The sequence below is a fragment of the Pan paniscus genome, chromosome 17 (genome assembly GCF_029289425.2).
Source record: "Pan paniscus chromosome 17, NHGRI_mPanPan1-v2.0_pri, whole genome shotgun sequence".
Classification (NCBI taxonomy): Eukaryota; Metazoa; Chordata; class Mammalia; order Primates; family Hominidae; genus Pan; species Pan paniscus.
Window position 1 is genome coordinate 92,948,545 of NC_073266.2, and position 72,089 is coordinate 93,020,633.

Sequence of the window (72,089 nt, forward strand, 5' to 3'; positions counted from 1 at the left end):
ACATCCCCAAATCTGCAGAGCATTGAGCCCTTCTGCTCATTCGGCTGCTGGGAAGGCCAGCCTGAACCCTGCATGGTTGATTTTTTTTTTTTTTTTTGAACACTGGGCAACTGATTTATACTTTCACCCTTTGGCTGTTTCTGTGAAGGAGTTTTAAACATATCCCCAGAATGGCCTCGTGAGTACACCACGGTTTCCTCCAAGAACACTCAGAGGGGTAGGAAAGGCAGAGGTGGGAAACGTACGCAGGCCGTGAACAGAAAAGGCAGAATATTCATTCCCAAGTTCGGTCTAAAGCCCATGGTTGACAACTTTCAAGAGATCTCACACTGTATGTTGTGCTGTTTTTGAAATGGGACTGAGAAGACTGAAAAGCAATCCTACAAAATGTTACCCGTGTTTATCTCAAGGGTGGGATCATCAGGTAGTTTCAGTTTCGTTGTTCTTCTTAATTTCTTGCAAATACTCTATTTTCGTGTACTACTGTGGCAAATAGAAGATAAACAGCAAACGTGATCTTTTCCAAGTGGCGTCTGTTTGGGAGCAGACATACCCTGAGGAGATGTTTCCCTGCCGGTAGCTTCTTTGAGGCGAGTTACTGTGAATCTCAACCGCGAAGCCCAGCTCAGGGTGTGACGACAGCAGCCTCCCTCGGTGAGAGCAGCGGGCGGCAGGGATGGAGAAGGCGCCTGTGTCAAGAGATCCGAGGGGCTTCAGAGAACATTCGAGGGAGGAGGTAGTGAGGCTCAGCCCTGCACACTCTGAAGCCTCCACGTGTGTCAGGTGGGGGCGTGGGGTGGGGCAGGCCTTCCAAAATGACACTTTTGTTTTCAATTAAACATTATCTGCACTGTCCATGGGGCAGAGCTGTGATGTCCAGTGTGTGGATGGGGCTTGACTGTGAGGGCCTCAGACACCAAGCCCGCAGATTCCTGAAAAAGCTCCGGTTCAAAATTACCAAAGCCTTCCGGGTCAGTCTGTGGAAGTCAGTCAGGCTCCGGAAGTCAAGTTCCGGAAGTCAGTAAGGCCTCGGAAGTCAAGTCCTGGAAATTGGGCTTGCAATCATTAGGTGGAGATATTGTTTGTTCTGTGCTCGGGTTTGTCATCCTCCTTAAATTCAAAGGAGATAGAAGCTGCAAATACTTGTCAGAGTTTAGGTGTGATCGGAAAGGAATTTTAAGAAACGTTTATTATGTTTCAGACAGCAGCAGCCTCCCTCATGATGCGGGAAGGCAATGTGGGAGGGAAACCCTCTGGGGGCCTGATTCAGCTTGGCAAGTGTAAGAGAGCACCCGATGAACTTCTCGTAGGTATCCAGAAAAGAGCAGACCCAAATCCAGACAGAATCTTCTTTTCATGTTGGTGGATGGGGGTGGGGAGGAGTAGGCACATGCGTCCAGTCATAGGCATTCCAGAGATTAAAAATGCAGGAGCAGAGGAGGAAAATTGGAGAGAGTTTAAACATCAGGAAATGTCTGCATGGGCTATTATATAGTCTTTGGAGGAGGTGGAGAGAGTCCCCGCGCGACCCCTTCGCTGCTACAAGCCAGCCCCATCGTAAAGGGACTTGAGAGCAGCCAAGGGGAGGAGTATTTACAGGTCCCGCATTGGTCGAGAGGCGGAGGCGAGCAGGATGCGGCTTTCTTTCTGGGCTTTGCGTTTCACAGTGAGGATTTTAACACTAATCCTGGTAAAGCCTGCATATCAGCGGGGAGTCAGGGTAAAACAATCGAAAATGTGGCCCTTCCCATTGAATAACCTGTGACCTTACAGCAATTGAACTATTGGCTGCCATCACTGCAAGTTAATAACCTATTTTATAGAACGGAGCCTACAGACTCTGTTTTAAATGGCTGTTGTTTTTTTCTTTCTTTCTTTCTTTCTTTCTTTTTTTTTTTTTGAACAACATTCCTGCAGAATTCCCTGGAGTGAGACTCAGGACAATATTAAATCCAATGAATCACGCAGCTTTCAGGAGGGGAGGGCAGCACGCTGCAGAGCAGCACTGAATGATGGCTTGGCCTGGCGTCCCTGGTGGCAGCAGTGGCCGCACCAGGCACCGTGTTCTCATTCAACAAAGACTCAGGTTAGTGAGCGAGATGCCTGTACCAAATCTCCCTTCCCTCTTTTTCAAGTTTCTGGATGTTGTGTAATTCTTTTTTGCAGCATTCAGTTCTGCAAGGAGCCTAGTGAATGCTTCCATCAGTGGACTATGAAAGGCATCTGGACAAGCAGTTGCCTTATGGTCTGTACACAGTTCATTAATTTGAAAATTACTCCCGGTGACTGTACCTTGCTCTCAGGTCAGACTCAACTAACTCCAGGGAGTCTCATGGTTGGGGCAGGGTACACAGGCCTGGATGGGTTTACTTTGACTGTGCTGTGCTTGCCTGGGCCTGATCAACACCTACCCTCCAGCCCCTGGGGAATTCTGCTCTGCTCCTTACCACTTATTGGCTTGCTTGTGTGAGGGCCTTAAAGGCCATGCTTCCAAAAGTGGGCCTTGAAGACTGGGCTGGCCGAGGGGCCTGGTGCTCCAGAAACTTACCAGAGCACTCAGTTCCATCTACCTCCTTTGGAGTGGTAAGTTGCTCATAGGACTTATGATTGTGCTCATAGGATGTAGTTAGAATGTCTAGTATGTCTGCCCAACTGGATAAGGACCCTGGGGGAAGGAACAGAAGATTTGAGGCCTTGATGCTCCCAGGATAGTTCAAACACAGGCAAGGCCAGCGGCATTGTCGCGGATTTGTTAGAATTGCACAATCTCTGGCCTCACCCAGACCTATGAATCAGAATCTGCATTTAACTAGGTGATTTCTGAGAAGTGCTGCTTTTTAAAACTCATCTAAAGTTGGGCAGAGTTAAGCATCCCTGCCCCTGATTTGTAGTGTGTGGCTGCAGTGGGAGCATCCTTGCCTCGCCCTGGTTTGCCGACTTCCTATGGAGGAGATACGGCCTACACAGCCCATTTCTCAAATGCCCATTTCTCCAAACACTCTCCCAGCTGTGACTCATTTGTGTGTCAGGTCTTCGAGTGATGACTCAATACTGAGAAACCCCTTCATGAAGTGTGTCCTTGTGGTCTGATGATGCCACATGCAGTGCTGATGGGACTGATTCATCAGTGATGTGGGGAGATTAATCCCACTCAACCCTTTGTGGGAAGCACTCAGAGCTTTATGTTGACAGAGCTGAGTCTCTCCTCTCCAAATGCCTGTTGGGAAGTGCAGGTAGCGCAGATGCAGCCTGGGCGTGTCCTCTGAGTGGGACTAGATCCTTCATGGGAGGACTGAGGGATGTGAACCTGGGGCCTCGATTGTCATCGCCGTCACTGCTTCTGAGTGCTTCCATTTCAGTGTACCCAGGATTCATCTCCTAGTCTGGCAGTGAAGGAGCCTGCCATGTTTTGGTTTGATGCCTTGCCACCCCTGCATGTGTGAAGAGAAGAACACTATAGTGACAAATGAGATGAAAAATGGCTTCCAAGAACTTAATTCAAAGAATTGTAACAGGTCCCCTTCCATAAGCTGGTTTCTTTGTGAACACCATCCATTCATTGTTGACCTCACTGGGTTCACGTGTGATGCAGGGCAATGGGATCTGGACATGACTGTGGGAGATGAAACACAAAGACAGACTGTTCCATCGGTGACAAGAACTCTGTGTGTGTGTGTGTGTGTGTGTGTGTAAGAATAGTCTCCATTATAGTATTTTTCTCTGCGACACACAGATGGAGGCTGTAGTGTAAGAGTTACACCTCTGTCATTCCTCCACTTTGTTCCAGGGAGCCCAGCCATCTGCACTCAGGTCCTCAGGTGGATTTGCTCTTTGGTCGTCGGGCTGCACTGTGAGTTCTGAATCCCTGGCTCCCCAGCCGGACTCTTCAGTGCATAGCTGCCACAGGCAACCTGGACGAATCCAGCCAGGCGGATAGAGCAGGGCTCACCTCGTCAAGGACTTTGCAGCCGCCTTAACTTTGAGTCTCCTTGCTTCTGTCAGGAGGTGCCACAACCTTAGACGTAGCTCTTGTTGGTGTTAATTATTTCCTTTTCATTTCCAGCTGGCACAGAGCTTTAGCACCTTAAGTTGCTCAATTTGATCTCTGCACTCAGGAACAAGGTAATTAAGTCAGCCACAATATAAGAAAACTCATCTGCCTCGACTTGTTGCCCGTCTTCAGACAGTGCTCCATCCTAAATCATTTGATAATGTAAGAGGCTTGGTGCAGTTTTCTACTTGACTGAGGGTTAGTTCATTAGGTCACAATCAGTAATTGATTCTCAGTGTGTCTCTGCTGGTTTTATTACAGTAATGAGGACTGTCGTTTTTTTCATCTCCTCTAATATGTTACCCAAACCATCAGCTTCTCAGTTTGGTGTCAGGATGACTTTGACAGGTTGTTAGCAACTATATGATGTACAGAACATCACAGAAATATCTCAAACTGTGTTGCTGTATACCACACAGAGCCTTAGGTGGTCCCGAAATAAGCGAAAGCACTTGCAAGGAAAAAGTAACAGTAGCAATTGAAAATATGACTACAGGCTTGATGTCCTAATGAAGAAGTTCTTTGCACTGTTGGATCTGTTTCGACACGCAGGGCAGATTTCGCAGGGTTGGGTGGCATCTGCAGCTCTCCTCCGGAATATTCCTGAACAGAAAAAGGAAGAGTGCCCCTCAAGAGCAAAGCAGACATTATCATTGCAAAAAGTTACACGTTCTTCATTCTCTCTGTGGAGCTCCTTTTAAAAAGTGAGCAATAATCTGCTATCTCTAAGCAATCTGATTTCCTCTTAATTTCTTTTCATCTTGAGCAGGGGAAATCCATGGTATGAAGGCCATGAGAGAGAAACGTAGTGTCATTTATTCTGCTTCTGCTGTGTTCCTGGATGACTTCAAACGTAGAAAGCTGCAAGAGACAAAAGGGGGAAAAAGCATTTTATTTTTTTGATAGATATAATCAAAATATTACAATAAAATTGACCATTTGTTTTTATCTAATGAACACATTTTAAAATTTAATTTTTTCCCCCAAGATTTTGGAATGTTTTGAGGCTGAGGATTATACTCACCGGAGCAAGTACTGTTTGATGGTAACAGGAATTTTGAGTTCAGAATAGCTAGGAACCCTGGAATAATTCTCTGAGAATGAAACACCAAAGGCCACAAAGACAGTAATGTAGGATGCACTGGCTTCTCGAAGCCCTTACTAGCCTTGTATAAAGGATGATAGATAGAAGTTGAGTATATGTGAACGCTGAAATAAACTCTCTTTCTGAACCTTTTCAAAAAGAAGCAGCACCAAGATAGTAGACCAGTCATAATGTTCCCCTAAAAACCAGAAGCCATGAGACCATTGGGCAAAGAACAAAGAGCTCAGGGGTTTGGCCTGACGGCCTCAAGAATGTGTTTTGTTACATGGTGGACACGGCTAACCGTTTTGCTGTCTAACTCACGAATGATGATCCTTGGAAGATGAGACTGTGAGATGTGTCCAAAGTTAAATTCACATGCATTGAGAAAAACATTTCTCCTACCCTGAGATTGCAGAGGAGGGACAGAGGCCTGGAGACAGCTCAGGGGTGGCTTTGCCTCACTGACATTGTGGGTGACATCGTTAGCCAGCTCCAGCGTGCTGGCATGGCATCCAGAACTGCCACTTTAGCCCATGTTTGCAGCCTGATATTATGAAAATCTTTTATCAACACTAAAAATAATATTTAGCAAGCCCCATCGATCCTTCTTTAAATAAAGCACCTATTTTAGGTGAGGTTAGCAATTTTATTCATAGGATTAATTTCATCCTACAAACTGCTGTGCAATGTCTGACAAAAGATCTTTTTATAAATTCAATGTTGGAAAATAAGTCATAATCCCATCTGCTCCCTTCATTTCTCTCTGCTCTATAGAAGGCATGCAGCAATACAAGGTCTCCTGCAGGCTGAGACAGGTAGAACAGATATTAATAAATCACCAGCAAATATATAGATGAAGGTAACAGTGGCTATAAGAAATCAAATCATTACGCTTCTTCTGCTGCTACACACTGAGGGACTAGTTCTTGGCATAGAACATGGACCCCAGAATATCTAAACTTCCAAATGTCCCCCAAGACTTCCTGAGCTTCCAGGATCAACACTGTTCTGACCTCTGGCCTTCAACAGATGAAGCCCAAATTCTCCAAGAGAGGGCAAGTACATGTGAAAACAAACAAGGTTTAGATTCTCAATCTATGTATTCTGAGTTTTCACAATAGTTGAGTGTGGGCAACTTTGTTAAAAATAAAGAAAGAAGGAAAGAAAGGAATGAAGAAAATACTGGTGAATTTAAAGCAGACCCTTAAATAAAACAATCAATTGCTATATAAAACCTGAGTTGAGCAAGATTTCTATTTGCCAGTCCTTAATTAGGTTTTGAAAGAAAGGGAATCCCTCCACCAAGTACTAAGAATATTTTGCTGCCTGCTGCTTTTTCTGGCAGAATCTTCCTGGTTTGTGGAAAGAGTGCTATTCTGACATTGGATGCTGCTGAGAATCGGGCAACAGTCTTAGTGAGGTGACCATCATCTGAGGAGGTATGAGGTTTGGAAGCATCACGGGGCCCTGGACACATAGGCTCCCATGTTGCTCTGACATGAAACATTGACCAAATGTCTTGGCCTCCCTGTGCCTTGAGTCACAGTAAAGCTAGTCTCCTGACGATAGTGATGAGTATTGCATGTGGGTACCAGAGGCCAGGCTCTGAGTGCTGAGTCTCAGGAAGACTCCCTATAGGTTTACAGAACCCCCACTCCTAGTAAAATACTTGATCGAACACACTTCCTGGATTTCTGTGATCAGTATCTGTTTTTCTTTCTCCTTCCCCCTCCCTCAGTCTCATTGCTGTTCGTTGTACCTTGAATTTCCCCTTGCCTGTATTTTCATTCAAATCCGAACTCTTATTTGAATCCAATGCAGTCTCACATTTGGGTCTATATATAGCCTCTTGTCTGTGAACTTTTGGTACAAATGCATCGTCTCCTCTTCTTGGACTTCCTGTGTTCTGATTATGAGACACTCAAAAACATGCTGGCAGTTGCTGAGGTCCAGGCTCCAGGCCTCCACGCTGATGCTCCTGGGCCCCACTACCTGGGTGTTCCTTGGGCATCCTAAGGATGCTTCCTGAAGAAAGTCTAAGGTGGAATCCAACAGTCCCTCTCCCAGAGACGCTTTCTTTACTCCCCATTTGAGCCTCCAGAGCCCTAGCCCATGCCAGATGTTCAGCTGCCAACCTTTCTGTCTCCGCACTAAACCCAGTCCATCTCCAGGCTTTACTACTGTGAATTCTAAATGTCTTTGATTTTGTCTGCTTTTATTTTCTCCTGATCACCCCCTGTGAAATTCCCTACCTGAACTAGTGGTCTCTGGCTTGTATCTGGAGAAGACACGTAACTATCATCCTGCCTCTAATCTTGCCTCCTTCAGTAACCTCCCATTTTGCTGCTGAACTCTTCTTTCCAGAGCAGAGATCCAATGTCTGTACTTAAACCCTTTAATGATTCCCATTGCTCTTAGGATATTAGTATAAAACAGGACACATAAGGCCATTCGTGGTCTGGTATGATCTGCTTCCCTCCAAATCAATTTCTCAGCATCCCCTGCCTCTCTTCTCCACTTCCCTCACCTTGCAATTTTCATTCCAGCCAGACCGAACAGGTTCTATGTCCCAGTCTCTAGAATATGACTGGTCCCTCTTGTCTCAGAATCTCTGTATAAGGGCCATCCTTGCTTGACTTAGGATGTCTTCCTTCTTGTAAGTCTCATGAGTGCAAACACCCTGTCTACTTCAACACGTGATCTGCATTGCCTAGAACAGGGATGAATAAATTGTAGACACCTCAAATATGTTTAATAAATTAATCAAATAAATGACATATAGGCATTCAAATGAGTGCTGTGCCCTTCATAGTATTTATCTTAGAAAACAATATCAAAAACAAAAGAAACAAAGAACAACTATTTATTTTGCAAAGAAACAAACTCCTGATTTGTACTTGCTTAGGATGATGATGCCTAGGAGTCTCTCTCTCTCTGTCTCACACACACACACACACATACACACACACACACACAGAGTCATTATCTAGCGTGGCTATCCATGTTGTTTCCCAAGATGAGTTCCAAGTTACTATTGATTATAGACATAAAATTTATTATCAAAGGATAGAAATAAATTTTTTTTGTCCCCAAGGAAATGTAAAGAATGTGACTTGGTTGCAAAAAGTGTTTTCATGTAAATGCAAAGTTACTCCTCTATTTATTGTGCACTTACTACATGCCAAGTACTATGCTAGGGACCGGAATTGCACTAAAGAATAAAAAATAACTCCTGCTCCATTGACTGCTGAAAAGATGCCTCGACATGCCTGCCGGCTTCCTACTTAAGAGGAACCCACTCCACATATCAGAGGAGGAAGGAAGAGGGAGGAGCACTGGGGGAAGGGAAAGATGGGTCAAGGAGAAGAGAGCCCTGCATTACCTCTGGGGCCCAGGGGCTTTCTGGAGAACTACAGTGGCTAAGGAGAATGTATTCGGTTGCCTTCGCTGTGGTAGGAATGGAAAACCTCCTCCAGCTCATCCGCATCATCCAAACCCTCAGCTGTCACTAAGAATGGAGGATGTTTCTTACTGTTGTTTTGTATCTGTTTTTGAAGAGAGAATAAGAGGATCCGGGAGAGTGGGCATTTGGCAAACACAAACCTGGTGGTCTGATGCTTCACCCTGGGTGGTTTTGGACCCTTTGAACGTACCACATAATTGGCTTTGGTATTTTGCGTACCCCGCTCAGGGATGAGTGACACCAGCAAAAAAGAGGGGGAAAGTTCATCTTGGTTTTTGAATTCTGAGAGCATAGAATTCAGAGAACACAAAATATTCAGTTTATAAAATGTGTTTGTAAGAATGGCTGACAATTAACAGTCATGCACCCAATCCTGACAAGATCAAGATTCCCTGGGACTTTCAGATAGGGAAAGAGGAGTGCACAAATACTCCCTCTTCTGTTAGTGGGTCCCTAATGGAAGAGACACTGAGCTTTGTCATCCTTCTGCTGCACCATGAACACCTCATACAGAGCTAACAAAAACACCAGAAAGGATTGGGGAATCTGGGCATACTTTCCCAGGTAAGTCTCCATGGAAGCACCAAGCGCCCACAGTGACAGTGGATATAGGGATCTCAAGGCAGAGGTTCCCATAGCCCAGAGCTTCCCATAGCCAAGCGGTGATCAGCAGTGGCAGAACAATTCTCTGTGTTCTCTGTATGGAGATGGGTGAGAGCTTGCAGAGCAGGAGTGGGGCTGAAGGGTCCCTGATCCAGCGACTGGCTCCCCAGCCAGAGGGAGAGGTCTCTGCTGCTGGGAGTCTCTGCTGATGTCAGAATGGATGGCCCCGACGTGTGACAACATCTGCGGTCCTGGGGAAGATGAGCACCCCGACTTGCCTGGGAGTGTGCTCCCATCACCAGGCGGAACTAGCATGTGAGATGATAGTGAAGCTCTTAGCTGCACACAAAACAAACGTCCTTACTCAGAGATCACCGCCACTAACAACTCTGAGGGTCCTTTTCTTCCGTGGACACACACAGACTCAACTAAACTTATATAGGATGTATCTAATCATCCATCAATCATCTGCTTATTCATCTATAGTATCTATCATTTGTCTACAACTTTATTCACTTGAGGTAGCAAAGACATCTTTTCATCTATGTACAGCTCTGTCTCATTCACTTTAGTAGCTACATAATATTCAGCTTAATGGTGGCATTACAATTTATTTAACCATTCCCCTATTGACGGAAATTTGGTTGTTTACAGATTTTAATGAGAGGATGGCATTCCATTTTATGAACTTATCATAATTCATGAAAGCATCTCTTACTGGCAGATATTACGCTGCAGGCAATGTTTACTGTTACAGTACTCAGTCAAAATCCCTGTACATATACCTTTATAATGTTTTTATTTTATTTTTTGTTAGATCCGTAAAAGTGAAATGGCATGGCCAAAGGGTATGCAAATATATTTTATTAGATAATTCCAAATTGCCCCCAAAATGTTTGTAGCAGTTGGTTGTTCCTGCCAACAATTATGAAGCTGCCTAGTTTTTCACAGCCTCGACAGCAATCAATGTTAACAATATATGACATGTTGACAATCAGATTTGGCAAAAACTATTTTGTTGTTATTCACTTCCTTATTCCTTTAATCAATACCGTGGTTGAGCATCTTTTCACAGATTTATTTGCCGTGTGTACTTCTTTTTTGCCTATAAGTATTCTTTATCCCTTTAGGGTATTGTCTGTCATTTTCTTCCAATGAGTTGGATTTCTCTGAATATGGAATATTAATAGTCAGTTGTAAATGTTTTCCCTCCCTTGTTTGTCACTTACATTTTAATTTTGTTTAGTCTGGTTTTTATTGGGAAAAAGTTTATAAAATTTGGTAAGTCCCTTCTTTCCTTTTGTTTACTCTCACTGCAAGGCTACAGAAATGTTCCTCCATCTTTTCTTCCAGTATTCTTTGGATTTTATTTTTACATTTAGGTCTTTGATTCAACATACATGTATTTTTGTTGATAATATAAGGTAGGGATCTTCATCTTACTTTTTCCAAATGCATAGTCAGTTGTTCTCATTCAACATATTTTAAAAACCATACTTTTTGCTAATTTTAAATGCTGATTTTATCATAGATTAGAGACCCTTGTGTACTTAACTTGGTGTCTGTGCTGCTTTTTTTGTTCCATTGGTGGATTTGTCTGGTGCCGAACTCTTACTTATATTTTCATCATCCTTGCTGTAAGTTGGGAGGCTTTTCAACCCCTGGAGTTCCTGGGAGGTAGAAACGACATGTTGGTTCTTCTGTTCCACAGAGGACAGAGCACACTGCTGAACACAGAGCTTCCTTTAGGAGAAAATTTGGATTTTCACACATTCAGGAAGAAATTATTAAACTAAGTAGCTAAAACCCAAGGTAATAAAATCCCTGTTAATGGGCAGGAAGGCCTCCCCAGAACTTAAATTCTTCCTGGTGCTCCTCGTGTGCATTTGCATGCGGACAGCATCCTCCCCGGGCAGGAGAAGCACCTCTGGGAGAGCCTCAGTTTACCTTCCAGCTTCCAGGGTGCATGGCCTTTCCAGTTGCCATCTCAAGCAAGGGAGCACCTGCCTCAGGAAGGGCAGCTCCCGCTAAATCTTCAGATGTTAAACGGCAGTGGGAGACGTCACATTCTCCCAGCAAGAGAGTAGAGAGAACGGGTAGGTGTAAATCTCAGGCAGCTGACTGTTGGAATCCATAAGGCCTACCTTGTAAATAATTCACTTCAGTGCAGAAAATCTGCATATGAGCATGAAATGTCATTTATAACTCATGGGATATTGGCTTGGCTGGGAACAACTTTCCAGCCAACCCATTAAGTGCTGCTAAGGAAGAGAGAATATAGCTGATGTAGAATAAACTCCCTATAGTAAGCCTGTGACTGTACAGACTAGTTATCAGTATTCAAACTGAAAATAAAACTCAAGACTATGCCTGCGTAATCACTCAACCTTCCGTAAGCTCAACGGCTCTCCAGGGTTAGCTTGGCTCTACCTCATTTCCCAAGGTGCTTCCAGGCCTGCCCTTCACTGAAACCCAGAGCAGACCAGGAGAAATGTTGGCCGCAGTGCTTTCTCGTGAAGTGATGCATACTTACTGGCTGCAAAGAGAATATATAATGTTCCAATTAAGAACTTATCGCCCTGAAATTCTGGAATCTCACATAGATGACTTGTGGAGAAACAAGATGGTCTTTGTAATGAGCTCCTTTTCTCTCTTTATTAAATATTGATTGACTATGGAAGAAATTCAATTTCCAAATAGAGTTTAAGTCTTATTCCTAGGGTATTTGGTAGTAAGCTTTTTATTTTTTTGTTTGCTTGTTTCAGTTTTGATGTGAGGACTGTGAACATCTCCAGAACAGGAGACATTTGGAAGAGCTTGTGCCCACTGGTATCTGAAACTTGGCTGCTCATGTGAGTGGGTGCTTTATTTTTATTTTTATTTTTCCGAGTGAGGCTGGGTATGTTGAAAACACAAAAAGCCTACAGTGGGAGAAAGAAGGAGTTTTTTACCTGTTGAAGGAAAAATAAAATTAATATGCCTTCCAGTTTAAATATAAGCCTCTGAAAACGTTTCCAGCCAATTGTACACTTATCTGTTGGTACACAGAGACCTTAACTAAGCACAACCGGAATCACTCTAGAAATAAACTCAAAGAAGGGCTGAGATTTCTTGGCCTTCTTCCCAAGAGAGTTATTTACTAAAAGACCAGGAGGGATTCATTATGAAATGGTTTACCTATTAGAAGGTCCCATGTCACTGGCTCTCAGAGGCGATTAGAGATTTGCAGGCTCTCGCTGACGAAATGCTCATCCTGTCTCAAGGAGCGACCTCAGATGGAAGGAGGTCGCTGCAGTATACATGGCTCACTCTATCTATGTGGCCCCGTGCTCTATCACGGATGGATATTAATTTCATCTGGCCTAATTTCCTTTTTACAAAGTAATTTGATAGCTACCCAGCATGTGCACTCTCCTAGGTGGCTACAGATTGATTGCTTGATGAATGTTCTAGCTTTTTTTTTAACTGCTAAGGTTATCGTTTACTCACTTTCAAAATATGTAGTATTTTTTTTTAACTGCTAAGGTTATCGTTTACCTACTTTCGAAATATGCTGTTGGCCCTTTTCCAGTCTTCAGAAACCCCTTGTATCCTGCTATGATTCCTCAGCAACACCATCACATGGAAAAGAACCAACAATGTGAAGAAACGAATATGGTGTTCATTTTCAAACTGAAAAAGGAAATAATTACAGTTACTATTTACAGTGTCTGGCTTTTCAAGCTTCATGCTACAAGCAGCTAACTCTTTGTCAAACAATTAATTTTGTTTAAAATAAATAAGTTTATATATTTAAGGTCGTGTTTCAGAAGTAAAACCAGAACTATGGTTTTTATTGAGTTATAAAATTAGTTGGGGAAAAGGTAATGCATGTAAAACAACTCTTGAGATCTGCCGTGTAGAATTTTAAGTATCAGTGTAAATTAAAAGCAGATTCACAGAGAGTTCTATGAAACCGAGTTCCCTATTAAGTTGAGGGTGCCAGACTGGATCATTTCTCAGGTTTCTCACGGCTTTTAAATACAATAAGTAAAAGCCCAGTGAGTTATCAAAGAGATCTGTGACCAGTATGACTTTAGTGTTCCAGTGTGATTTGAGCATATACATCACTGACTGATTTTTTTTTAGTGGTCAAAAATACATTTGACAATGTGCCAACAAAATTTTTCTCAAATCATGCCATATATCATTGGTTTAGCAGAGGTTACAATTCATAGCAATAAGTTTTGTGCCTTTTATTCTGAATTTCACAGTCTTTTAAGAAAGCATCTTGACTGATAATTGGCTGAAAGACCATAAACAAAATCGATGAAAATTAACATCAATGAAAATATATCTAGTCAAGGTGGTGGCCATTGGAATAACAGGAGCCCTGAAGTTAAGTTTTACTTAGCATTCTTCTTCTTTCTCAGAAAGAAAAACAATAAACACATAGCAAATTAAATATGTGATCCCAAAACCAGCTATATCCAAAAATTCTTGGCTAAAAACTTGTAGATGTACTTTCAAGAAGTGGAAAAATGGAAGAAAATGATTTCCTTAAGCTAACAAATGAGAAAATTGTTAATATGGGGCCTTATCCTTTCTGTGGCTGGTGGCTCTCTCTGGTTGCAGATTGTGTGCACAGGGAAGGACAATGCCTCTTTCGTGTTATGAGGGGGCATGAGCCACCGTGGGAAGGAGAGAACTCAGTATTACCTGCTGTTAACTGGATGAAGCAAAAGTTGTTTTAATTAGGTTGGTTCTCCCAGCTCCCTTCCCCCAATCCCAGCATCCATCTACTGGTAAAATAGGGCTAGGCACCATTGAAGAATGTAGGATGCAGCTTCCCATAAGCTGAAAGTAGTCAAGCTTAGGGTCAGGGATTCACTGATGATGGGAGAAACTGGACTCACCTTGCTGCTGGAGTATTGCATTGAGAGAGAGCAGGTACTTAGCCACCCTTCTGTTTCAAAGCTGGAGTTACTTGGGTTGTATCATGTTTGCATTTTAATAGTTTACCAGCTAATAGGCCTCTAGCCTTGAAGAAGTCAAGAAGGAAAAGGAGAAAGGTGGGACTTCTTAATGCTGCTAAAGTCTCTATTCCAGTTATAAAGAGGTGGAATTGGTGGATTTAATTATTGTTGAAATATATGTCATTGCATCTTCACTACAAAATCAGAATCTCTGTCTCTCTTTTTTTAAATTTAAAGTGGTCTTCAACATGCGACAATCATTAGAGAGCTACTCTGTGCATCATTTGGAGACAGTAAGGATTTTTAAATAATTAGGTTTGAATAAAATATACTTAGATCTGTACTGCTTGATTAAATGATGTTTTAATGTTGCAAAAGGTCCATCAGGAGGCATTTGCTTGAGTGGAAACCTGGGCGCTTCCTCACTAGGCTGAGGAGTAAGTGATTAAAGAAAGTCACTGGAGCATTGGGTCTCAATTCTTTCTTTACTTCTATGCTTGTCCTACGTTTGAAGCCAAGGAGTTGCTTGGGGATGTTATCTGGGCATTAACACAATAAAACCAAGTTGGAGATGATGGAGCAGAAAGAAATATTGGGAGCTTTCCTGGGCCCTTTTCCCAGGATCCTCCAGTTTTAGGATCCTCTGGCCCTGTCTGGAGATCCACTGACCTGGGGATCCACAGGTATTTGTGATATTCCACAAATGCCACCACTGCTAGTAGTGAGAGAGTAGTACTTCCACAGGAAAACTAGAAGCCAGTGAGCCATTCTTAACGGGAATCCTAAGAGCATGAACAATATTCTTCTCCTAATTAGGATTTCATAACGTGTGAAGTGCATGGAGGCACCTGGACTTCTCTAGAGTCTGAATTTGGACATTATTTTGTTCTATTTGGGTTGATCGCGAAGCAGTTTTCCTGTAAATGTGACTAACTTAAGTAAAACAAATACAAAACAAAAACCAGCTTTAGGTCCCATGAGGAACTTCCGGAAATATCTAAAGTCTGTAGTCACTAAAGAACAAGTATAATTCCTAATGGCAATGCTTCCTACAGCATTCTGTGTAAACGTTGAACCCCAAGATATTAACACGTTATTTTTAAGAAAGGAGGTTTTATTAATTTGGGAAACACTTGATAAAACAAAGTGCACAGGGACAGTATTTTGGGGGCAGTGAAACAAAATCCATTCCCCTCTATGATTCTGAGCTGCAGGCTCTCCTATGGCTCCCACCATGAGATATGGGTCTGGCTGGCAGGACCTCAGCTGTGGCCACAAGTCAGGAGTGGAGGGAGCTGAGGAGGTGGCGTGTGCAAGGTCTCTGTGGTCAGGGAGGGTCAGAAAAAATGGAAGATCTCATCCTAGTGTTTCTCTCACGTGGAGCTCTGTGGGGTCAGGGTGGGGAACATGACAGGAATATCAAAATAGTGTAAGATACCCAAGAACTTTGGGACTAGATGCCCAACTTCCATGTGTAGGTTGGGGAAGGCTGCAGGCCTGTAGGAGAAGCCTTTGTTCAGCTCAGCTCCATGTCCAGAAGAAAGTAAAATTGTGAGGAGTGGAACTGTTTCACATTTTTACAAACCTCTGTAATGCCCAGCTTAATAGAAGGCAACTGGGTTTTCTTATCTGCTTCTGCACTGAGTCTTTCGAAATACCTAACCTCATTCAGCCTCTGGAAAACCCCATTGCACATAATACTAATGTCTTAGTATTATCATGCAAGTAATTTTGAGCTTTTGGATCCCTGAAAACACCTCAGGGACTCCTGGACTACACTTTGAGAACCAATATGACGTGATTGGGGTTGAGACAAAGAGACAACAGAGCCTTCACAAGTGGACAGCCAGAGTTCGGACTCCTTGGGGAACCGGCTTGATCCCCAGTAGTCCAGCCAAAGCCGCCCACCCAGCAGGGCCACTGGCCCAGAATTCAGCATAAAAACTGTGTAAGAGAGGCCAGTGGGCATTCACAGGATGCTGTGGGAGGCTGAGACCCCTTATTCCTGAGACAGGGGCACACCGTGGAGAGGGATATGGGGAAACAGGGAGATAGGAATTTGACTCAATGGGCACCTCAAAGATTGTGTCATCTGAGTCACTGAACGTCTTTCGCAGGGCTTTGCATCAACTGAACATTTAACCCCCAGTTTTTTTTTTTAATCAAAAGAAACTGAGCTGGCACACTTTAAAAAACAGACTGACTGTTCTTCAAAATATTAAATAGGGTTATCATACAACATAGCAGTTCTGGTCATAGAGATATACCCAAGAGAAGTAAAAACATATGTCCACACAAAAACTTGTACGCAAGTGTTCAGAGCAGCATGACTCATAATAGTCAAAATGTGGAAATGATCCAAATGTTCATCAAGTGATGAATGGATATACAAAATTTGATAAATCCATAGAGTGGAATATTAGTCAGCCACAAAAAGGAGTGAAGGTAGACACATGCTGCAACAAAGATGAACTGGAAAACATTATACTTAGTGAGAGCCAGTCACAAAAGACCACATGTTGGATGATTCAATTTATCTGAAATGTCCAGAACAGGTAAAGTCATAGAAACAGGATGTGGTTGTCAGGGTCTCTAAGGATGGGGAGGAAGGAGTGACTGCTGATGGTCGTGAGATTTCTTTATGGGGTTATAAAAATATTCTAAAATTAGTTATGGTAAAAGTTTCACAATTCTGTGAGTATATTAAAAACCACTGAATTGGACACTTAAGGCTACATTTTATAGTAAGTAAATTATATGTCTACATGTTATTTAGAAACATTTTGTCCTTAATTTATCATAATAGGACTTGAGAATTCAGTAAAAGACTTGAGTTCTCACTAATTGAGCTCAATAAGTTTTACTGTGAGATCAGATCAGTTATGAAAATTAAAATTCTGTATTAAAAATAGTGCTACACTTTTCTTGCAAATCCCCCCCCCCCCACAAATTAATCAATCTTTTTTCCTACAGGACTTCCCAGAGGTTTTACACATATGTCATTATGTCCGGTGAGGGTTCAAGGTTGAAGTGTTTCCCAAAACAGCTGCTCCTTGCACCTCTGCAATCTCAGAGCATTTTGTGTGGCTCTCTTAGTGTCCTAGAGAAATCAGTTAGAGAGGTTGTCCTTTTAACTTTAAGAGTAAAAAGAGGCTTTACTGATTTATATGGAAGGAGAAAAACCTCGGAAACAGAGTTAGGAGATAAATGTGTTTCTATAGAACAGAAACATTTAATTTAAAGGGACCTGAAGAGGAAGGCAGCCCCAGTGACCCTTCCTGGGGTGAGAGCTGTGCCAGGTGCGATCACACCACACCCCTCATCTTTCCAGCCAGGCCGTGAGGCCAGCGGGATGTCCCATGTAGCACAAAGAGATTCGGAGAAGTCACTTTGCTTATGGGCAAACAGCGAGAAGGTGATGGGATGGGGCTCTGGCCTCAGGGATGTCTCATGGTTCCCGTGCCCTGTTCTTTGAACTTCACAATCAGAAAATATGCAGCCAATAGCACTGACTCAAGCCCATTTCAGGAAAGAGCAGTGAATTAATAAATTACTTGTGCTGTGTCCACCTCTGTTTGGATTGGCTGGAGTATTTCTACTGTGATAAGTGAAATTTACCCATCACCTGTAAATTTCAAGTGTACAAGAGACATAAAAGTCCAATTTTTTTTTTTTACTAATGGCCTTAATGAGCAAAGACACTGTCATTTTAGTGACACGTTTTTGGAATGGAGGCGGAACACAGTCAGTTTGTTAGTTGTTGTCTATAACTGTTTTATCCTTTAGTTTTCAAATCTACCACTCAGATTGAACTGTTCGTTGCAATGCATTGCTTCAAGAATGTTTGACCATTTTGTCTCTTCTTCATTCAACAATACAAAAAAGAAGACCACCCATAGTTGTAATCTGACACTTTTAGCTATTCAGTTATGACTTCTCTGAATGTACAGATATCATTTCTGATCAACCAAGATAAGCCATGTTACAGTATTAATCCACTGACACTTAAAAATAAGTAGCAAATACAATCAACAAGATTCTTATTTAGTGACTACATTTTATTAGGGGTGTCCATGTCAGGACTAAAAATGGAATATTTACTTTTCCTTCCTTGACCTGAAACTTTATGAATTATTTTATGATTACACATACAAGTAGAAGCAATATTATATAGAAATCTGATGAATAATATATAGTTTATGTAATTAACGCAGAGGAGGGAGGATTTCTTTCCATTATTAAGGGGGTATGTTTAGGATACAGCACTTGGGAGTTTCACACTAATAATGCCCTTGCATGGGGTGGAGGATCACTCTTCCTTCAATTGATAGGACTGTTGAAATCCCTGAAAACTTTGGAAGCATCCCAGTGCACTTGCTATCCTGTCTGCCTGATGCCTGTATCACTCCAAGTCCTGTGCATAGTAATGGATTTTTAAAATCATTGTGACAAGGGATGAAGTGCATGTCCCTTGTCCTAGAGCCCATATCACATTGTAGTAGATGTCTCATAGTGACAACACCCCTGCCCCCCCAATCTCAGCAGTTTGTAACAATGAGCACTTCTTTCTTGTTTAAAATGTCTCACTAATGTGACACTGTGTGTCTTCCCTTTCCCAGACTCAGGCTAAGGAGCAGAGATCTGGGAGAACAGGCCCTTTTCATGGAAGATGAGAAGTACAAGGGGAAGAACCAAAGCACACAATTGCTTTTAAAGCTTCTGCTCAGATATGCTGCACATCACACTCCTCACGCTGTTGTGGGCAAAGCAAGCCGCAGGCCAAGCCTGGTAGTGGATCAGCTCCCTCAAGTCTCATGGCGATGGGCGAGTGTATCTGCTGTTACTGAGAAAAGAGAGGGGTAAATAGTTGTGACAGATGATACAAATGTGCACATCTCGGCTGACACAACTCCAGTGGAACAGGCTGTCTGTTGTACTGGAACCAATGTGAGCTTTTGGATTTTCGTCGTCTGTGCATGAGAGAGATTCCACTGGACACCAAGCTTATCCACAGCCTCCATCCAGAGATATCTGGATTTAATGAACACCCAGTCACTGCCTGCAAACAGGAGATACTGAGTTTCCAGTACATAAGAACTCCTAGATGCATGAATACCTAAGAAGAAATTAAATGTGAAGATCTGATCAGAAACATAGTGGAACCAGTGAACACTGGCCAAAAGAAAAAAAAAGTCCCATTCCACTGCCTGGACAATAGCAGGAAGGAGTTCCTTATAGTTTCATGCCCTGTATTGGCTTTAGAGTCATTAATGAACAGTATCTATGTCGTATGATCCGTGAAGTAGTGAGAATTGTTCACACCTGAAACCATTTTCCTACTGGCTACAGAAACGTTACCATCATATGATTTATTATTAAGTGTTGTTTTCCTTGTCAACATTTTGTGGTTTAACAGCCCACCTAAGTGTGAATCAGTTATCAACTGGCTTTCTTATTGAAAAGACAGACGAGGCTGCATGAAAATGCTTAGCACATGGGTAGGAAGCAGTGGATGAAAATAGCAGAAGTAGGACCCAGAAGATGAACTCTTTTACATTTGATTATTCAGATTATATGTAAGTTCCCATCCTGCTGAAATCTCTTCAGCAGCAAGTTAACCTCCAACCTAAGAAAGATGGAAGAAATCAAGAGTTGAAGATGGAGGGGACAAGGACAGTCTCTGTATCCGTGTGCTCCCTGAGGTGGGGGCCCCTGCCTCTCCCATCTTTGCACTCCTCATGCCTACTGTGTACCTGGTGCAGACCAGCTGCCCTGAAATGTTTGAGGTGCTGTGTTACCATTGCCTCTTTTGATTGCCCACCGAGTGCCTCCTGAGTCATGCACCCCGTCACAGTCCTCACGCAAGGCCTGGAGACAAACCCAGCACACACCGGCCTAGTATTAATTCATAACCATCATCATGTACCTAAGATTCTACCTACCTGGACGTTGATTGATGAAATTTATAAAGTATTAGAAGGACTTCAAGTCGACTTACAACAATCACATATGAAATGCACAAAACCAGCTTTTAAAGCCTTCTATAATTTGTTTAAGACTGAAGAACTTTAAGACCATTACTTTTATTTATTTATTTGTTTGTTTGTTTGTTTGTTTTTTGAGGGCCAGAGTCTCGCTCTGTCACCCAGCCTGGAGTGCAGTGGCACAATCTCGGCTCACTGCAAGCTTCGCCTCCTGGGTTCACACCATTCTCCTGCCTCAGCCTCCCAAGTAGCTGGGACTACAAGTGCCCGCCACCACGACTGGCTAATTTTTTGTATTTTTAGTAGAGATGGGGTTTCACTGTGTTAGCCAGGATGGTATCAATCTCCTGACCTTGTGATCTGCTCGCCTCGGCCTCCCAAAGTGCTGAGATTACAGGCATGAGCCACTGCGCCCAGCCCTAGACCATTACTTTTAAAATGTTAAAAAAAAAAAAAAAAAAAAAAAGGAAAAAGGAAAAGGAAATAAAGAAGCAGCAGTGGGGATCAAGACAGAGGAAGGAGATGCTACCTGCCTGCTCCCATCCATCTCCTCTTCACAGTCAGAAACACTAAGAGGAACCCTGTGCTACAGGAGAAGACATTCCAGAAATTTTGTCTTAGGACTTTAACCTTTCTGATATATGACTGGGTCATAAACTTCCTTTTCAGAAGCTATTGATCACCCCATCACCTCTGCAAATGGGGTGTCTATAAATGCCGTCTGTTGCCGGCACATTGGCTACTGGTTCATGAATGGTTAAATTTGTTGCAACTTTTGCTTCTGTCCTGTAATGAAGGAAAAGAAACTTTCTTCTAGGAGTGCAGTATCAAATTTGTCTGGGTAGGTTGAGTTTGTAGGTGTTGCAGGTGCACCTAGGCTTAAAGCATTTGGAGGTATCCTTGCATCTGTGTTAAGAGGCTCTCTCTGTAGGGGAGAGATCATTGACTCATTGGCCTGTATACTGATGTAATGTCAAGGGGAGGGCCCAGTACCTTTTCTGAAAGGGGCAACTCTTCCTCAGATTGGGAATTGGAATTGGGAGGTTGTCTTGGCCAGAACTTAGAAAGAAAGAGCTCTGGATTGACATCTCATCTTAAACTTCGTAGAATCTGGATTTGAGAGACAGAGCACTCACAGGAGATTGGGGCAAAAGAGTGCTTTGTAGGACCATAGCTGTGCAGTGATACGTCTCTCTCGTAACCCAAAGTTAAAGACCCATAAACTCACCGTGGTAGGTGCTTTCTTCTGCAGCAAATTCCCCTTGAGTATCCGTCCCATTCCTGCAGAGTCTTGTTTAAATGTTCCAAGCTGTGCTATAGGGAATCGGGGAGGAGCTGTGGACACATACTGGTCCATGTGGGGGCTGCGGCGGTGACCAGTGAGAGGTCTCCTTGATGACAGCGACTCTGAGGACACAGAGCTGGTGCTATGAGACCTGGTAACTAAGTTCCCAAGGAGCTTTTCTCTTCTTTGCCAACCTTGAAGATCCGGGTATTCTTTTATGAAGCTGGATGGAATCTTCCCACATGTAGAGTTCTCAGGTCCAGGTATTATTTTATGAAGTTGGATGGAATCTTCCCACACATGGAGTTCTGAGGTTTCTCAGGTTGCTTTCTGGCTCAGTGATGCTGCATGAGAATGTTCAACCATATCTCCACAGCACAAGCTTTGGATCTGATGTCAAGAAGCTTTTGTGAATATTAAAAATGAACTGCATCTCCCTGAGTCAAAATAAATGCTACTATATGCACTTCAATGAAAACAAAATCTGGGATTCTTTTTGGGCCCTAAGCAAAATGTAGAAATTCATTTTCCCATCAGACTTTTCAGTAACTTTCTTTTAACCTAATGAGACACTCCACAGGAGACTAACATTTCTTTCACTGAATTCCAAGTGTAGGTTTCCTGGGTTGTCCATTTAATTGTTAAAGTGAGAGAGATTCTGCTGGAAGACAAGCACCATGGAACAGCAGGAGGAAAGCTGAATGGAGGTTACTTGGGAGCTACCCCAGGAAGAAGCCCTGTACAGACCATCATCGCAGGGTGGAGAGTAGCCATGAGACATGTGTGGTGGCCTCTGGATGCTGCTGTGCTGCCTCATGGGAATTTTCACAGATCTTCCACTGTTTGTAAATGGTGCCCAATGAGCAGAAAATTAAGTGGTACTTAACACACACACGTTCACCAAATACTTGCAGCGTTATCCCCATAGTGTGGATGGCTTTTGACAAGGTGCCTGATGAAGAGAGATGCACATAGTTGTAAGTCCCAGCCTGCAGAAGCTCATGATGGGTGCTCCACAGTGTTGGTGTTGAGTAAAAATGCCCAGGACAGTATGCACTGTGCTTGACGCACAGTATGGCTAATAAAATCCCTGTTATTATGTGAACAGTGAACATATGCACAGCATACAAATCAGTAGCCCAGTGCTGTTCTGATGGTCTTGTCCTGAGTGGTTTTTCCCATCTAGTTGGAGACAAGACTCATTCTCTAGAAAGAAGAGCAAACAATGGTGGGTCCCACCAAGGCCATGGACAAGGGAAAGGCAGAAACGTGCAGAGGGAGCAGAGACAGAGGAGGCTTGAGACCTGTGTGGAGGGACAGGGAGGGAGCTCGGAAGCCCATTTTGTAGCAGATCCCAAATTGTGAAAGTTGATACTTGTGGAGCACACATATGCAGAGTAAGATCTAGAATTCTCAGAGTTGGTGATTTAAAGAAAAGAGAAAAAAAACACTGACTAAAAATTAATCTTCAATTTCCCACAGGCCTTAAACTTCCAGCTGCTAAAAGACAGTGGGGTGTAGGGGGTGGAAAGAGACCTCATCTAGGAGGGACAGCTTTGTCTATGACAGTTGAGACGGGTGCCAAGGAAGGATGAAGTTGCTCTCTGCCAACTAGACTTAGGGGGAAAAACAACCATAATCATGTTCATTTTCATGATAAGCATATGCAAATCAGGCCACTACAATCTGTAAACATGGTAATTCCTCTTTGTGGATAAGTTCAACTTAAAAGTTGTGAACAAGAGCAAAAGGATATAATTTTCTAGTTTTCTAATGAGCTCAGAGTTTATGCCCAGTTATAGCTGAGCTCTGGAATGGTTTTTCTAGCTCTTCCTGTCCTTCTGTAGTTCTGGTAGAGAACCTATGAGGACCAGAAACAGAGCAAAGGTGGTTTAAATCCTGGCTGAACCAATTGCCCTCCACATGATCTAGGACAATTGACCCAACCTTTGTAGGCCTCAGTTTCCTTTCCTACAAAATAGGCAGGATAACCAGGAGGTCAAAGTGAAGTGACAAGATGTGAACCTGCTCTGTGAGATAATAAGCACTATTTGCTGGGAAGGGATTGCGGCTTCTTAGCTGTCCTTTAAGTGTGGTTGTCTGTGGATTAAGGAAGGAAAATTGCGTGTTAATTCTAAACAGCCCTCTGAATCAACTGGGGCTGAAGACCTGGGTGAGGGTAATCTATAGTCAGTGGATGTTAGGTGGTTAACTTCAAATAATTAGGAACAACACTGAAATATTTGACCATATCTAGTGCATCTGCTGAAAATTCTTTTTGAAAACTTAAACCCTGTAGTGGATTAAACCAGCCTTGGGCTACAGCCTGAAGCATATGCCAATGCAACGTGGGCCCGCTAAGACCAGGAGAAGTACCAGGTGATAGAAAACAACATGAATTTGGTGAATCTTACCTTCCCCACCCCTCCCTCCTTTTCCTCCCTTCCCTCATTTGAGGTTTAGATGTCCTGTTTCCTATAAACTCTCACACGCCCTGGTTTTTGACTAAAGCATTTGTGATTAGACGAGGACATGGATAACTCATAAGAAGCCTCGTCACCCACGCAGCGGAGGAGCAGTGGACAGATCACTCCTGAGTGTGCGTGCCGTGCTTAGCATAGCAGTGCGGCTCATAACCGCATGTGGGTGTTTAACAATGCCACTTGGTGATTTTTATGATGTCATGCCACAGTCTTCTTATGTCAGTTGGGCTCCTCCCACACCTATTATGAGGCATGAGAATGAAAGATCCCGCAGTTTATGGGCTGAGTCGCAGTAGATGATTCGTAGGATTAAGATTAATCGGTGGCCTCTGATTAGAGTCCTAGTTAAATGAACCTGCTCCCTCCATGGGTCTTTGGTATTTAGAGACTTGGTTCAGGTTATCCTGTTAACCCGCTTTATTAGAGAATCTTATTGCTTTATTTATGGGATTGTGAGAGCCCAAAGGTTTTTACTTTCAGCTGCTGCTGCTGCTATTTTGCCCCTAAAAATAGAGAGTAAGCCATATTTTTTTTCTTTGGAAGAAAATGTTTTCTTTAAACTGTCATAGAAAAGGAGACTTTTCAAGCACATAGAAGTTATCTCAACTTTGGACTTGTGAAGAGAGCTGTCTGCATACACCGCATCTGGAATGAATAGGCACGATTCCTTCCCTCTGAGGGGTCTGCGGTGTCCTAGTCAGTGCAGAGGAGTTCAGGACGCCAGTCCGATGCCTCTGAAGGAACAGCCATCATCATCCCTGGAAACATAGATTGTTGGTTGGTAGAGGTTATTGCTAAATTCGAAGAGTGTGCATCAGACACTAAAGCTGGTCCTTTCGTGAAGTGGGGTTTGGAGGCTGCACATTGCCAGAAAGAACCTGGCTTGCATCCCTTCCCTCTTCGTCACTCCCTGGCTTTTGGAGCCTCTTCATTAGGCTTGCTTGTGAACTGTGCCCCTGCGCTTGGGTTCTCTTTCTGGATCTCAGTCCCCCTCGGATTGTCTGGTCCTTACTGTGATCTTCACGCCTGACTCCGTTTTCTGAGTCCTGCTACCTAGTTCCAGCTCCAAGTCTCAAGTTCCCATGCAGGCCTCAGGCACACACAGACACATGTTCACTGTTGGGAAGATTCCGCCCTGCCTCTGTGGCAGCCGTGCTGTGAGGCCGTTAAGAAGCCATGCACTATGTCAGCAGCATTCTATTCCCCCAGACTCTCAGACCCTGTGTGCCCCTCTCTGCACCGTGACCCTGTTTGTGGGACCCCGCTTTGGCTGTTTTGTCTCCTTGTTCTCTTCTCTTCCTCTTGAAAAGTGGACTTCCCTGGAGCTGTTCTTGACTGTTGTGTGATGTTGTCTACATTCCCTTTTGTGTTTTATTCACTAACTTCAAATTCCTGATCATCTGCCTGCAGACCACGCATAGAGCTTCTCCTAGTCAGCCTCACTGGCATCCCCAAACACTCCATTTGCCTGGCCAACCTCCAGCTCCACCTTTCTGTGATTTCCCTGCTCCTGTGAATGGTATCACCAGCCATCTAGTTAGCCGCTGCCATTGTCAGCCATCCCCTTCCTCCCACCCCTGGTGGTTCTGGCTTCATGTACCCTTCCCACCCCTCTTTAATATCTCAGAGTTCTGCGCTAATCTGGACCCTCATGCTGCTGGAGGGTATGCATGGCTGCACTGGTCACTCAGCGGCCCAGCTATCTCCATAGAATGGCCTAATGCCCATGTCTAAATCATGTTACTCTCATGCTCAGCCAATCCTCAGACCTTCAAGGGGTGCTCACAGGTTGCAAAAGGAAGCCCAAACATTTCAAAGTATTGGCCATGCCCCATATTCCCAGTCCTAATCTACTTGTAGCTGCACCAAACCCTTCACCTTATACAGCCTCCCTCTGGTCCTGGGGACTGTCTCTTAATGTTGCCCCTTTTGTGTCCTTTGCTTGTGTGAGTCCTTCTCTCTGGGACACTCAACTCTTCTGACCAAATCCCAGCTCAAACACAGTCTCCTTCAAGAAGCCTTTCTTGGTCTCTGAGGAGATCCTTCTTTCCCTGGGCTTCCCCAGCCCACCCGCTAAGTTGAGTATCCTGGAGGCACTTGCCCTGGCCTCTAGCTGCCCAGGAGTGATTTGTGTTCTTAGAAGCCTCATCTTCCTTTCAACTCTAAGTCCATTGAGTCAAGAACCTTGTCTTCTTAATGTATGTATCTTTCACTTACTGTATGAACTTGCTTTACTGTGGTAAGCCCTGACAAATGATTGATTTCATCTTGTTGGAAGAAAGACTGCCTGGCTTCCATGAGGGGAGTTTTATATGTCTTATGTACTCTGCAAAAATCCTTATTGAGAGTTTTCTCCTATTTTAAATCAGACTCCAATTTGTGGATTAAAATTAGGAGGCGACATGAAAGAATTTACAAAACATGATTCTTCTTTGGTCGTAATTTTTTGAGTGATATTTTTTCTTAATTCCATGTATATCTATCTCTTTTGTTGTTTTAAGACCTTGAACTGGGGCAAGCCCTTGATAGTTTCTTTAAGGAAGAAAAGAGAAACACATAAATTTGAAAATTCTAGTAGCTAAAATGCTTCAAAAGTTAAGCTAATAGAATTAGCTCAAGAAAAATTATAATAACCTATATAGTCTCCAGTTAAGCATAATTTGCATAATCCCAGAATGGAATATGTCTGAACTTTCAGGAAAAAACTAATAAGATCAGCATTTATTGTTTTATTTTTTATTGCTTCTGAAAAATTGTATTGGTATTGCTTTGTGTGAATAGGTCTCCAGGAGTAAATTATGATCAAAATTCAAAGCCATCATAAATTAAATGTGTTTTTTTTTCCTGCTTTGGTATACAAGACTTTCCATTAAGCTAGCCTCATATAATATACCTTGGATATGTTCAAGAAAGCCCTGTAAATTATGGTAAGTATTTAAAATGGTAAGTAGACATTGGAAAAGGCCACATTAGGATTAATGAATGAAGGGGTTGATACTGAAAATGCACTTGTAAATAAATAACATAAAAAGTAAGGATGACACATTGTTAGGTTAGAGTTACAAGTAGAGTATGACACTAAATTGCAGGGTGGCAACAGTGTGTTCATGGAACTTCAGTTTCTTTGTAGGAGCGTTTCTAATTTCTGTCTAGCAAAATCTTCCCAGTTTCATCCAGTCTGAGTTCCATTCTGAGGCTTTTCCTGTGCCTTCCTTTCAGATATGAGAAGTGCCTGAGATTTCCTTCCTTAGCAGTCAATCCCCTTCCTGCCAGCATTTGGAGGACTATTCACCCAACAGTAGGGGACCGGTAGAAGGTGGAGCTGGCTTTGTCATAGAGATTGCATTTTCTCTCAGCAGCCCAGGACTAAATGATCTGGGGAAGGAGGAGGACGCAGGAATCATGTTACTTGTGACAAAATGGAAGCACCAAGCAAGAAATGCACACACAGGCCGGGGTGCACTTTAAATACATGCGCTCATCTGCCTCCAGGAAGGTTTGGGGCAGTGAACCGCGCTTTGAGGAAAACATAAAAAGAGGACAGTGCATATTTGGACTGTTATTTAAAAATTTGTGTGGCTTTGACAGAATAGAGTGGAGACACTTGGAAAAGTATCTCGGGTATATTTAAAGTTTTGGCACAAAGTTCAGTTAACACTCTCCTTAGGCATATAGACTTGCAGCTATATAAACTCAGCTTTCCTAAATTATCTATACATATATATGAATATGCATATGTTATATGATGAGAGAGATTTCCTTCTGAGATGTTCATTTTTTCTAACACCCAAGTTTGCATAGCCCCAATTATGTGATTTGCAATACCTGTTAGATTTCCCATTTGCTAAAGAAGATGACTTCAGCTTGAACCACTAGAAATATGCTTTTAGAATTTATGCAGAGATGCTTCGCTCAGGTAAGTGGTAAGAAGAAATTCAAGAATAAAGGCTGGATTCTATATCATAGAAAGAATAATAATGTGGATGGAAAGTTTACAGTGTCATGTAAAATACTGACAGGAAGCCTGAAGCTCTAAGAAACCACGAGAATTTCTAGATTTAAAAAGATGATTAGAGAGGCTCTGCTTCTGATAATAGTGGAGAAGCTTGCCCCAGAATAACCTTCCCGCAGATAACAATTACAAAGTCTGGACAAGATGTAAAAACCAACTGTTCAAAAGCATTGGAGAATGATGAAAGGCAGGCAGCAACCGGGGAGGCAACCCTCAAAAGATGGGGATTCACTGGGTACCATTTGCATTTCTTCTCCTTTTTTTTCGCTTGCCTTAAGGTACTCCCAAAACTTCTTGGGTTCTGCCCCTGCACAGCAGGGGCAGAACCCAAGAAGAACTTTGTACCCTTATCTGCTTGAGAAGTCACCAGGCATAGTCTGAAGCTCATGGCAGCTAGAAAGTGGAGGGGGAATTCCAGAAATCAGGGGTACACAAAGGATAGCAACGAAATCTGTGCATGCGCTTTTTCCTGCCCCTGGGTAACCACTGGACTGCATGTGCATGGGGAAGCCCCCACATTTTCCTGCAAAAAGCAACAGCTGCAAGGCTAAAGACTCAGCAGTGTCCCCTCCTGCCTACTGCAAGGAGGACAGTTTGGAGTTTTGCCGTCAAGTTAAGTGGCTGCTAGAGCAAAAACTAATGTGCATTAGAAGAACATAGCAGAATCCAAAGTCTCTAGACTATGAATCCACAGTGTGTAGTCTAATAAGAAATGCTTACCCATGCACAGGAACCAGAAGATTTTCCCCACAGCCAAGAGAAATGGACATTGATTTGATCTAGATGTTGGATTTAGCAGTCAAGGACTTTTAAAACAACATTTATAAGTACGTTCAAGGACTTAAGGGAAAATGTGGTTATTATAAGTGGACAGACCAGGAATCTCAGCAGAGAAATAGAAGTTATAAAAATAGATGGAAATTCTAAAATGGAAAAGTGCAGTGTTGAAATACAAATGATTTCTGGATGGATCAAAGCAGTGATGGAATGAGAAAGTCAGCAATAGATCCTAAAAGCAGTGGGTGAAAGTTAAACGAGGAATGGGTCTCAGATTATGTCCCCGTAAATTACTTGTTAATTACAAATGGAAAAGCAGAACCTCACGGTTCAGAAACCTGGTGAATTTCATTTTAAATAAGTGACCGAAGCTAACATCACTAATATTGGGACAGTGACATCCTGGGCTTCTCATTTGCTGCAATGAGAAGGATGCATTTCTGCGTAATTCCTGCCATAGTGCAGAACCGGAATCTAGTCACAAGGAAACCTCAGCAACCCCCAGTGAAGAGACATCTACAGAGTAAGTGGCCTGTACTTTTCACAATGTTAAGATGAAGAAAGACAGAGGCTGAGCAACAGTTCCAGATGCAAAGAGACGAAGTAGACATGATAAGCAGATGCATGTGGGATCTGGCCCATTCCTGGGCTGGAGGGGGCAGTTTTAAGGACATCACTGGGGCAGTTGACACAATTTGCATCTAGGCTGTGGATTAGATAATCATATTGTTTCTATGTGAAAATGTTCTGCTTTGGATAATTGTACCTGGGCCATATAAAAGAAAGCCCTTGTTCTTATTGAATGCACACTCAGGTATTTAGGGGTAAAGGAACCCAAGGTTGCCAAATTACTTTCATTTCCATTTCTTTCCCTTTCTGTCTCTATCTCTGTCTCTCTCTCCCTGTCTCTTTCTTTCAACTGATAAAGCAAATGTATAGCAAAATATAAACTGGTGAATCTGGGTAAATAACAATGAATGGGCCCGGGGTGGTTCATGCCTATAATCCCAGCACTTTGGGAGGCCAGCGCGGATGGATCACGAGGTCAGGAGTTCAAGACCAGCCTGGCCAATATGGTGAAACCCCGTCTCTACTAAAAATACAAAAATTAGCTGGGTGTGGTGGTATGTGCCTGTAGTCCCAGCTACTCAGGAGGCTGAGGCAGGAGAATCACTTGAACGTGGGAGGTGGAGTTTGCAGTGAGCTGAGATTGTGCCACTGCACTCCAGCCTGGGTGACAGAGAAAGACTCCGTCTAAAATAAATAAATAAAAAATAGCATTGAATGTTTCTTGTGTTGCTGCAAATTTTCTATAAAAATGTTTCTTGTGTTGTTGCAAATTTTCTATAAATTTGCATTCATATTAAAATTCAAATGTTATAAATAGGCATAAATCAATAATTGATAGTTTTGAGCTCCTTCATTCCTAAAACCAATGACTTCCAAGTTTGTCTTCTTCTCACCCGCTATTTTGACACAATGAAGTCCTTTCTTGACAATTTATCTGACTTCGGCTTAGGAATCACCTTGTCTTTCAAAATTGTTCTCACATTATTTGAAAAAATATTTTTTATTCTTTTGTCTTGCGGATCCTCTCTTAGTCCCCTCCCATCTACTTAATTTAGGAAATTAACTAGAATTACCTAAAAAAATTGTGAATGAATGAATTTTGAAGTACTTGAAAATCACAGTTTGCTCTGAACCATTCAAAATAAAAATATTTACATACTAAATTTTTAAAAAGTGAGATATAGGTCTCCATACTATGAATGCTAAATTCTTTCTCTTTGCACTTCATCTTCCTCCATTTCTCCCCTTCTATACTCAATTGGCATGTGACTATCTCAATTCTACCAACTGCATCAGGTATTAAGGGGCATTAATTTATTTGAAGCGTGTAAAGTCATTCTGCTAATAAGTAACAAGTACCTCTAGTAGTTGGCACAAAAGGCACCAGTAATGAAGATTAACAGTTTGCATCAAAGCTATTCACAGACCTTCCTTGACACCGGTGAGCACCTGAGGCTCTGCTGTCCTTTTCTGGATGCTCCTCTGGCCCTGGATCATCGATGCCACAAGATAAAATGTACTCACACAGTGAATATGCATTCTGTGTCTTCTTACACATGCTAGGCTTCAGGGATTCAGCAGAGAACACAACGGAAAAATATCTTCATCCTTATGGAATTTCTATTTAATGAGAGAGCCAAACAATAAAAAAATAAAGAATAGGTTAGGTGGTCCACCATGGGGAACAGTTTGGAGATTCTTTGAAAAACTAAAAACAGAGCTACCATATGATCCAGCGATCCTGCTGCTAGGGATCCACCCAAAAGAAAGGAAATCAGTATATTGAAGAGGTATCTGCACTCCCATGTTTATTGCAGCACTATTCACAAAAGCCAAGATTTGGAAGTAACCTAAGTGTCCATCAACAGATGAATAAATAAAAAAAAAGGGGTACATATACACAATGGAGTACTATTCAGCCATGACAAAGAATAAGATTCAGTCATTTGCAACAGCTTGGATAGAACTGGATGTCATTATGTTAAGTGAAATCAGCCAGGCACAGAAAGACACGCATCACATGTTCTCACTTATTTGTGGGAGCTAAAAATCAAAACAATTGAATTCAAGGAGATAGAGACTAGAAGGATGGTTACCAGAGGCTGGAAAGGGTAATGGGGGAGGGGAAGGGGAGAGGTGGGGATGGTTAATGGGCACAAAAAAAATTAGAAAGAATGAGTAAGACATGCTATTCAATAGCACAACAGGGTGACTATAGTCAACAATAATGTAATAGTACATTTAAAAATAATTTAAAAACTATAATTGGATTGTCTGCAACACAAAGGATAAATGCATTGCATGCCAGTATCAGAACATCTCATGTGCCCCATAAATATATACACCTATTATGTACCCACAAAAATTAAACGTTGACTAGGTTAGAGAGTGATAGGTACTCAGGAGAAAAACAAGACAGGAAAGGAGCATAAAAAACACTGGTAAGGAAGTGGGTACATTTGAGAGTGGTCAGGGAGTGTGACCTTGAAGTTAAAGTATGAAGGCGAAGAGAAAGGGGCCACATGGAAGGCCAGGTAAGAAACAGCAAGAGCAGAGGTTCCTGAGTAGGAGGCTGCCTGACTTGGTCAAAACCAGCCAGGAGGTGAGTGTGGGGAGGGGTGGAGATGTGAGTGGAGCAGTGAGACCTTGGGGATCATAGAGGTACTCAATATTTTCTTTGGATGAGATGGGAAGCCAGCGGAGGTTCTGCAGCAGAGGAATGGCATGATCTGACACAGGAGAGTAAACGAGGGAGATTTGTGGGAAGAAGCAGGGAGAATGTCATGAAGCCACTGCCAGGATCTGGGCCACAATGTTGGTGGCTTGGACCAGGGTAGGAGAGATGCAAGTGGTGAGAAGTGGTTGGGCTCTGTGTGTATTTTTAAGGAAGAGTAAACAAGATCTGTGGATTGACTCAATGCACATTGGGAGTGAAAGAGAGGAGCCAAGGATGATAGTAAGGTGCCTGGCCTGAGTAACTGCAAGAATGAAGTTGCCATTTGCTGCAATAGGGAAGGCTGTGAGGGAGGATACCAGGAGCTCAGCTGGGGAAATGTGAAGCTTGAGAGCCTATTAAATATCCCCATGAGATGTCAAGGCCATAGCTGGATTTTTAAGTCTGGAGTTTAGAGTAGGGGATCAGGCTGAAGATACACGTTTGGGAGACATCAGCATATAAACACTACTTAAAGATATGAGACTGTAGGAGATGGTTGAGTGGGCAGGTCTCACTAGAAAGGAGAAGACTCAGAGATTGAAGTCTGAGCATGACCACCATTGGGTGGTCATGCTGCCCACTTACCAGCAGTGTTCATGGGGACATCTAGGCCAAGGAGTGGAGAGAGCCACTGGGAAAAGGGAGCAAACTTGAATCACTGCCTCTGGCTGAGACAGACTCCATCCTAATTGCAGGCACCTGGAGTTGACTTTTCAAGACTGCTCCTATCACAAGGACTGGAGTCAAAAAACACTGGAGTCAAAAATATTAAGCTGATCCCTGGGCACCACTCTTGTATTTCTAGATAGAGGTGCCCCCCGAGCAGGTGAAAGAATTAGAGAGAGATGGGAGGGCCTTTGAGTTGTCAACAGGGAAATCCCCTAATCGTCTACAGTTCCCAAATAGAGCCTCTCTGGGGGTCGCCCAGGCAAACACCAGCTGCCAGAGGTGATCCCCTTAGTCACTGAGCAACCCAGTTCAGGGTCCTGCTAAGGGCTCACCCACGTTGAGAATAATTCTAGAGTCTGCCAGTTTTCCCACATTCTTTTCTTGGGAGTCTGGATGTTGGCTTACAATTTTGGCATGTGAATGTCTGTCTGCAGATGTTCATCTGTCTCCCTTAACCTTCACAGTGAAGCAAATATACACAGATGAAAGATGCAATGTGAAGTACTGAACAGGTTAAGTTAAAAATGTTCCCTGACACTCTGGAGGCACAGACACTAACCGTGTTTTTCCATCTAAGCAGGTATCTGTGCTGAATTGCTGGGACAAATGCACCGAACATTGCCTTCACCTTCAGCATCGCCTTCATTCTGCCCCTGTTGAACTAGGCTAGCATTAGTCTCACCAGGGAACTGGGAAAATAAGTAACTGGGCAAGAAGGGAAAGTGAAATTCAGGGTTGAACATCCTTGTTTTATTGATGGCATGCATCCCCAAGTGTCCTATTATCCCCTGAGCAGCCTTGCGTACATGCTAAACAGAAGTGGCTGTCCTGGGGGTAATGGATGGTCCCCTGGGACTTTCTCCAGAAGAAAACTGCCCTTATATGGGCATCAACTGCTCTCAAGAGGGTTGGAACTTTATTCATGTTCTTCCATCATAAACCTGGGCTCAAATGAGAACCCAGCTACCCATCCTGGAAAAAAAAAATCACTGTTTTTTTTTTGCTTTGCATTTTAGGAATCTCTCCTTGAGCAAAGACCTTGATCAATTCAGAGGCTGGTGAATTTCCTTGGTTCTTGCTGATGAGGCTAACTGCATTCAATTCCAAGGCCAGTTAGCTTGGGTCTGTTCTAAGGATGCTGTCAACATTCTTATCCTGTGCGAACACTTTGAACCTTGTGGGTTGTTGGTCACGAATGGTGACAACCATTCTTTATACCGCTTCATGTCGCAGGGGAAAATGTGTGTGTCTTGGACTCCAAGGGCGGCAGCATCCCCCCCCACCCAAAGAAAGCAGCCCATTTGTTTTGATGAATGCTCCTCAGGACTTCCAGGAAAGTGTTCTGCTGGAGGAGTAATGGGAATGGTGGCACTGCGAACATTGACACAGGTCTCACGCCAGGGTGGTTTTTAAGGAGCTTACTCACTCTTTCAGATAGGTTATTGCAGATTTGTCTGTTGTGAAACCTTTCTACATATTCCTTCTATTTATCCTGAAGATTTATCCATCCAAGAGGCACGCCCCTCCACAATTCTGTGCCTTTTTAGTGATTCAAATATCAGCCTTGGTAAGCGATTTAGTTTGAAATCACCATTCCCCAGAACCTTTAGGGGATCTCAAGGTAGGATGAGCCAATGAGTGATAGAACTGATTAGGTAAAAACTGGACTTCCACGGCTCATTACACGCAAGGAAATGATTCGATATAGGGTGGGAGGCTGGTAGGGTGGGGTCCTGCTGAATCCTAGAAGGCTCCTATCGCTTTTAGCAATCATCTTTTCTCATTTGTTTGTGTCTAATCTCAGGATATGTTCTGGTCTCTGGCTTCTTCATAACCATTGGTCTAAATTCCTTAAAATACAATCTTTTCTCTTCCTTTGGTGTTCAAAAGTGTGAAGCAGATAGCTCTAAAGGAATTCAAGTCGCCACCATAAATCTTGAGTGATTTTAGAAAGATATATAATACTCCTAAATGATGACATATTTCCAGAAGATCAGTAAAACGTTTCTGAGTGATAAATGGTTGGACAGTTGTGTCTCTGCAGCGAACCTAAGGGGGAACATCAAGCAAACACAGTATTTTATGAGTAATATTGGTCATATCTTTTGTTTTTAATCTGCCAAAAATGCAACTAAAGAGGCTGGCCACACAGAAAATTGGTCTACTTTATACCACGTCTGGCTGGGAAAAGCTCTGGGATTTTTGATTTGCCATCAGAACAAAAGGTTGGTGTGGGACCAGGGTGGGAGGTGTGGCGAGGGAGGGATGGAGGGTTGCAGCGGGGAGTTCAGTGTCTGGAGAGTAGATGACAGCCTTGGTTCCAGCATTTAAAAGCAATTACAGAGCTGTGTGTGTGTGTGTGTGTGTGTGTGTGTGTGTGTGTGTGTGTGTGTGTGTAGATTTATTCACAAAGTCTGTGCTGTACATTAACTAAATTTGTAGTTTTAATCACTGATAGAAAAAACAAAACGTACACACACAGAGCCATGAAATACCCAAAGCGGCAGGTCATTTTCTGTCAATCCCCAGAGACCTTCGTCTGTGAGTGCTGGTGTGGGGAGGAGGCGGCAGGAGACTGCTGCAGCTGTTAACAAAAGTCAGCAACAATGGAAACACCATTCTGATAGGTGAGCTGGGAAATGCAATTATAGCTAGTTAGAATTATGCATTTATTTGGCTTCCTGGGCAAAGTATCGCAATGCTAGGATAGGAGGATGGAACTGAGAAGGAAGGAAGGTTTTCTCCCCTCCACTGGGATCGAATGGGACGCGCGTGGCTCACTCTCAGCCGGAGGGGAGGCTGCACCAGTGCATAGCGCATCTGGCAGAGCTACTTTGAGGCATGTGATGCTACTTTCAGCCTTATGTGGACCTTTGGTAACAGCATTCTGAAAACGAGGAGCATTGTAGCTGACTTACACGCTGTTGAAAGGTCCTGAGGAGTTGCAGAAGCCTCCAGAATTAAGAATTGTGTCTGTAAAACCACATTTGTGTGGAATGTTCCTACATTTCCTTGCAGTGAGTTATCTGCTTTTGCAATTTGGTCACCAGCTCTCCCACTGCCACGATGGCCTCTGCACAAACAAGCCTCACCCTATGAAAAAGTGATCAAAAATAAACCCACAGGGAATTTTTTGGAAGTAGAACCATATTATACCAAAAATGGAAAAATGATTTTCCTTGAAAACCACATAGGAAAAGCTTCATAAATCATAAAGGACTAGCAATACACCTCCTGGATTTAAATATCAGTGCAATTACATTTTGTTATATGCAACTTTGCTACTCAGTTATTATTTTACACACTCCAACAGAATAATTTCCCGTGGAGAAAACTGAGTCACTGAAATGTTCTGCTTTCCCAGAGTGCCAAGGAACACATCCGTGCATGTTTTCAGACATATTCCACAGGAGCCAGTTGGGGGAGCTTCATGTTGGACCCAGCAGCAGGGCAAGCAATGTGTGGCATGTGTCTTGGTGCACGCAGTGGGTGGGGATGGGCCCAGGAGGCCGGCAAGGACGAGTTCTTGAGGATACACATTTAAAATGTCTCAGGAGTCCTAATTTAATATTGTTCAGTAACAAATGACCTATTAAGATCTTCCCTGTGAATTCGGAATAACCAACCACCAGGATTTTTCCGCCACTTCACTCCCATGACTGGTCTCCCACATTTTCCAGTGCCAACTTCAAGTCATCATCTGGCCACTTCAAGACCCAGAGACCAGCAGAGCTCTGGTCATGTGGGTTCTGTTTTGAACTAGCTCCTACTTTCCCAAAGTTAATTTACTTTAATGAGATATTAATAATAATCGAACGGGCACTGTCCCTTTCATGGGAATCAAGGTAACTGGTTTCAAGGTGGAGCTTTTTCTCCAGTGTCCAGTTTCAAGGAAGCTACGTCCAGCATAGCAAAGTTTGCTGGATTTATTAAGGAGAATTGTCCTATGCCTGCTTGGGCTGGCTGAGCTGTTATATTGTCTGTTTGAGGTCAAGGGCTGATTTGCCATTTAATGTGAATTATGCATTTGCTCTCGATTTCAAAGGTGTAGGAAGAAGGAAGGTCATCCTACATTCCATATCCTACCATTCAGTGAACTGCAGGAATAGCTCTTACTGTGGAAATCAATAATTGTAGAATTAAACGTGGTTCCCAGGAAAACTAAACCCCACATGCATCAAAGGTTCCGAGAAGTTTTCCTGCAATTTAGTCCAACAGCATACAGGTTTTCTGAATCTCCATTCAGCTGTTTTGAAATGCTGGCTTTAAAGGTCCCCTGAGTCCTATATCGCACCCGTGATTATAAAAATATTTAAAGCCACCGAAAGAATATATAGCTGTTCAGACACATGTGCTGATTTATTGTATACCATGGTTTGGTACAAACTGGAAGGCAAGCTTTCAGGCTGACAAGAGCATCAGAGTAGCAGGATTCAATCCATATATTACGGTACCAGCCCCAGAACAGGAGCAGCCTAGAGCAAGCCTGTAATATAGGGTTTCTGAAACCTCCTCCATATAACCAGGAGACAACATAAAAAGTTACACGACTATTTATGTGACATGGAGTCGTATTAGTAGTGACGTGCCCACATAAATAGCATTGTGAATTTTTGGAATATGGAAATTAAAGAAAAATATTTCAAACCTAAGCTGTGTATTATGAAAAATAACAAATCTTCCCAAATGCCATAAAAAAATAGAGGTGGAAGGAAAGACAAAGGGCTAGAAGTCTATGAGTATTCTTTCTTGATAAAAATTTAATTTTCTAAAAAATCTCATAATTGTGTAAATAGTAAATAAACATTTAGGAAAGGAAGATATCTGGGTTTCTTTTTGTTTTTTGTGAATGTCACCCACAATTTTTGTGGTCATATTGAAATGTTAAACTACAAAGTCTGCATGCTTATTTCTTAAAGCGTTTCCCTACTGCTTTCCTGTGTGGAATCTCGGTCTGCAAAGCCCTCCATGTTCCTGTAGTGTCTGTTTCTTCAGCTCACCTCATGCCCCTCTGCCTTTGCTCCCAGTTCTTTGGGAGGCTAAAGTGGGCAGATTGCTAGAGCCCAGGAGTTTGAGACCAGCCTGGGTAACATAATGACACCTTGTCTTTACAAAATATATAAAAGTTAGCCAGGCATGGTGGCAGGCACTTGTAGTCCCAGATACTCTGGAGGCTGAGGTGGGAGGATCGCTTGAGCCCAGGGAGGTCGAGGCTGCACGTCTAGCCTGGGATTTGTTCTGCTTCTGAAACTTGTCAAGCCTGTTGCAGCTGTGGTCTTTGTGCTTCCTGTCTCTGTCTGGATGTTCTGACCTCAGATTTCCTCATGTCTTTCTTCTTTTGTCCTCCAAGCAGCCTCCCCACCCTAGTGCAGTACCCCAGCCCTTTCCTATTTCACCTCTGGACTTTCCTCATATTAAGAGGTAACCAGCAGCTTCCTTCTCCCACATGACCCCGATATAATGCCAGTTGCCTTTTGCAAATGAGTTTCCTCTCAATAGGAAGATGCTGAAGTACACAAGGACAGAGAGAAGGAATGGAGAATTCCTACGGTATTTGAATTACTTTAACAATAACCCAAAGAACAGTGCCAGATACATAGAAAATATATGGTCCATTCATGGATTATGAGTTAATAAATGAATGACATTATACAGTAAATGAATAAATACGTCTACTGCTAGGGAATACAAGGCTGTATTATGACGAGTCCCTAGAAGCTTATTCTAATAATAAGTTTAATAAAAATCAATCATAAATAGCTACAATCAAATATGTAGAGGAGAAAATAATTATTTCATAAACAATATAACTGTATATACGAATGTTCCTGTCATTGTATGTGAAACCTTCAGAAAGCTTGAATTTGTTGACAGTGATCAGAAATTGATGTTAAATATATTTATGGGAAGTGTTCAAGTGTAGCAGTTTAATTACTGACACATTATACAGAGTTGAATATTTTCATCAGTAGTATGGTACCTGCTTGGGCAGGAGTGAGAGCAGTATGAAATGAATCCATTGTTAACTACTTATGAATTGGTACACTTAAATATTTCAATGTCTGGCTACTTTATATAAAGCCTGAGAAGTGATTATAAAAGATTACAAATAAGTTTCTGGCTGGGTGTGGTGGCTCACGACTGTAATCCCAGCACTTTGGGAGACCAAGGTGAGTGGATCTCTTGAGCCCAGGAGTTTGAGAAAAGCCTAGGCAACATGGTGAAAGCCCATCTACAAAAATTATCCAGGTGTGGTGGCACATGCTTGTAATCCCAGCCACTCTGGAGGCTGACGTGGGAGGATCACTTGAGCCCAGGCAGGTCGAGGCTGCAGTGAGCCATGACTGCACTGTAGCTTGCATGACAGAGTAAGACCCTGTCTAAACAAACAAAACAAAACACACAAACAAACAAAAAAAAAACAAAAAGAAAAAGAAAAACAAGTTTCTATTTCAAAAACCCATCAGCAGATTGTTTTTGGAGATGAGGTTATAAATTGTCCAAGTATATTTAAACCAGTTTATGCCAGTTATCCTTTTTACTATAATTAGGTTATATAATAAAATACCATATGAATCAAATAAATTTATTGTTTTTATGAAAAGTAAGTTGAATTATTTGAAAAGACTTAATAAAGTTAAGTTGATAAATTGCTGATGACTTAATTATGAACAAGAAAGCAGTAACGTTCGGGGCAAAAGCCTGAAAAGTCTAGGATTCTGCACTTAAATTGCTTCCCAATTCCTTTCCTCCTCTTTCTGCTTTAAAAGAATATATAGAAGAAAACACAGTCGATGAACTAGGGATGTGGTTTATACAAAAAAAAAAAAAAAAAGGAAATCATTGATAGATCCAGCCTCAAAAAAGAAGCGTTCGTCTTCATTGGTTAAAGAGTATGAGTATATATTCATAAGTTTTGATTAAACTTTTAAGCTTTAAAGATGTTTAGGTTACGTAGTATTGTAATAGTTTTCCTCTTTACCCAACTTTCTCTAATGCCCTCATTGTATCTGATAACAAGATTTTGACTGTGTTTTGATAGAGGAACAGACTTGATAAAAAAAAAAATTTGAGCATGTCTTTTGAGTAAAAGTATTCTGTTAACTAGAGCAAAAAAAAAGCCAGATTATTTATGTTTTATGCCATTTAGTTATTAAGGCTAATCATTTAAGTTGGCTTGCTTTGACAAGGCCTCCAATGGCAAAGAATAAAATATAATGAATTGGAGCAAGTTTTTCGTTTTTTTTTGGAAAAAAATACACTCAAATTGAGGTATAATTTCCTAATTAGCATGACTGGATACTAAGTGCTGAGGACAATATCTTCAAAATTGTGAGGAAAGAAAATTTGAACTTAAAATATCATACAAGTAAAAGCAGTAATTAAGAATGAGAGTAAAAAACACTTTCCAATTATAAAAGATTCAAAAAGTTTACTTTGTCTTTAAAAATTACTCCAATAATATTCACCCAAAAATTGAAAGTGGAGGGGAGAGAGGACAGCTGGAAGCTAGGTGAATACATTGAATTCCTCATCTTTCATTACAGGAGTAACTTGATAAACTCTAAAATGGACAAATCAGCATTTTATACCCTCTTGTATTATTAGGTACTGCAACCACACCTATGCATTGTTGCTATAATGAAATTTAATATGATAAGGAACATGTTTTAAAGTACAGCAATATCTTAAAGTTATATGGTGATCTATGGTTTAGAAAGAAATTATACCTGCATTATAAAATTTATTTCCAGCTTTTTCTAACCCATCATTCCAAAAGCTGAATAAAGCAGAAAAGAGAATAAGATTGCTCACAAAAGAACTGAAAACTGTAGAATCTGATTTTAAGATGTTTCTTTTTGTAAATGTTAATACTGGAAAGTGTATCTAATAAGATGTTTTTAACAGTTCTTCAAATTTATCTTTCAGCTTACTAACAATTTTAAGGCCAACTTTAAGAAAAAAATTCACAAAATTATGAAAGTTTAGGCACCAAATGTGAATCTTTATTTAGAAAGAATAGAAATCACAAAAATTACAACTTTATAAGATCTGTGAGACTTGAGGATTATAATTTTGAGTCTCATTTTAAGGCAAAGGAAATACATTTATGGATACAAAATTAAGTAAGAGACCTTGAAAGGGACTCATGAAAATGAAAATGACGGCCTCAAAACTTACGGTTCACGAACTTCATGGTTCATGGACTTTGCTCTCATATCCAGGTCATAATTATGGGTGCTGGGCCTGCATCAACAGAGGCAAGTAATGTATCCCTAAAAGCCATTGGACATTGAGAGAGTTAGTAGTAACTTACACTTGGAAGTGACTGTGAACTACATAAATATATTCCATTAATCCTAAACTAAATGGACCCTCAATTCAAATTCCCTGTGGTCAGATTTCCAAAATGCCTATGACCACTCAATCACCTGATAAGCTTGCCATCTGATATGAGGAGAATGTGTCAGAGTTCAATATACTTAATGTTTATTCACCATCCCCCAACCCAATAATTCATGTGTTGAAATCCTAACAGCCAAGGTGGTGTTTTAGGAGGTGGAGCCTTTGGGATGTGCTTAGATCATGAAGGTGGGGCCCTCATGAATGGGATTAGTGCCTATGTTAGGGTTCTCCAGAGAAACAGAGCCAATAGGATATATATAGGATCTATATCTATGTAGAAAGATGAGAGCAGGTTTATTACGGCAATTGTCTCATGTGATTATGGAGGTTGAGAAGTCCCATGATAGGCTGTCTACACACTCGAGAGTCAGGGAAGCCTGTGGTCTGGCTCAGTCCAAGTACTGAAGCCTGAAAACTGGGGGAGCAAACGGTGTAACTCTCAGTCTGCAACTAAAGTCCTGAGAACCTGGGGGCTGCTGGTGTAATTTCCAGAGTCCAAAGACCAGAAAACCTGGAGTTCTGATGTTTAAGGGTGGAAGAAGAAGGGTATCTTAGCTCCAAAAGAGATAGACAGAATTTGCCTTTGTAGACATACCTGGAAATAATGCTTTACCAGTGATCTAGGTATTCCTTAATCTAGTCAAGTTGACACCTAAAATTAACCTTACAGGTACCCTTATAAAAGATATCCCAGAGAGATATTTCCACCCTTTCACCATTTGAGGTAAGAAGATAGCTGTCTGTGAGGAAGCAAGCCCTCAGCAGACACCAAATCTGCTAGAGCCTTGATCTTGGACTTTGCAGCCTCCAGAACTGAGAAATAAATGTGTGTGTGTGTGTGTGTGTGTGTGTGTGTGTGTGTGTGTGTGTGTTTAATGGCATTTTTGTTATAGGAACTAAGATGGACTAAGACAGAGATAAAATAAAAATTGAAAGAAAAAACAGTCTTAACTGACTGTACTTGGAACAAATCTGTTTTTGGTTATTGTTGCAAGTTTTGCAAATGTGACCTTCAGTGCACATGTGTAGGGCTCCTTCCAAGTCTTAGAAAGATTTGTGCAAGTGAGGCACCCAGAAACTTGTGTCATTAATTTAACAATAAATCTGCTTTCATTTACAAATTATTTTAAGGGTCTATTTTTATTGTCTATTTTTTCTTGGTTCTGTTTCTAGTATGTCTACTAAATTTTGATTGAATGCTAGACATTACGTAAAAAAATTATCAAGGCTGTGGATAATGTCATTTTCCTTCAGAGAGCATTCACTCTGTCCTTTTTGGCGGGTAGAGAGTTGGGGAAGTTTATCTTAATCTAATCAGGAACTGAATCAACTGGTGGCAGAAATACCTCCAGAGATAGGAATGGAAATCTTGGGATTTTTACTAGGGATGTTACTTCCTGGCAGGCTCTGAATTTCAATTGCTATCTTCTCAGAATCATGAAACTGCTCCACATCCCCCTTTTCCATTCAGCATCTTTCTGCTTAGCTTCTTAGATCTTTGCCTTATGAAGTTTAAGAATTCAGCAAATGATTAGAAATGGAAAGTTGCTTGTCTCTAGATGTGTATTTTTGCATAGTTTTGACTCTTAGAACCATAGTAATGTTTTACATGTTCCCCAAATAAATGAGTAAGTGAACATATAAAATTAATCAGAATATAGGGGGAACTCAAAATAGAATACAAATAGTAACATATGAACCCAACTGTACTGTAAATGAGTAAGTAAACAACACTGAAATTAATGGTGAAGAAAATAACTAACATTAATAACTTTGGAAATTACTATTTTTCCTTTATGATATAAAGCTAAAAATAAAAAACTTTACAAAAATACCATTGTTAGTAAATCTTTTTTTTCCCCACAGGGTATAGGTTAGAAATTCTGTAACTACTTTATGTGCATATTAGGTTTGAATAAATAAGTATATATATTGTAGATGGTGAGAACCAGGCTTATCACAGTGAGGGGAAATAGATACAAATAAAGAAATGGCGAAGACTAAAATAAAATGTGTGGTTTTTGATTATGAACTTATGATTTTAAATATTTATACAGGTAGATAAAATGTAGATATATATATATTACATCTACATATATGTGTACATATATAATATGTATACATATATTTTGTAGCTCTGTCTGCTAAGAGGAGAAATTACAACTCAATAGCACTGAGCACACAGAGTCTAGATCTTGCTTTCTAAACACCATTTCCAATAAAAAGTACCATGGCTTCTTGGAAAAGTGATTGATTCCAGAAGTGAAGCAGAGACATCATGTGAGCCTGGAACACCTTACAGACCAAGAAAATAAGGAAGAGCTTGAAAAATGGTGGAAACAAAAGGGGCACAGAACTCATCTGACAAAGCTCTCAATGGCTAACACTGGAATAATCTGAGCAACAAAATAATAAAAAATGACGTATTAAATTACAATCCACAAAATAAAATAAATATTAATGAGTTATGCTGATATAAAAATGAACAAATTAATAAGTTGGAGAGAAGTGACAACTCTTCCTTATAGAAGAATTAAAATTAATATAGGTAGAAGAAATTAGGGAAATAAAAAGTACCCTTAGGCAAACCTCAAAGTAATAATTAATGCAGGGAATAACCATTGATGGATACTGAACACTTGGGCAAAAGTTGGAAGAGAAACAGAATATTTGCATATACTCAAAGACTCTTTCCCAAGATATTTATCAACTACCAAGAGATAAATTATAATTTTGCGGTGGAGAAATATGGTAGACAACACCTTAACCAAGTGATCAAATCAACACTACCAGTAATAAGAGATATTGACACTAGGGCTGGGCATGGTGGCTCAAGCCTGTAATCCCAGCACTTTGGGAGGCGGTAGTGGAGGGACTGCTTGAGCTTGGGAGTTTGAGGTCAGCCTGGGCAACATGGTGAAACCCCATATCAACAAAAAATACAAGAATTAGTCAGACATGGTGGTGCACATCTGTATTCCCAGGTACTTGGGAGGCTGAGGTTGTAGGATGGCTTGAGCATGGGAGGCAGAGGTTGCAGTGAGCAGAGACTGCACCACTGCACTCCAGCCTAAGTGACACAGTGAGACCCCATCTCAAAAGGAAAAAAAAAAGAGAGAGAGAAAGAAATTAACATTATATATCTCCTGATACAGCACACTGGAAAGAGCACCCCACTTCTGTTGAATTCTTGCCAAAAATGTATAACCCCAATCTAATCATAAGCAAACTTTAGATGAATAAAATCAGGAGAGATTCAACAAATTAACTGACTGGGTCTCATCAAATAACTCAAGGTCATGAAAGATGAGGAAAGACTGAGGAACCATCACAGAGTGACGCTGTTTAGGGAGTCACAACTCAGTGCAGTGTGAATTCCTGGGTGGGTCCAGGAGCAGGAAATGGACATGAGGGGAAATTTGTATAAGGTCAGCATTTTAGTTAATTATATTATACCAATGCTAATGTCCTGGTTTTAATAAGTGCACTATGTTCATATAAGTTGTTAATGTTAGGGCAATGGTTTTCAACCAAGAGTGATTTTGCCTTCCAGGGGACATTTGGCAATGAGTGCAGACATTCTGATCTTCATGACTGGGGAGGGTGCTACTAACATCTAGGAAATAGAAGCCAGAGATGCTGCTGGGGGAATCTAAGTGAAGGGTATATGTGAACTATCTGCACTATTTTTGAAACTTCTTGTGAGTCTAAATTATTTCAAAATTAAAAGTTAATATATAAAAACAGAGTTCAGCAAATGCCTTGAGTGGGAATCCTCTGCATTTTGAGCCTTTTTCTGAGCTTTTATTATTTCAATATCTTGACCTTTTAAGATCCACTTGTGTTAGATGTTCCAAAGTCAATTTTTTCTCTCCAGCATTGTGAAGTGACAACCAAATTCTCAGCTGAATTATACAAATCTCAGCTGCAGCCTTCTGCTTGGATTCTCAGCCTCTTGCTTGGCATCAAGAATTGGCAAATGCAGCCTTCACTTCTTTCACTGAGTTTCTCTTCTCCCCAAGGTCATGGCCCCTCAAGTCCTGGCAAGTCCAACAAGCATTTTTAAAAAATTAATCCACATTTCCTATTTGTGTGCAGTGAGACCACTGATCTTCCACAAACTATGCAATCACGGCTGAAAGTAGAGTCTTGTTGCCATTTTATATAACAGCTTTATTGGTGCATAATTTACATAACATAAAGTTCGCTTGTTTAAGTATACAATTCAATAATTTTTAGTACATTTACCATATTATGCAACCATAACTATGATCCAGTTTTAGAACATTTTCTTCACCCCCATGCATTTTAATGCCCTTTTACAGTTAATCTTCATTTCTATCATAGCCTCACACAACCACTTATTTATTAATACTTTCTGTCTCTACAGATTTGCCCTTTCTAGACTTTTCATATAAATGCAGTCATACCATATGTGGTCTGTTGTGACTGGGTTCTTTCACTTAGTACACTTTTGAAGTTCATCTATTTAATAGTATGTGTCAATACTTTGTTTCTTTTTATTGCCAAATAGTCATTATTGTATGGATATACAATATTTTGTTTATGTATTCATCAATTGATAGATATTTGGATTGCTTCCACGTTTTGGTTATGAATAATGCTGCTATGAACATTGGTGTACAAGTAAGTATTTGTGTGAGCATATCTTTTTATTTTCCTTGAGTGGATACCTAGGAGTAGAATTGCTGAATCATAAGATAAATCTATATTTAACTTTTTCAGAAAATGCTAAACTGTTTTTCAAAGTGGCTGAACCATGTTACATTCCCACCAGCAATATGCAAAAGTACTAATTTCTCCATATTCTCACCCAAACATGGTATTATCTGACTTTTCAATCATTGTGATCTCAGAAGGCATGAAGTGGTACCTCACTATAGTTTTAATTTATATTGACCTAATGATTAATAATACTGAGCATCTCTTCATGTGTTTATTGGCCACTTTGTTATCTTTTTGGGGGTAAATTTCTATTTGAATCTTCTGGCTTTGTTTTTTTTTTGACAGGATCTCACTTTATGGCCCAGGCTGGAGTGCAGTGGTGCAATCACAGCTCACTGCAGGCTTGATCTCCTGGGCTCAAGAGATCCTCCCACCCCAGCCTCCAGACTAGCTGAGACTACAAGCAGGCAGTAGCATGCTTGGCTAATTTTTTAAATTTTTTGTAGAGACAAAGTCTCACTATGTTGCCTGGCCTCATCTAGGACTCCTGGGATCAAGCGACCCTTCTGCCTCGACCTCTTAAAGTCTAGGATTAGAAGGCATGAGCCTCTGTGCCTGGCCTTTTAACCTAATTTTAATTGGGCTATTTATCTTCTTAGTACTAAGTTATGAGATTTTTATATGCTCTTAGATACTCTGGATACAAATCTTTTTTAGAGTATATGATTTGCAAATATTTTCTCCCAGTCTGTGGCTTGTCTTTTTGCTCTATTAATGATATACATTTGGAAGTGAAAAGATTTTAATTTTGACTAAGTTCAATTTATCCACTTTTTCCTTTATCACTTGTGCTTTTGTTGTTTATCTAATAAATCTTTGCTTAAATAAGGTCACAAAGATTTATTCTTATGTTTCTTTAAGGAGTTTTACAGCCTTAGCTCTTACATTTTGAATTAATTTTTGTGTGTGGTGTGAGGCAAGGGTCTACCAAAATCCACCATTTTCCATGTAGATATCCAATTGTTTGAGCATCATTTGCTGAAAATCTTTCCCAATTGGATTGCCCCTGCTTGATTTTTTAAGTAGGATTTTCACTTCCATTTTATTTTCTAATTTGTTGTCCTGGCATAAAACAGACACCTACTGATATATTATTTTAAGTTGTATTTAATCACTTTACTAAACCATCTTAACTTGATTTTTTTATATAGTAAAAATAATCTCCAACTAATGATAATTTCATATATTCCTTTCCAATAATTGTATTCTGCATATATTGTTATCTTATTTCATTGATTTGGAATTCCAGAGTGATACTGGAAAAAACAAACAGATTAATTTGGTCATTCTATCTTATTCCTGACTTCACTGGAGTATCTTTAGTATTTCATCATTTAGCATAAAATGTTTGCTGTGAGTTTTGGAAGATATTCCCTGGACTGTTTAGGACATTTCTTACGAGCCTAATTTGCTATATATTATTAAAAACAGGAAAAGCTATTAAATTCTATTTAGGGCTCTTCTTTTTTTTTTCATCTGATGAAATTCTTGTGTGAATTTTCTCTTTTTAACGCCCAATATAATCATGTTAACAGATATCCTAGATTTGATTTATTTAGTGTGGAAAAAACTCACTTTTTCAGAGTATTGTCCTTTTTTTACTTGGTCAGATTCAGTACGTTAATAGTTAGAACTTCTTTAACCTATGTTAATAAGTGAGGTAAAACTATACTTTTCAGTTTTTCCTATATTTATCCGGCTTTTTAGTACTATGTTTGCTTCATACATTTATTTGGAAGGTTTTCCATATTTTTCACGCTATAAGAGTTTAAATGACAGAAGAAACTATGCATTTTTTAAGTTGATAAATAATCTGGGCCTGAAGGCTTTTTGTGATAGATATTTGATACGCTTTAAAATTTCCTTTAAAATGATTGATATAATAGGTTTTTTACTGTCTCCGGCTTTTTGGAGATAAGTTTGGTAAGATGTTTCCTAAAAATATTTTATTTCATTTGGTTTGTATGTTCAAATGATTGGCATGATGCTATGCATGTTATTTGTCATGAGTCTAAAATTTTTATGGTTACCTGTTTATTATCCTATTTTCCCATTTTGTTGTTGGTAATGTATAGTTATATTCTTTCTCTCAGATTAGTTTATTGTCTATTTTATTAGTTATTCCAAGGAACTTCTGTTTTGCTGTTCATTAATTTCTGGTGCTTATTAACTTTTATATCTTCATATTGCTACTCTTTAGCACCTAACACTTGCTCAAAAGAAGTTTGTTGAATGAATGAATGAAATCAAAACACAGTTTCCTTGGGGAATATAGGAACTCAAGAAAGCATGTTTTTAAAATGGAGAAAATGGTAGAAGCAGAGAAGCAGAAAAAGTGATGTGTAAGCAATTCTAAATCTCCAGACATCAACCCCCAACTTATTTTCATATCTAAACTTTTAATAAACATTAAAATCTTTCCTTTTGCAGAGTGGTGCGCATTTTTACCATATAAGAATCAAATGTTGCATCTATTTCGATGTTTACATTGCTCTTGTTTTGAAAAATACCCAATCAAATCATCATTTATAAGTAGAGTTACTTGAAAAGCATTCAAACTTTTGGAGAAACTCCCAAGGACCTTGGAATTTGAAAACACAATAAATATTCTGCCGCGGGTAAGGCACATTTGAAATGGAATCAAGCATGATAATGCAACGAAGCTGCGAAGGAAGGCCCGTGCTTGTTTCTCTGCCAACTCAAAACTTCATCGCTCATGATTCAGTGGCCTCACACTTTTCAGCTCCCTTTCAGCCTCTGGAAAAATGGCATTTGCAGCTGTCTCCCTGACCTCAGGGCGAGGAGAGGAAGAAGGACCCGGAACCCTCGGCTGCCCAGGAACAGGGGGAGGCTGCCACGTTCTGTGCCCTTATTGCTAACTCCCGGCTGCCCACTATGCACCCTGACAAAGCCTCTGCTGGCTCATGTTTCCCGTTTTTGGAGCTACCAAGAAATCTCCCTTCGCTTTGTCTCCATTTCCAGAGTCCGTCTTCAACTTCCCGGAGACGCTTTCAGGGCCAGGGCAGGGGTCAGGAACCAGGCAGCCTCGGTGGGTGCTTCAGCCCTGACCCAGGCCTCAGAGCCGTCAGGGCACCAGCAGCTCCCCCTCTGTAAACCTCTCCATGGGGAATTTTAACCTAAAATAATTTTCTCTCTTTCTCTCTTTACAACTGAAGAAAAGTACTTCTTAGAGCGAGCTTAACTACCTACCTTTAATGTTTTACAGTCAGGGAAAGCAGTACAAAGCAACGTGTTTAAGTAGTTCCTTTACTAGCGTTGATAGAATCCTAAAATCTCAAGGGCCTCTGGTGAGGAATGAAATCGTATCTCTGCTAAGGCTCGTGTGTTTTACGAGTTGATGGGTCCAGGCAATGCCATGGTCAGCACCACGGGGCTCCCTGCAGGGCCGGGGGAGTGGGGATGAGGGGCGCAGTGAGGAACGAATGGGGAGCCGCCCGGGCCGAGGCCAGGTGCCCTTCCGGTCAGTCCTCCAGGAGCTGGTTGACTTCTCAGCATCCTGATTCTTTGGAAAGACAGTTTAAAAAGTTGTTTAGTTTCCTAGGACATGCTCGCTGCGACTGTTGAAAGTCGGACAGCACCCGCCTTGTGCTCACCTCGCCGGGATACACGGGGACAGTTCCTTTCCTAGGAGGCCCGGGGCCGCCTCTGCGCCGGGACAGCCTGGGAAGCCGCGCAGGCCTGGCCGACTTCCCCTTCCCAGCCCCGCTGCGCCCTGCGGGGCCCTGTCGGCGGTGGGGGCTGCGGACCCGGGAGCGCGCGGCCGCGCTGCACGTGCAGGGACCGGTAGGCGCCGGGGTCAGCGCGAGCGTTTGATGTGCGGCGGGGAGCGGGCCGAGCCCCGGGAGGCCGCTTCGCACCTCCCCGTGTGTCCGGGTTGAGCGCGAGGTCAGGAGGGGACGCAGAGTTCACGGCGAAGACGGATCGCGGGGGCTCGTCCCGCCCGGGTTGCGCGCAGCGGGGGCCGCGTGATGGATGGGCCGGGCCGGGCACCCGGGAACCCGCGAGCGCGGGGCTGGGCTCTGGGCTGCGTCCGGGGGCCCCGACTTGGTTATTGATCGGCCCAAGCGCAGGAGAACTGACTCTATAATGCATCGCCTGACCAGGAAAACTGTTTGCTTTTGTGGGAGCAAAAGACAACTTTCTGCCCCGCCAGAGCGTTGCTAAGTGAGCGGTAATGACCACGCTAGAAATTTCGTAGGGAGAGGCTAATGGCAGGCTGACTCTAAAAGTGCTTTTAAGTGCAACTTCTGTCTAATCCCTTGAGGGGGAAGAAAACATCGGCGACTAAGAAAGTTCAAGTTGTACAGGACCCGGGTTTTTAGGGTCGGGGTCACTTCTGCTCTGCGTGACTTTGAAGAGGAAGACCTGCGGTTTTTTCCAGTGGATTTTCACACGTGTTTTAAAGAGAACTCCCGGCTCCTGAAATGAAAGGCCCGCCTGTAGGGTTTTGCTGCCTCCCCTCTGCCCACGCCCCACCCCCACAGCCTGGATCAAAGCGATCAGACAAATTATTCAGAAGTAACACAGCCCTGAAATGTTCCTAAACGTGACTATTTGAGGCGATGAATCAAGCGTGTTCCCCCCGCCCCCAACCCACCCCCAGACCGAAAATGTGACTCTGGAAAAGGACTTGCAGAGCTGGCTTCGGTTTATATGCGGTTCTGACCCCTGTTGACTTTAGGACAAGCCTTCCTGTTTCCAGGACTGCAGCATCGCCAGACAGCCTCGCCATGCAATCGGCTTTCCAGATACGATTTCACTCCTCACCAAAGACAGTTCTTTAGGGCGATTTTAGGATTCTATCAACGCTAGTAAAGGAACTACTTAAACACGTTGATTTGTATCGCCTTCCCTGACTATGAAACATTGAAGGTAGGTAGTTAAAGCTTGCTTTAAGGAGTACTTTTCTTCAGTTGTAAAGAGAGAAAGAGAGAAAATTATTTTAGGTTAAAAATTTCCACAGAGAGGTTTACAGAGGGGGGCTGCTGGTGCCCTGACGACTTTGGGGCCTGGGTCAGGGCTGAAGCATTGAAGCTGCCTGGCTTCTGACCCCTTTCCTGCCCCTGAAAGCATCTCCTGGGAAGTTGAAGAGGGACTCTCAGGGCTGCTGTGGTCAGGCCTGAGGCTGCCCTCTGAGTCTCCTGGGCAGAAGGGCTTTTTGCCAAGAGCACGTCTAGGCGGGCATGGTGCTAGGCACTGTTGCCAGGGCAGAGCCTGAGGGGCTGCAGAGCCTCAGAAAGCCCACGTACTCCATAGGAGGACTCTCGTAGGAGAGCTTACAACTTCTAGGAAATGAAATTCCTGCATAAAAATAAAACCATCACACCAAAGCTACTAGTGCAGCATGATTGATATATGCATTGGTGTATACTAATCACTGACAGGCTGCCTTAAACCACTGCTAACGTGGATTCTAGAGTCATTTCATAATTTAGTTTCCATAAATGTGAGCATATTTCAGTCCCCTTAAGGTCTCAAATTATGATAATATTATAAGTTACATTATACTCTATTTGCTCTGTTATAACCATAGTGAATGTAGGTATATTGGGGACATAATTAGTCCTTAGCGCTTTCTAGCTCAGTATTTATAATTAAATAGTTTGACATAGGTATAAAATATAGCTTCATATTTTTCTATCCACGTGTTGCATTCCAGTTCAAATTTACGAAAGAACAAAATATAAACTTCATTAATTTGATTATTGTTGTTTAAAAAATTATTCATTTTGAGTCATTGGTGGCTAGCAATATAGTATTTTAAATACATAAATATATTTGAATTTCACAATCTTCCTAGAATAGATTGAACCTCACAGTCTTCCTAGATCTAAGTCGAAAAAGGATAGGCTCTTCCTTAAGCTTAAACTATCTGCGCTTTAAAACGAAAACATAAACAAGATCCTGCTTTAGGATTTTACTTGTGGTTCTATCTTAGGCATAGAAGGATTTATTAAAAGGTGAAGAAATCCTCATATAGGCTAACGTGAAAAAGACCAACAGTATCAAATGTTGGTGGGAATATGGAGCAACTGGAACTCTCATACCTGACTGGTGGGAGTGTGAAATTGTGCATTCACTTGATGAAACTGCTGCAGTTTCTTAACAAGTTAACCATACTTATGTTTTATACCTTATGGCCCAGCAATTCCACTTGTAGGTATTTATCCAAGAGCAATAAAAACGTATGTCCACAAAAGGCATTATATCAAAATGTTCACAGCAGCTTTATGCATAATAACAAAAAATGGAATCAAACCAGCTATCTAAAAACAGGAGAAAAGATAATCCAATTTTGTTTATCCATCCAGTGGAATACTACTCATCAATAAAAAAATATAAGCTCCTGATACACCTCATGGATGGATGGATAGATGGATGGATGGATCTGAAAAACATCATGCTGAATAAAAGAAGCCAGACATGAAAGAGTACGTACAATATGATTTCTTTTATCTGAGGTTCTGGAACAGGTAAAATTAATCTATGGTAACTTAAATCAGAACTGGGAGTACTTCTGGTGGGAGGATTTAGTGGGAAGGGGCATAAAAGATCTTCCTGTGTCTTGATAGAAGTGTGGGTTTTACAAGTGTATGCATTTGTAAAACTCATTGAACTGCATGCTTAATATTCGTGCATTTCACTGTATGTAAGCCATTCTTCAGTAAGATACATGAAAAAAGAAAGTCATATAAAAGTCATAATATAACAGAAGAGGAATTCTGGAGTTCTTGTGGAATATGCTATGTCAGAAAACTGCTAAAGAATAAGTGGAGTGATTTTTTAAAGACAAGGAATCAGATAAAGGTAAGAATTTCAAAATCAAAGAATGTGTTGAGTGGCAGAATTGCAATATTAATTATTCCTTAGAGTTACATTCCCCACAATGTGTTGTTTGGCATATTAAAAGGCATTCTATGCAAAATGATTCTATAGTCATAAATTTGGGAAGCTGAAGGTTAAACCAAGTTATATAGGATTTCTTCCCTGGTACTTCTCAGACTCTTTAAAACGCTCATCCTTAGTGTGGGCCTTGTTATGGGTTGAATTCTACCTCCCCAAAAAGGTAGGTTGAAGTCCTCATACCTGTTGATATGATTTTAATTGGATATAAGGGTTTTGCAGATGTAATTAATTAAGGTCATACTGGATTTACGGTGGGCCCTTCATCCTATATGACTGGTGTCCTTGTAAGAGTAGGACAGAGACAGAGAGAGGGGGCGGGGGAGAGAGAGAGAGACCAGAGAGAGGATGCCCATGTGATGATGGAGGCAGAGATGGGAGTGATGCATCTATAAGCCAAGGAGGACCAAGAACAGCTGGCAAACACCAGAAGCTGAAAGAGACAAGGAAGGATTCCTCTATAGGTTTCTGTATGAGTTCCTTCTCATGCTACTAATGAAAGACATACTGGGAAATTTATAAGGGAAAGAGGTTTAATTGACTCACAGTTCAGGAAACTTACAATCATGGTGGACGGGGAAGCAAGCATGTCCTTCTTTACATGATGGCAGGAAGGAGAAGTGCAGAGAGAAGGGGGGAAAGCCCCTTATAAAACCATCAGATCTCATGAGAACACACTCACTATCACCAGAAATGCATGAAGGCAATCACCCCCATGATTCAATTACCTCTCATTGGGTCCCTCCCACCACAGGTAGGAATTATGTGAATTACACTTCAGTATGAGATTTGGGTGGGGACAGCCAAACAAACCACATCAGCTTCAGATGGAGCTGGGCTCTGTTGACATCTTGACCTCTGATTCAGACTTCTAGCCTGCAGAAATGTGAGAGAATAAATTTCTATTGTTTCAAGCCGCCTGTCTGTGGTACTTTGTTAGAGCAGACACAGGAACCATACAAACCTCTAGGAAAAAGATGTGATGATCTCACGTTTCCCAGATTGGTCTGATCATACAATCTTCTGCACTTTCCATGGCATGTCTGGAGAGTGTTTGGCCAGCCCAGTGTGGTAATCCCTGCCTGCTGGGACGGGCTTTCCTTCAACTATTCATGTTATTCTTGCTTACCTTAAAAGCAGTGTGGTATGCAGAATGATGGCCCCCAAAGATGTCCACATCCTAGTCCTGGAATGTGGGAATATGTGAGTTACATGGCAAAGAGGAATTACGGGAGCACGTGGAGTTAAGCTTGCTAAACAGTGGACTTTAAAATACGGAGGCTATCCAGTTGGGTCTAGTGTAATCATGAGGGTTCTTAAAAGTAGAAGAGGGTAGTTAAAGAGATTGACAGGGTACTTAAATCAGAAGACAGGATTGCAAATGGAGGAAGGGGCTGCCAACCAAAGATGGTGGGTGACCTCTAGAAGCTGGAAAAGGAAGGAATGGATTCTCCTCTCCAGCAAACAAAGAAACACACCCTGCCTACAGCTGGATCTTAGCTCAGGGAGACCCGTGTTTGATTTCTGACCCACGGTACAGCAAGATGATAACTCTCTGCTGTTTCAAGTCTGTAGGTTTGTGGTAATTTGTTATAGTAGTAATAGAAAGCCAACATAAGCACTAAGTGAAATAATTCTTTCTTCATTTTTTAGAAAATTTGACTTTTGATGTCAAAAACTAGAATTTTAAATTTTTTAGAATTTTGTTCCAGAATGTTGTCCATATTGCATAAAGTTGTGTCATTTCCTACTCAAACAAAGACTATCTACATGAATGCTTGCAACATGACAAGAATAATAACAGGTAAAACCATATTTCCCCTGGTGGCTTTTTTTCTTTTCCTGGAAAATATTTCATATATCTGTGGTATGGTTGTAATCTTCCTGTTTTAGATCAACACTTGTGTTCATGCTGCTATTTTCAGAAGCTTGAGATCATCTAAATCATTTAATGTGATTGGAAGTGTAGTGATGTAGACATGGTGTTGGCTCCCTCTAACTCATGCTGAATTTGCAGCATGATTGCGTTAGAGCTCTTGCTCCGGTAGTCTCCCTTTTCCACCCTCCCCTCCCTCTGCTCCAGGTTCCTTATGATTTGAGCTCCTGGGTTTCCTGGTCTATACAAACTTCAGCATCTCTGTCTACCAGTCGTAGGATATAATGGCCCCTGTCTTAGTCCATTTGGGCTGCTATAACAAAAGGCCATAGGTTGTGTGGCTTTTAACCTACAGAAATTTATTTCTCACAATTCTGGAGGCTGGGTACAGTGCCTGGTGAGGCCCTGCTTCCTCACTGTGTCTTCACATGGCAAAAGGGGTGAAGGGGCTCTCTGGTGTCTTTTTATAAGGACAGGAATTCCAATTATGAGGGCTTCACCCTCATGACCTAATCACCTCGCAAAGGTCCTGCCTCCTAATAAGATCACATTAGGGTTAGGATTTCAACATATGAATTTTGGGGGGACACATTCAGGCCATTATAGGGATTTGATAGTCCCCATGGTTAGTATCTTACCTAATCAATACCCCTAGATGCAAGATACCAAGGCATTTAAATATGTCTCACAGAGTTGGGTTTGACAGTCAAATAAAACCATTAGATTTGTAAGTTAAGTGTTAGAAAATTATAACAACTATTCCCCACCTTCCTTCATGAAGGTAGTGGAAAACAGAAGCAAGTCACCTTGTCCTAAATGCAAATGAATTTCTCAGAAAATTGAAGAGGATGAGAATAATGCTGTGAACTGAGATGCTTCTCAACCTTCCCTTCCTCCCTCCCTACCTCCCTCCCTCCTTTCTTCATACCCTCCTCATGGCAAAGGAGAGAGTAATTGCCCAGCATATGCAAGCAAAGCCCATGGCAGCCCGGAAAATGAAGATTTTTTTTTTTTGGCACAAAATTCATAGCGATTTGACATCAGGATTCCAACATGTCTAGCTGCATTTTAACAAAAAAATAAAGATTCAAGTAACTCATTAGCTAACTGGCCTGACCTCCTAGCCCTTCATCATGTTCTCTGTGTGGCTTGGTTTTCCAGCCTGCAGGTGAGGCTCACCACGTGGCAGCTCCTCTCAGATAAACTATCAACCAGGCACCCAATAAGCATGCAATTGAGGTCATTGAGAAAGTAGGGAACATGGACACATGCACACATATGCAACAACCTACACATGTACACGATACACAGGCAATGCATAAGTGGCCTATGCATGCACACATAGATGCCCTTGGCTCCACTGGATGGAGGAGTAGCTACATTGTGAAAGGCAAAAGAAAAACATTTAGTTGCCCTCAGGCAGGGAAGCAGAGTTAACTTGATTGGAGCTCCCCTCTACCTGAGACTCTGGGGAAGGTCAGATACACACACCCATGTTTACTGTGCAGATCCACCGTCACTTTTCCCATTGAGGGTGATGCCAGTGGGCCAGTGTTGTTGTTCTTCATTGTTTTTCCATGCTTCGGTGGTAGATGGGGTGGAGCCACCCCTCTGGGGAAGCCCAGTGTGCTTAGACATGGCGGGAGCGATCTCTTCCTGGGCAAGAGGGCGCTGTGACTACGGGATTAGTCTATTATTTTTGGGTGTGCACAGGGTGACAAATTAGGAAGGGTGTGCTCAAAGGTTATTCAAATATTTCAAATAAAGCATATTTGAGCACGGAAAGGCCAGGGAACATTAATCAAATGTCAGCACCAAGACACTTTGTAGGCTATTTCTGGTATGTGTTTGCTGAGCGGCAGTCTGGCTTAGGCTCCGTGGGACATATGATCACCCCAGTGTGAAGAAACGTGGAGCATTATGCATGGGAGGCCCTGGAAGCACTGGGAATTTGCAGATGGAGTGCAGTGGACAGGATGTGTTCCGAAACAGCCCGGAGTCATTCCTCTGAAGCAGATACAAAGGGATGCAGGATTGTGTTGACTGACAAGGCCAGAGTCTATTTCCATTCCTGCCCCTCTTGGGAAGTTAGATTAAAGGGGGAAATATTTTGCATAAAAGTGATTTTCACAGAGTAATGACTGAAATGATAATATGCCGGCGATGGGCATCCATCACAGTAATGAAATAGCCTCCTACAGGAGTCCTGCAACTGGCCGTTTCCCCCCAGAAGCAGTGTTCTCTCTCCACATCACCCTCTTGGATCCTTTCTGATCTGCCTCACTGAGGCTTCCTTCTTCAGAAAGCCAAGCGAGCAAGCAATATTGCCTTTCTCTCCTTCAGCTCCTATCAAAACAGTGCAGCAGCCCCAGTCACAAACTCAAGAGTCTTTTGACAGCAGCAATTAAGCAACTTAATTAATGAGTGAATAAAAACGATAATATTTACTGAATGGGAGCATCCTGTTTTGCATTTTTATTCAAACTCTGCACCTGAAGAACACCACTAAGGAAAGCTCCCCATCCCCCTGTTGTAGAGACAACCCCCTCTCTGTCTCTCTCTCTCTCTCTTCCTTTGCTCTGTCTCTCTCTCTCTCTTGCTTCCTTTGGTTCTGGCCTCATAAACACCCCAAGGGTAAAACACACACAGTGTAAGATTCACACAAGGCTAATCCCTGTCCTCTTTCCGGGGGAATGCACTTCTATCTTTGTCATGGTCTTTGTTCACCCCTAAAAATCCTCATTCGTACATGAAGGACAATTTCATGATACTTTTCTGAGGCTGAACTTTACATCAAAGTGGGTGATTAATTACTGATAAGGGTATAATAAAACATTAATGCATTTTGTAATTAACCAGCTTAGGAATGACATCTCCCATCTCTTCGTGAGTGACATGTTCACACGCACACACATACACACACAGAACTTTTAAAAAAAAATTCTTTATTTGGCTATTAATCTCAGCAGTGCCCTCAATACATTACATTCTTTTTAAAAGCCACATATATTTTCCTCAATGAAATATCTAATCCATCTTGAGTGTAAGGAAAGCCCGTACATAATTATTCCATCGTGACAGACAGTGAGCTTTCTCGCTATTATTTTTGACGGTGCTGTCATAGATGCCAAATGTATGTTGTGGTGGGAGCCAGCCAGAGTCGGGAACCCACCTGGAGAGCGGCTCCTTTCTTCTCTCGGGAAAGGTTCCCCACGCCTGACAGCCCCACCATTCTGGTTAAGCTTAATTAGTCAAGAGAGAAAAAGAACTGACTTCGGAGTGTTGCGTTACGTTTGGGGCTCCCCCCTTTTTTTCCCCTTTCCACTCAAAATTTGACATTCTTTGGAGAAGGTGAAGTTCCAAATGGGATCTGTGTTGGCACTTCCCACCCTCTCATCATCCTCACGTGGGACCCGCTTCTCACGGCCCATCTTTTGTCTACCAGGGGCCTCGCAGGACTCTGCACAGCCCACACAAAGGACGTAGGACTCTGCACTGGCAGAACTGGATGTAATGTTGCCTTGAGAAACATTCATTTATTTCAGAGTGAAACCCGTTAAAATGGAAGTGTGTAGGATTTGGGTTGGCTGGATGCAAGCTTCCCTCTGCAGCGGGATGAGGTACGCTGGGCCCCCAACATTCACAGCCTCCCACTTTCATGCCCCTTGGCTTCTCAGGCCTGTGCCTTCCCGCATGCACACTGGCCTTGGGCAAGCCACTTGTCCTGGCCAAGGGGACGGGAGTCACATCCATACTTGCCGGCTTTAAAAATGTGCTTTTGTGTTTCTGCTTGCTGTCCTGGAGGCTGCCACTACCAGGAGCACGCTGGCCTGCCGGCGGGAGGAACAGATGCCAGAGGAGACCTGACTGTGTCCTCAAGGCCATGCCCCATCAGCCACCCCAGCAGAGCCCACAGCCACCCACACAGGAATGAGTATCCCCATCCAGGATCACCGGAACTGCACAACTGACTCACAAACGTGTGAGGAGTAATGGGTAACGTGTTGAACTGTGAGCCTTTGAGCCTGGGGAGGTTTGTGATGCAGCAGTAGCTCCCAGTCGGCACGAAGGTGCTGAGCCGTGCACCTATGCAAAGCCAAACTCTGCACTAGGCCTACTGGGGTGTGCAGAGAGAGAGGGCTGAACAAACCGTGGTTCCACCCAGAAGACCCAGAAGAACTTTTACGGAGGAGTCAGTGCAAGAGGCGAGAGAGCATGCGTGAAGAGGCTCGTTCTTGTGGTGTAGAAAAGGAGGCCAGAGTCTCCCAGACCACGATTCTTTTCCTTTAGGTGTTTCTTGGGCATTTTCAATCTTAAATCTCTTCCCATGTTATTGAGATTTCTGATTGAATGTCCCCATTTTCCCTCAGACAGCAGGCCGTGTGTGAGTCACCACCTCTATCTTTCTATGTCCTGGGTGTGGGCTCAGTGAAGGAAAGTTATGGAAATTTAGAGAGAAGAGGTCGCAGGTGTGGTGGGGGTGGTGAAGCTTCAGAAGAGAAAAGAAGCATAGTGGAGAGGGTGGACTCTGGAGGCCACTGCAGAACTCTCCCCCAGGCTATGAGGGGGCATGATGGTCCCAATAGCCTGAGTCTGTGTTCATTTCAACTGGCTACCTTGTGACGAGGAAGATGGCCCAGGTTCCCAGTGGGAAATCTATGGTTATCATTAAGAGCGCAGGGCCTGAGATGAAACCTGGCAGGTGAAAGGCACCTGGTTTTATGCAACCTGGTTTTGCAGAAGCCTGTGGGAGGGGGCCCAGGGGGGAAGGGAGCAGAGGGCAGTGTTGGCTCTGGTTCCCCCACCAGGCAGGTGGGCTAGCACCCGGGTAAGGGGCTTTGAATCTGGAGCTGGTCATGCCTCAGTCCAGACCCTGCCTTTATCAGTTGATGGGCTGTTACCTGCCAGTGGTTATGGTGAGGACTAAATTACGGAAAGTCATCAAGGATCTTCATTCATTGCCCACCACAGAGCAGGCACTCAATGGAGAACACTCACCACCATCTATGTTGTTAATGTTGCATCTGCAGCCCTTGGTTTCCTGGAAAGACTCTACAGTACAGGGGCAGGTTAGGGGCCACAACCGGGAAACAAGACACATCTGAGAGAATGCATGGGAGCTTATGGAAGGATGTACAAGGCTGGGTGTGGGAATCCCGGCACTTCGGGAGGCTAAGGTGGAAGGATCACTTGCATCCAGGATTCAAACCTAGCCTGGCCACGTAGTGAGACCCCAGCTCTACGAAAAATCAAAAATCAACTGGGCATGGTGGCATGTGCCTCTAATCCAAGCTACTCAGGAAGCAGAGATGGGAGGATCGCTTGAGCCCAGGAGGTTGAGGCTGCAGTGAGCTGAGATCATACCACTGCACTCATTCTGGGCAACAGAGTGAAACCCTGTCTCAAAAATTAAATAAATAAATAAATAAATAAATAATTTACAAGAGGGGAGTTTTAGTGGTTGAAAAATCATTCACTCACTCCAGGAGCAAGAGCCTTGTGAGTTTTCTTCCTGTTCTTGCCTGGGTTATCTCTACTGAACCAAAGAATCCTTGTTAGGAATGCTCTGGTGGTGTCAATCAACGTGTTTATAAATCATTTGCTTTTACCATGGAAAAAGATATCACAAAACAACACAGCTGTAGTGCAGGTGCAGATGACCATGGAACGGCAGCCTGGCGTTTTCAGCAGAGCACTGGGCAGCAGAGTCCCTGGGCCTCGGAACCCCAGCCCGTTACCACCCAACACCATCCCTGGGCAAAACACGAAACTCCCATCAGATCCATGAATGGAAAATGGGCGTAATTATAATTGCACCCCACTCTCTACCTCTCAGCTAAGGTGAGAAATGAATATGAGGATGCTCAGTGAAAATGCTTTGAAGTCTGTGAAATGCGAAGCAAATGTGAAGCGCAAGGAATAATAAGGTTCTAAGGACCCACACTTGGGCGTTTGCTCTGAGCTGGCCCCTGTCCTCCACACTGAACCTACAGCCTCTCCTCTCACCTAATCTGCACAAAAATCTTACGAAGCAGACACACTTACCATGCTGGCCTTTCCGTGAAATTTCAGGTCTTAGTGTCGCCCATTACGGGTGGCATTTCATGCCACAAGTTGGGCCATCTGCACCTCCAAGCACAGGGTCACAGAAGACTTTATCCCGTCCCTTGGGCTGACTGAATGGCTGGTTTGTGTCAACCCCTGTTGTCCCTTTGAGCAACTCGGGGGCAATGGTTATGGGTAGGGCTTAAAAAACCGTCTGGCTGCAAACCCAGTGCTGATACGAACAAGGCCTAGTCAGGCACTAAGTGTTTTGTGTTCACCAAAGAGATCTTAATGAAATCTCGGCATGCCACTCACTCCTACACTTAAAATACCTTTTAAGTGTAGGAAAGAAAGTGCTTCCAACCCCACCCCAGCCATTTGGATTCGGAGACTCCATTGAAGATGCACAGCTTTCCTCCAGCACAGGGGCTGGGTATCCAAACGCAGAGCCTCCCCCAGACTCTCTCTGGGCTTAGCCTGGCTTGGTGGGCTCAGGAGGGATTCAAGATTATTTCATCCTTTATGTCCATTCGATGACAGTTAATCATCATTGCCACCTCATACTCTATTGTAGCCAAACATCATAACCAGCACCATGTGAACTACGTCACTGACGCCACATTCTTTTTCTCGGCTGTCACTAGGCTCAGGTCAGGACGGCCCTCCCAGCTGACTTCCACGATACTTTCTGTATCTCCTTTTCAGTCTGCCCTAAAATGACAGCTGGACTTCCGACAGTGGTTTCTTATGTGGGACACATGGCTCTTATACTCTGGGTGGCACGGATTCCTTTATTGCCAGTGGCTTAATTTTCCCAGATCTATTTCCATGCAGACAGTGTGAGGTTGGACTTCATGCCTCATGCTCCTGATTGGGGCTCGGAAGTCTACCCCAGCTTCCTGCAGTGCCGCCCCCAGCTTATTCAATGCCCAACCTGCAGGTCCTAAGTTGAACCCGCACACTGCACGCTCACCTGGTCTGTGCTTCCAGCTGCATTGGAAATGGAAGCATTGAACACCGTTCTCCACTGTCAGCCACCTGCTAGCTAATGAGTGACATCATTTAACACTGTTTTGAAAAGAGAGATTTAAAGTTGTTTTGAAAACTGAAGGAAAAATACAAATGTTTGAGTGTTAAACATTTTGCCCAAATACTAAAATGTGAATGTCTTTTTATTGTGACAGTTCACAGGAAAGCGGGCTACAGCATGCCTGTGCTTGTCAATGAAAATCTTAGCACTGAGTTTGGTAAACATTCTGGCAGTCGGGAAGCCACTTAAAAATAAAGTTTAAAGAAAAGAAAGAGAAGTGTTCACTTTCCTTCTAATTTTCCCAGATACGCTCAATATTCTGCTTTATTTTTTAGTATTTTAACTAAAATAAGAAAACTCGGATTCTACCTCTATGTGTCCTATGATTGTTGTTGTTTTCTCTGATTATAAAATACAGGTTTGCAGCAGAAAACTTGGCAAAACAGAGATATGAAGAATAAAATAAAAATCACCTGTAGTTCTAAGCCATGAGAATAATCATATATATATTTCCTAGGTATTCTGAAGCATATGTATTACAGTCCAAATATTTAAAAACAAAATTTGGGTAATACTTTAGATAGAGAGTTGTATTCTGATTTCTTCTATTAATATTATAACTTTGAAACGAGGGACTTCACCATTGCTTTTATTTTTCTTTGCTATGTAAGTACTTATGTTCTTTATGAGAAAAATAAAAACTATAGAAAAGAAAGATAAGAAAATAAAATCAGTAATAATCCCCTCATTTACAAATGACTGGTGTTAACATTTTAGTTTTTTGGTTTCTATCTATTTATGTGAAATTTGAATGAAAATAGTATAATTTCGCTGTCTCTATATTGCTTGGTAACATAATGATTTAACTGTATAATAAATAGTATATTACATGAATATTTTGAGTAATAGTCTGTGTGATAATTTTTATTCGGTGTGTGGTGTTCCACTACATAAATGTATTATAGTTTATTTCACAAATAAACTCTTATCAGAAACTTATGTTGTCATTAATCTGTGATTTATAATGAAGCTATAAACATAACTTTTAGCTAAATATTTCTGGATACTCTTCATTATTTATTTCCTAAATAGTAGAAGTAGAATTTTATGGTCAAATGATAAAGACATGATTTTCTTACATTCAGGAGATATTCTATTATATGGCTCTACCATAATTTATTTATTTATTTTTTATTATTTTTTTAATTGAGACAGAGTATTGCTCTGTCACCCAGGCTGGAGTGCAGTGGTGTGATCTCAGCTCACTGCAACCTCCACCCACCAGGTTCAAGCAATTCTCCTGCCTCAGTCTCCCGAGTAGCTGGGACTACAAGCACATGCCACCACACCCAGCTAATTTTTGTATTTTTAGTAGAGATGGGGTTTCTCCATGTTGGCCAGGCTGGTCTGGAACTCCTGACCTCAAGTGATCCACCTGCCTCAGCCTCCCAAAATGCAGGCATGAGCCACCATGCTTGGCCTTACCATAATTTATTTAACCATCTTTTCATCTTCTGACATTTAATATATTGCAATGAACATCCTTGTACCAAATTTTGGTACTGATTATAGATTGTAAGTGTAGTTTTCTTGAAGGGAATTATAGGGCCAAAGAAGAAGAAATGAAAGGTTAAAGTGGAAATTGCCAGGTTGCCTCCCTGTGGAATGGGAGTAATCATACAACTTATGGTAGCATTGCTGTCCAGACGAGGGCCTGGCACACAGTGTGTTCTTGTAAATGCTGTACTCGGGTTCTCATCCTCACAGCTGCACCTAGAGCCCTGCTTCATGCAGTGCCAAGTTGCTGTTTTACTGGGACTTGGAAGCGCCAAGAGAATAAATGAAAGAAAATAGCTGGTATCTCAAAACGAAATCAGACTATGCACAGAAGTTGGGCTTGCAATGTGGAGCCATCAGAGTTTTGAATCATAGTCCCAGAGCTGCCACTCCTCAGCTCACCAGCCATTTTTTCCCCTTCTATAAAATAAAGGGCTTGTGATAAAGAATTTGAGGTGCCCTTTGGCTCAGGAATTCTACCTTCCCATGAGTTGTGAATGCTTTTTAAAGACCTCCTGGGTGTCCAGGCGTCTCAGTAAATAGAGTGATCATCTGGGTCTGATGAAATAAAAATAAGTTATTTCAGTATTTTTACCTTTTTTTCTGTTTTAGTGAGAAGTACTAGCTATCAAAGATGCCATCCTACTGATTGTATGAAATAGAATGAATGGCTTGGAGAGTACCTGATTAAACAATAGGTGGGTGGGCTGGTGATGAAGATCAACAGAAGGGAGAAGAGAAATAAAAAAGGGTGTTCCATGGAGAAAGGTGAGGTGATAAAAGAAACTGCTTGACACAAAGAGTCTTCTTTTGTTACCATGGTCATCAGTCTTCATTTGAGCCCCAGTGTTAGTGAGTTGTACTCACAGCACTTTTAGGTCACATTCTCATCAGAACCACACACAAGTTGACTTGTGGAATTTAAAGTAAACATTTAGGTGCAAAAGAAGCAGAAGCAAAGTGAAAGTTGCTGCACTGACACAGAGCGTCCACATCATCAATGCCACGGCTCAGGCATCTTATGACCTCTTTCACCCGGGCCATCCAATTCTGTGGCCTGCTGGGGACTGGGAACCTGGGAATTTAACGGAATGCTCTGGGGACTTTGCAGGACAGTGATGCTATCAATGATGAGAGTTTGGCATCTTCACAAAAGAAAAGGTCTCACAAGAAGTCATAAGGTACTGAAAAACCATGCCAATAAACACCAGGGTGTGGCATGTTCTGGCTCTTTGGCATTCCTCTTCCTCAGATGTAGCTTCCTCAGCACAGCTTAACCAAATGCAAGAACGGGTTGTGTGGCAGGCCCTGCTGTCAGATGCTGGCCAGGTTTTAGACAGAGAGAGAACTGTGACCCCAAGAAGCTCCATGCTTAGTAGGGAGGTAGACACGTCAACTGATAATTGCACGATCACATTTCATCTAGTGGATGCACACAGATAGCATGATCGCTAATCTTTTGACTTGATCCTCTCATGGTAACTTCGATGCTTGAAAACACGTATGCAAGGCCAAACAATGACAGCTCTCCGGAGGATTTGGAATTTGCCAAAGTCCCCTCTGTGGGTTTTCTCTGAAGGATGATGTTTTCTCCCTGGATCTCTGTGGTGGGCTTCTAAAATGCCTTTCAGGAGAAGGTCTTCAGGCCATCTGAGGACACGGGAGCCTGGCAGAGAGTTTTAAAACTCTGCAAAGGAAAGAGCAGACACTGTCCCACCTTTCTCCATGGTGTAGGCTGGGTGGGGCTGGGTGGGGCTGGGGGCTGGGGACAAAGGCAAAGGAATCCCGTCCTTTGCGTAGGTCGCTTCACTCTGGCAGAAACATCACATCCTGCCCTTGTCACCAGACGTCCCTGTCCACAATTACTCATCATCTGTGGATAGACAGCCCTGGAGGAGATCATCAATTGCCAATGCAATTCAGCAGATACACTTCATAAATTTTAATTACATTCCCACTGAAAATGAATGGTCAGAAAATATAAAACATCTGCCATCCAGATCATTTACATTTTTCATACAATAAATCATCAACAACATCCAAAACCATGGCTTAAATCATGTGAGTGTGGTAGGTCATGAAGAAGGAGCGCCATCCATCGTGCGATAACTATTTGGATCTCAGCCCTTCCTCGGATGTGGGAAGCGGGGCAAGGAGGGGGAGACCCAATGACTTATTGATGAGGGGGAGAGAATTTTAGCCTAGTTCTGAAAAATATAAGTCCCCAGGTCTTATCTCAAACCTACTAATTGATCTATTTACTATTATTTTGGCCATAGTAAAATAGGGGCCAAAATAAGTAAAAGAATATTTGGCCAATTATAACTGCGAAAAGCAGGCATTTATCACCCATGTGGCTTATTTATCTAACCTGCAAGTAGTGTAAGAAAGATGCTTCGTTTTCAAAAATCAATTTTTATTAACATTATGTTCATAGAATTCCCATTTGGCTCTAAGCATCTTCCGCGTCGTAAAGCACGGTGTGGGCATTCACGTGCTGCTGGCCTCCCTCAAATTCCTTGGGAAGACAGGCATCTGTGCTAAGGACAGAGGGGCCTCTGAGGGACCTAGCAGCCCAGCCAAGGGGGCCTGAATCACACAGGTTGCAGACAGGACACACCGGCAGTGGAACCCCGTGCAAGCGGCCTCGGCGTCCTGAGTGGGGGCCTGTACAGCTGCTTCAGGAGTCGTTCAGGGCTTTTCTCCATGCATTGTTGAGTTTTCCTTTCTCTGTCTCTTTTCTAAACACTTCCACCTCTATAGACTGAGAAGTGTGATTGGGAGCCCTCACTCTCCTCCCTAAGGCTCTTTTGCTGGAGTCTGGAGAAAGCCTTCTCACATGCAGTCAGGGACGTGCTGTGCAACTAGAGAAAGTGCGTGGTGAGCAGGGGCTCAGCAGCTGAATCCGAGGAGCGAGTGCAGATGAAGGCCGCTGGCTTTCTGGGATTCTTGATACGAAATTCCACAAGAATAACGAAGACGATGACCTTTTTAAGGTCAAAGAGATATTAATTCAATGTTTTTATTTTACTGTTGAAGACACTGGGACCCACAGAGGTGAAGTGACCCGCCCACAATCCTGCTGCAGTCACCAGCACTCTGTGGTCAGAAGCTGTCCCTGGCGGCTGGGGGATGCACCTGCTCTTACTCTCCTTCTGCACTGGTCCAGCTGCCGTCGGTTCTTCTGGCTAAACTGTGTCTTAACCACAAAGCGTTCATGTCTGTGTGGTGCAGAGTTGAACTGAGAAATATAGGAAAGTGATGTAAGATATGGTCCACCTGTCAGTAAAACAACCAGAACTGTCTGTGGAATGGTGCACCATGGAAACCGGAGAACGAAAAACAGAATCCTACCGTGAGTGCTATTTAGAGGTGCCAGGCGCTGGGCTGGCAGCACGAGGGGCTGCATATCCACCCTGTGGACTCCTCCTCACCCTGCCACAGTGCCCTCTGGTCTTCTACACAAGGACACCACAGACGTGCATCTCCCCACTGTCCCTTTGACTGTTTGGGACCATGCTGTCCAAAATGTAACACACAATTGAGCTCTTTTCCTGTCTCCTCAAATTCTGACTCTGCATCCTAGATCTGGCCAGCATTTCTCTCCCCCGCAGGGTACATCTCCTTTGGGCGTGGCCTCAGGATCCCCACACAGGAGGACTGACCTTGCCAAAGGCCTGGCAAGGTGTGTTCCTGGGTCTCTGCCCAGAGGCATGTTAGACCCGGCCCCTTCCTCCAGGTCCACTCAGAGGTCAGGTCGTCGACTAGACACGCCTTTCACAAGCTACTTCTGCCTCTCCCTCTAAATATAAGCTGAGATGCCTGGTGGTTTCAAACAATAGAGATGATTTCATACACATGAAAACTTGATAAAATCATTAGAAGATGTCATTCAAAGTTAATGGGCAATTTTTCTCTCTAGGGTAGGTAATTATTTTGGTAGGCATTTTTTGAAAAATAAAATCTTAAAGTTTACTGACCAATTTTTTTGTTGTTGTTATATTCTATTTCCAGTAAGGATGTTCTGGCTGACTAACGTTCTCTTTTCGGATTCAATTGGACATGGTTCTCCAGTGCTTCTTGGCTCTAATTACAGCGGAATGTGCCTGTGAGTTGTCCAACAGCTGCCACATCCTTGTTAAGGTTAGCTGCTTTTGAAAGTTAGTCCAAAGTTATATATCTTCAGAAAAAGTGAGCAGGAAGTTGCCATATTTGTCTAGATAATTAAGAATGAGATGTGGTAAAAGTGGGTCTGAATTTCAGATAGAGATTTCCTTTCCTGCTTGAATGGAATTGAAAAGAATGCAATTGATTTGGCATTAACATATTTTTGCTTCCTGGAAAAAAAAGTTTTCCACTGTAACCATTTCTGACAGTTCTTGAATTCTCTAGAAGACCAAGAGTCCTATATGCCTAACAGACAAATATATTCAACATACATGTAGAATGTAATATTGAGGGTTAATATTTTCCCTCCTATTCAATTTAATAGATGTTTCTGACATGATGGAATTGTGAAACTTTATTTCTCTCTCAATGTTTTCTAAAAACAAAGAAAGGAAAAGAAAAAGAAATGAAAGTAAATGAATTCTTAGGAAAAATATTTCCATATTTTCTGTCTTCTCCCAAAACTTCATTTTTGGAAAATTCTAAAACAAATCTATTTAATTTTATTACACTTCAAAGCAAAATTTTAAAAACTCTACAAGAAATTAAGATACATTTTGGTTAAGTGAAAAAATTAACTGTTAAAACTTTTCCTGGTTTAGACATTAATGAGAAAAGATCTTGTGAGAATTGAAGGAAAATAGAAAAAAAATATTGCAGTTGCAAGAGAAGAATGATGCCTGCTCCGTGGGAATAGTCAAGCCATGAAAAACCAGCCACCTCATTTCTTCCCCAGAAGACCATAAGCACATAGCATCTCACTTTGAGGGGCAAATTCTGAGTTTGGCACTTTATTTATATTTTATTAATGTAAACAATAACAAAACACGTTCAATCACAAGCACTCTGCTCAGCCAGCTTTATGTCTACCTCTGAATCGAGGCACTTCTGAGATGCTTCTCAGTGTTAGGGAATGCTGGCCTGGAAGGCTTAGGAGCCAACTGGCAAGCTCATTAGAGGACCGAGAATTTCATCATGAAACAGTGGGACCAAATGTGTGGGCAGTTATTTTAAAACATTATAAAAACCCACCACTGTGTATTTTTCTATGAATTGTTGACAAATGTGCTTAGTAATAGGATAAGTGAAGAAAAATGAATGAATTAGGTGAGATTTACTTACATTTTAACATTAATAATAAAATACATGATGTTAGATGAATAAAATAATCAATATAGACACCTTTATATAGACATCCTTATCCCAGAACTCTTTGTAAAGAACATGTAATGATCATAACCATAACAGCAGCAGCAACTCAACAACAAGAGTGGCCCCACAGGTTCATGGAGAACGTGGGCCACACAGACACTATGCTTGACCCGTGAACGCGATTATATTCAACCTCCCCTTAGGAGAGACTTGGCTACCAGATCACGGAACTGTTAAAGATATAGAGGCCCCCTGGATGGGGTCAACTGGATGTGTCATTTTTCTGTTTAATTTCTAGGATGGAGTCCTAATGCCTTTGAAATAAGACGTAATTATGTGAACATCATATAAGAAATTTATACCTATGATGACGTCTTACTCTATGTGTCTAAGACAAAAAAATTATGTCTGCTCTTATTCTTCCTACCACATAGCTCTGTGTTTATTGCTTCCTGAAAATTAATGTTTTTATTGATCACTCTTAAAAAAAAAAAACAGGGTGAGAGGAAACTACTAAGTTGATTAAACTGGTAACCAGTTCTGCGATTTCTTCACCAGCCTGCTTTATCATGATGATAAGACTTTGGTCTTATTTTCCAAATATCTGTAATGCCTCAGAATGAACCAATGATGTTTTGATCCAACAACTCAGCTTTTTTTTCTTAAAGAATCTTGCTGAGTCACTTTCCTAATACCATTCTCCAGTCATGGAAGTCAGCCAGCTTTGTAATACTGTCTTACAGATGCTCTTCAACTTTTATTGGTCACGATTTGTTTCCCTAAGATTTGTATGCCTTTCAAATCTTCAAAGTTAGTGAAGCTTTCTTCAGCCAGGATTCATCTGTTTATAGAGCAGAGTGGGTGGCTTTTGGAAAATACTTGACATGTTATAATATTGGGCTGAGGAGTCACATGCCACTATCCAAGTTGTCATTGAATGTGCATTTCCTCTTGGGAATGGAGTCCTTAAAACTTTGAGTCCTTTACCAATAGCAAAAATTAGCATCCCTTAACATTTTCACCTGCCTTAACATTGTGGCCTCTGTTCTGCAGACTTCAGCTATTAAGTCAGTTTATTTTTCCCCGACATTATAAGCTACACGCTTCCCACTCACTTCTATCCTGGCCAGCAAACACACTAGTCTTTTCGGTTACTACTTTAAATCACAATGAAAACTATGGTTGTGTATTCACATGCAACTATGGCGTGTGAGTTGATCCCATCCTCTGCGCCCAATCTGTGTGAAGGAAAATGTTTCTCATTAGGAAACCACTTCGTTGTGATCCTTTGGAACCATTTCTAGCTTGTACAAATTATTCAAAATAGACATCTTTCCTTTCCCTGGACTCCACCCCTGCCTTGTCTAGCTTTCTGGTGCTTCCGGAAGTTAAACAAGCAGATGTTATAAACAAAACAAACAAACAAACAAAAAGCAAAACAAACAAAAAAATAAAAAATAAAAAACATGAAAGACAAAAACAAAAAGAAAACCACTACCATGAATAAATTTCATCTTCTGTGCATTTCTGTTAAAATTTATAAATTTTATATTCTCCGTTAAATCTGTGAAGATAATACCCAACTATGTAAACACATTGATATTCGTGGATTTTAGAGAAAATTCTAACAGTACTGACTACTTAAAGTACAGACTTAAAACTGTAAAATTATCCTGACACTTGAGGCTAAAGAACATCTTAGTAAGTGATTTGCTGTGTCTGTTAACATTTTGTCAAAATTTGTAGATGTGTACATTATGTTTGGGTTTGAAATATTCTCTCACCTCTAACTTTTTTCCTTCTTCACCCCCTTAATCACAGACACAGGAATGCAGCTTCCCTGTGTGTGTCTCCTTCATCCTGCTGGGGACGGGCACTGGCAAGGAGAGCTCAGGGGGTAACACACGGGCATATTTGGGGTCTGATGAAATAGGCTAATCATGGATCCACTAAGCAAATATTAATTTTCATTGGAAGCCCTGCCATTTTGTGAACTTATAAGAAATAAACAGAAGTACTGTTAGCCTCAGGATGTATCTCTTTTCTTTAAGAAAAAAGAAACCCATTGATAAATGTCTCTGAAAGGCTAACTCTCACCACTTCATGCTCTTCTAATGCTTCTGCACTGTCCTATGTGAGGCTTGAGTGATGTGGGTGTGCCACTGAAGGGCCGTGGGTAGGAGCGGTGTGTTTTCTGAACACCTGTTACACCTTTATTACCCAGTTCTATGATAACATGTTTAACATAGAAGCAAAGCACTCATGCTAAAGATCGCTTCTGCTGATCCTTGCTGCCAAGATCTCCCTTACGGTCCTCAGCGTCTCTTTCCTTGACCAGGCTCTTCCTGTCTTCTTGGGCTGCTTTCTCTATATTATTTTTCTCTTCTTCTTCCAGCTTATGGAAACCATTCCTACCACAATTTTCTCTTCTAAATTTGGTTTGATAAAACCAAATACTTTTCATTGTTTCACCTGCAGTGATCTTTTTCTTAGACTTTTGCATTTTGCATTCTTTTAGTTTTAGTATCTATACTGGCATTTCTTATATAGAGGCCCTGTTCACACCATGCCCACATTCTGCAGTGGATTATACACTTTGACTATCAAGCTCCAGCTATATGAGGTAGTTTGGGATTATTGAAAGGACACCAAGAGGCAGAATGGCCATGTAAGTTATTGTTCAAGTCAGGATACTTTTGAGAGTTAAAAAAGGCACGTTAACAACGTCACACCACGGATGTAACTGGGACAATTCCAGCCAAGAACTGAGATGGTCCTTTCTTTCCTCCTCTCCCACCCCATTCTCCTCCTTGTTCTCCTTCTTCTTCCTCCTCTTCCCCATCCTCCTCTACTGCCTGTTCATAGGGGAAATATACGTCTGTCTGTCTATCTATCTATCTGTCTTTCTATCTATTATCTATCCATCTCCCAAATGCAAACACTGAATCACTAGTCAATAAGTCTCATTATAAATCTTTGATGCTAGCCCAATGCTGGGCTCACTTTCTAAACTCCTAGGTAATTCCACAACAGAAAGAAATAAGATTTCAGGTATTATTTTATGTTTCTTATAATATTATCAGTATAGGATGCTAGTTAAACTGTGGAGACACAGAGACAAGTGGAGACTAGTCTGAATAACCTGGAGACAGTCCTCTCTCACAGCAAAGTAAAATCTGGTTTGGTGGTTCCGCTTTGCAAAGTTATGACGGGCTCAAGCTCTTCCTACCTTTTTGCCTCACTCTCCTGACCTGTTGTCCTCTCCACATAGCCCCAGATGACTCACCATCATATCCACATTCTAGCCAGTGGGAAGGGGAAATGGAGTTGGTAAGAGCATGTTCCTCTTTCTCTTGTGCACTGCAACTCTGCACAGTCCATCTGTTCTTACCCCATTGGCCAGAATGCAGTCACCTTGCTTCTACTGGCTGCAAGGAAGGATGGGGATTGTAGTTTTTCCCATGAGAACTCATATGCCCAGATTAAAATTGGTAACTGTATTATCAAGAGAGAGTGGGAGCAACTTGGGGA

General features: G+C 42.0%; 1 protein-coding gene across 2 annotated transcripts; it reads right to left on the reverse strand.

Moving 5' to 3' along the window:
- Nucleotides 1-1,900: 1,900 nt before the first annotated feature.
- SMIM21 (small integral membrane protein 21) lies at nt 1,901-49,617 on the reverse strand. Of its 2 annotated transcripts, XM_003827304.3 has the most exons (7): nt 49,422-49,599; nt 33,215-34,704; nt 32,572-32,723; nt 30,795-30,890; nt 21,372-22,634; nt 12,746-12,876; nt 1,901-4,912 (listed from the first exon to the last, which is right to left on the reverse strand). In XM_003827304.3, the coding sequence occupies exons 5-7, from the start codon at nt 21,498-21,500 to the stop codon at nt 4,867-4,869; spliced, it is 306 nt and encodes a 101-aa protein (XP_003827352.1). In that variant the 5' UTR covers nt 21,501-22,634; nt 30,795-30,890; nt 32,572-32,723; nt 33,215-34,704; nt 49,422-49,599; the 3' UTR covers nt 1,901-4,866. The 2 variants fall into 2 exon arrangements, 1 of the variants encoding a protein (XP_003827352.1); XR_008621951.1 differs by lacking the exons at nt 1,901-4,912; nt 12,746-12,876; nt 21,372-22,634 and having other exon boundaries at nt 30,566-30,890; nt 49,018-49,617.
- Between the last annotated feature and the right edge of the window lie 22,472 nt (nt 49,618-72,089).

What these genes read in the sequence shown, in the direction of transcription:
- SMIM21 (XM_003827304.3), bottom strand. Translation starts at nt 21,500, where the DNA reads ATGGACCAGTATGTGTCCACAGCTCCTCCCCGATTCCCTATAGCACAG. An exon ending in AGAAGAAAGCACCTACCACG is followed by an intron (nt 12,877 to 21,371) that starts GTGAGTTTATGG and finishes TTCCTTTTTCAG; the next exon opens with TTTGAAAATGAACACCATAT. An exon ending in GCCAACAGCATATTTCGAAA is followed by an intron (nt 4,913 to 12,745) that starts GTAGGTAAACGA and finishes TGTCTCTTGCAG; the next exon opens with CTTTCTACGTTTGAAGTCAT.